This window comes from Dromaius novaehollandiae, unplaced genomic scaffold (assembly GCF_036370855.1).
Source record: "Dromaius novaehollandiae isolate bDroNov1 unplaced genomic scaffold, bDroNov1.hap1 HAP1_SCAFFOLD_36, whole genome shotgun sequence".
Taxonomy (NCBI): domain Eukaryota; kingdom Metazoa; phylum Chordata; class Aves; order Casuariiformes; family Dromaiidae; genus Dromaius; species Dromaius novaehollandiae.
Genome location: NW_026991446.1, coordinates 2,156,093 through 2,226,666, shown reverse-complemented (window position 1 = coordinate 2,226,666; position 70,574 = coordinate 2,156,093). Strand labels below are relative to the sequence as shown.

The 70,574-nt window shown below is 53.3% G+C and overlaps 2 protein-coding genes across 2 annotated transcripts; one reads left to right on the top strand and one right to left on the bottom strand.

The window, feature by feature from the left end:
• Positions 1-14,864: 14,864 nt before the first annotated feature.
• LOC135326558 (olfactory receptor 14A16-like) lies at positions 14,865-41,071 on the bottom strand (the record flags this gene model as incomplete). The annotated part of the gene is made up of 2 exons (XM_064504372.1): positions 40,899-41,071; positions 14,865-15,735 (listed from the first exon to the last, which is right to left on the bottom strand). Coding segments are annotated over exons 1-2 (1,044 nt in total), but the record flags the coding sequence as incomplete, so codon positions are not given.
• A 4,140-nt stretch (positions 41,072-45,211) lies between these two features.
• Positions 45,212-46,147, top strand: LOC135326557 (olfactory receptor 14A16-like). The gene has a single exon (XM_064504371.1). The coding sequence runs from the start codon at positions 45,212-45,214 to the stop codon at positions 46,145-46,147; it is 936 nt and encodes a 311-aa protein (XP_064360441.1).
• The last annotated feature ends 24,427 nt before the right edge of the window (positions 46,148-70,574 follow it).

Sequence of the window (70,574 nt, the reverse complement as noted above, 5' to 3'; positions counted from 1 at the left end):
TCTGTCTCTGAAGGTGATGGTCTAGCAGCAGGCACCGGGGTGTGGAAGTGCCTGTGAGGTCACCTCTGTCTGTGCAGCTCAGAGGCCAGCAGCAAGTACACAGCTTGAATGTTCATTGTGCGGTCATGTAAGGTGGAGCAGCTGATAGGCCAGTACCAAGTACATGGCAGTGAAGGTGACTGGTGACTGTGAGGTCACTGGAGTATCAGCTCTTGATAGGCCAGCAGGAGGCACATGGCTTGGTTGTCGATTGTGAAGTCACCTCTGCCGTAGTACCTGACTGGATAGCAGCAGGCAAATAGCTAGGTCATGTCCACCAGAGAAGCAGCAGGGCCTGCAGCAGGCTCCTGGGCTTGATAGATGATTGTGAGGTAACTTCTTTCTGAGCAGCTGATAGGTCAGCCTGTGGCTCATGCTGAAGGTAATTGTTTGTGAGGTCACTTGTGCTGGAGAATGTGATAGGCAAGCAGCAGGATCACAGCAGGCTCACAGCATGAGAATGCCAGCAGCAGGCATATGGGGTTGGAAGATGATGATGAGAGTAGTACTGGTTTCTGATGGGTTGACAGGCTCCAAAGCTCAAAGGCCAATCTGAGGCACATGGCCACGAAGGTGACGCTGAGGTTGTTGTCCGAAAAGCGGATTCGTTGCCCGGTGTGCAATGAGCCAATAATTACACACTCAGGAGAGACATTTATTTATTTATTTCAGAGTTGCGCAAGCCTGGGTGCTTGGTGGTCTCCCACAAATCAAGCACACCCCCCCAACTTTTCAGGTAGCATTTATACAATCAAATTTGCCATATTTGTGACTTCCTTCCTCTTATTGCCATATTTGTGACTTCCTTCCTCTTCTACACTGATTGGTTAATGATTTCTTCACATTTCCCTGGGTCCCACCCCTGCTTCTCAAGGTTCTGATCAATTAATTAACACTGCCCCAGCTGGGTCAGTAGGTGTTATCTTCCAAGGCCCTGAGGAAGAAGACATAATCCAGACCCCTTAATCATCACTGTTTTAACAGTGAGAGGAAGCTTTTTACTTCCCAAGGTCTTGGCGCCCAAACAGGCCTTATTTCTCAGCCTTGGCATCCTCCCTTCTGGAGAGTGGGGCACAGGAATGCAGACCGCTTGTAACTCCCTTATCTCTCCAGCCTGCACCAGCTCTGAGGCCTTTTCTTAATGAACTAGGAGCGCGGCCTAAGGCTTCAGCAAATTTAGCTACTTATGCTAAGCAAGTGTGCGGCTACTCATGCTAAGCAAATTCTACCTAAGATAGAAGTTATCCAAATCTACCTACTTCAAACATTCTTTCTGAGCTTCTCAGGGTTGTCTTGTAACAAGGTCACTTCTGTCTCTGCAAGTGATGGATAAGGAGCAACAGTCTGTGAGGTGATTTGTGTTTCAGTACCTAGGCTGTGATTTTTCTACCTGTGTGGTTTGCACCTCTAAGTAGGTGGAGCCATCTTCTCCAGTCTTTCTTTCCTGAAGCTCAGACATGTATGTTTTGCCATCAGGGGAGCTGAATCCCACCCGTGACTGTTAAACCCGTGCCCTGTGTTCATCCAGAGGAGAGCAGGGAGGGTTTTCTCCTGTTGGCTTGCTCCCATGCCACATGGGGCTCTCCAGCCGGAATTTGTCTCCCCTTGTTTTGGACAGCCGCCATTGGGAGGTCCGTCCACTCTTGCTCATACAGGCTTCTCTAACAGCTGACAGAGGGTCTCAGCCCTCATCTGGGGTAATTCATCCTTGCAGCACTATGAACTCACCTGGCTCCTTCATCCTCTCGGCCTCTGGGAGCCTGATCAGTCCAGGCACAGCCTGGCTATTAGCTCGCTCCTGGACTCTTCTTCAGAGGTGAACCTCCTCTGAGGTGAAATCCCAAGTATGGATCTGAAGCTAATTTGGACAAAGGTCCCCTCTTGGCAGTGAGGTGTGGAAAAAAACAAGTGAGGTTCAGTTCCTTCTAGAGTCGTCCAGGGCTGTCGCAGCCGCCTTGCACAGTTGAACTCACCCACTCATCAGCAAACTGTACATTAGAGCATGCGGTGTGACTCCTTCTTGGTATCACACTATATAAACCCCCCCATGGCTGGTAATAATACATCATGCAAAACTTTGGGAACACTGAGCTGCCACTGAGCTGAAACTTCCAGGTAATGCCTGTGCTGTCCCTGGGCTGCAGGGGCAGCGCCCTGGGCTCGGAGGAGATCTAGGCGAGGAGCTGTGCCCTGCTCGGTGGCAGGTCCGCTGCAGAGGGGCGAGTCCTGAGCAGGGTGGCTGTGAGCCGTGCCTGCCTGCCTGCCGGCCGCGGGCTGCTGGGGTGGCTGCAACAGAGGTGCCCTCACAATCAGCACCCAGACAGGGCCCTTTCACCTGCATCACCCCCACCCCCCAGCACCCCCTCCCCAGGGCTGTCGTTGCTGCTGGGTGGGCTCTCTGATACACTGGATGACATCACAGTGCCTACTGGCCAGCACATCTGCTGAGGGCCAATCAGGCAGCTGCAGTGGAAGTGACCTCACAATCAACACTGCAGCCATGTCCTTTTTGCCTGCCTCTCCCCATCCTCTGCAGATGCAGAAGAAAGGACAGAGGGGCAGAAGAAGAGGTGGGAAATACTTCTATTTGAATCCCGTAGTTCCTCAGAACAAAGTTGTTCCATGCAGAGTGCTGGTAGGAAATGTATCGAGAATGAATAACTCTAAGTGTATTTATATATATTTATATATATGTATATAATAAATATATACAATAAAAAAGAAATTAAAAAACCCATTCCAATTGATAAAAGTTCTGGAGATGACGATTTTTTCAGCTCTTGCATAGAGTTATGTTTTTAATAGGTTTTACCTTATGACTAAAAGTTGGTGTTGAGGCCTTTATTCATTTGCCCACAGATAGAGGCTGTTGCTGCCTGAGATGCCCTGGGGTGGCTGTGTTCTCCTATGAAGCTGGGAAATGTGACCCAGAACCTCTGGGAACCTTTCGGGAGCATTAGGTGGTCACCAAGAGAAGTCTCTCAAGACCTCTCAGAGAGACAACTTCTTTCTCTCCCTTGACTAGAAAGGGAAGTCCAGACAATTGCGTTAGACATAGACATGTGCCCTAAAATGGCCTGGCATTGGGTGAGATCAGCCTTATCCCTGTTGTCACCTCAAATGGAGTAGGTCGTCCATGTTATGGAAATTAGGCTCGCTGGCCACCATAACAGGGTCTGACCCTAGGTTCCCGTAGAAAAGTTCAGAGCCAAATCAAAGTAAATTAAATAATTAAATTTTAATGACGCATGTGCAGTAAATACAGCTCAAGCCGGGTGCCTCCGAAGAGGGACCCCGAACAAAGAAATCCCTGGGCAATTATAGCTTTTCCAAATTAAGTTTCCCACCCCTCACATGGTAGTTCAGACCAATAGCAATATTCAGGTCTGGGATCTCCTGCTCCTTATTGGGTCTCATCGTTGTCCCCAGGCAGGCTGTTTCTTTCCTTATCTTTACTGTTGTGGTTTCTGCTGAGGGATGTACCTTTGTTCCTTGTTGGGTCCCGTGGTTGTCTCTCAAGGTCCTGACAAGGAGGTGGTAATTCCAGACCACAACAATTAACACTGCCCCAGCAGTGAGGGGAGGCTTTGTCCCTCAAGGTCCTGATGCCCTGCACTCGTCTTATTTCAAAGCCTTGCCATCCTCCCTTTCGGAGTGTGAGACACAGGAACACAGACTGCTTGTAACTCCGTTATCTTTCCAGCTTGAACCAGCTCTGGGGCCCTTTCTTACTGAACTAGGTGAAAGTTCCTCATGTCGTCTGAGTGCGGCCTAAGGCTTCAACAAATTGAGCTCCTCATGCTAAGTAAGTTTTACAGAAGTTGTGCTAAGTGGCTACCTCTAGACAGTTTCAGGTCAGTAACTTCCTTAACAGCGGGAACAGCCTGTTCCTGCCCGGGGGTCGTGCAGGACCTTTTGCGAGGGAGACAAAGGAAACAGCCACCGCATTGTAGCAGCACCGCCTGCGCTCCCCTCTCTGTCTCCCGCTGCAGACCTGCCCACCGCTGCCCCTGCCCAGACTGCTCTCCCCCTCACTCCCAGCCCAGGCCCCTCCCCTGGCACCGCAGGGACCAGCTCTGCAGCCAGGAGCTCCCTGGCCCCTGACCCTTCCCACCTCTCCTCACATCAGGGATCCAGCCCCAGCCAGGCAGTGGGATGCCATCCCCTCCGGGGTGAGGTCTTTCTATTCATGGAATTTCAGAGTTCTGGTGGTCTGGATCCAACCTCCCACACAAAGCAAGGCTGCTTAGAGCTCTACAGTCTTGTCCGGCAATTGCTGGACTGTGCCCAACCCCGGTTACCATCCCCAAACCTGCTCTGCTCCTCTTGTCCAGACACTGCGGGATGGCACGTCTTGTTGGTGGGTCACTGCCCCGCCTGCCTTGCCGTCACCCTCAGCTGCCGACTCCCCTTCCCATATGGAGCAGCCCCACTCTTGCTGCTCCCAACAACATACTCTTTGTAGCAGAAACCCAGTCACAAATGGTGCATAAACAGTCGAGCTGGGATAGATAAAAAAACCACTCTCCTAACTATGTATGGTTAAATCAGACCAAAGTGGCTGCCCTCACTCTTTCGTCCATTTAAGACTCTGTGTGCAGTGTTACCTGGGTATGGGGTCCAAATCCACCTTTACACATCTACACCTTTAAACTGATCAGGCAAGACTTCCAGTCAGGATATATGGTCACCATTTGGACCTACAGCCTTCTCTGGGATCTGCTCGGGTGCCAGCTTCCCTTGCCAAGGCTTTCTTGGCTGTAGTGAGGGGGCAGATCCAAGACAAAGATGGGGAGTCAGGTCAGCAGGACGGGGACAGGGTCAGGTCAGGACCGGAGAGGTGCAGGGCCAAGCACAGGCATGTCCATGGCATAACTCAGGCCAGACCCAAGGACAAAGGGAGCAGCTCCCTGGCAAGGGGAGGAGGCCCCGCAATGAAGCTGGTCACTCTCAGTCTCCCCTGCACTTGTGCCCAGGAGATCCCCCTCCCTGTCTGCCTGCAGCCCCTCCAGCAACTCCTGCTGCCCCAGGGATAGAACAGCCTGCCCCGAGCTGGGGCGCAGAGAAACCTGTTTCTCGTTCTTGTTTTCTGCCTCCGAATGCTGGCCTGCTTTTCTTCTGGGACGTCCCTGCTCCCCAGAGAGCCTCTTCCCAGGTGAGTGTGTCCCTGCTGGCCTGGCTGTTCCTGCTCCCCTCCCCTATGCTCCCCGCAGGGCCCTGGACTGGTGCTGCTTCTCTGAGGAGTGAGCGGGCTGTGAGGCCACCAGGCCACGGGGTGACTCCCAACTCTACCCTGGCCATGGTGCTCGGGGCGGGAAGCAGATCCAGGCAGGCGTGCTCAACACCATTGATACTGCTGGCGCGTGTCTGTGTTCATGAGTGGTGCTCAGAGTGATTCCAGGGTGTTTGCAACGGCACAAAGTGTGTTCGGGTGTGCCCTAGCTCCAGCCTGTGGTGTTTCACCGAGGGTGCAGGAAGCACTCTCCAGTCTCCCTGCTCTGGGCCTCCTGAGTCCCCACTGCCTCTCCTGCAATTGCAGAGACCTTGTTTCCCTACACATACCTGGATTTAGTGCTTTACCTTCTGGTTAATCCACCATGGACCATGGACTTTGCGAGGCTCCACTCACTGCCCACCCCAGGCACACACTGTTCCTGGAGATCCCCTGAGCTCTCCTGGGGACTCAGATTCCCCTCCAGAAGGATGGGCATCTCTCATCAGCACTGTCACCTGTGGGACAGCCCCAGGCAGGCAATTCAGAGACCATTGCCCATCTCCACTGGCACTGGTCACTGAGAAATGAGCCCTGAATCCAGCCCTCAGTCCCTAACAGATCAGCCAGGGACTCTGAGCTCATCCCCTGGAGCCCATAGAGTCCACAGGCAGAACAGCAGGCCCTTTCAAGGTGTAATTCTTTGGGAATATTTTTGACTCCAGCTTCTGAAGAAAGGCCAGACTTCAGGCACACCACTGAGGACATCCCCTTTTATTATGGAAATGTTATTGTGGGGGCCATGTCTGGCCTAAAGGTACCCAATGCCTTGTCCTGCCTGTGCTCCCAGGAATGCACAGGCAGGCACAGCCCCACCACCACCATGCTGGAAGAGCACATAGGCCATATACACACATCAGAGCACAGCAGGACAGTGTGGAAGTGAGGAGAGCAGCCCTGAAAGGAGAAAGTTCTACTGCTGTTAGTGTTTGTGTCTCCAGGAAAGCTGCAGGCCCTCACGTGAATGCTGCAGTGAGGAAATCCTTGCTGTGGTAGTGGGAGAACATTCCTGAGGAGCACAGGGTCTGTCCCCAAAGGCTGCATCCAGACTGCCCTCCTGCTCTGTTTTCAGTGTTGGAGCACTGTAGAGGGAAGGGACCAGCCCATGGTGACAGCTGGCTGCCACCCCTGCTGGAGACCAGTAGGAGATCACACCCTAACCGTGGCCAGGGGACATGAGCTCTCCCAATGGACACGGGACCCATGGTCTCACCCTGTCTGTACTCGTCTGAGCCTGACTCTGTGCCCCTGAGCTCCCTTGCTGTCAGTGCCGAAAGAGACACTGCAAAGGGAAACTCTCCTCACTGCACTGGGGCGAGGGGGGAGGTTTGAGGGAGCTCAGACTAGCGGTCCCTCAGGTTCCCCCATCTAGGCTGATGAAGGGGGAAACCTGGCTTCCTGCTTCAACACAGTCTCTGGGTCAGGTTCAAGTGAGAGATTCCTGAGGACAAGAGGCATGAACAAAAACTTTTCTTCTTTTTACAAGAACATAACAGAGAAATGTAAGAAAGAAGGAATAAACAGCACAGAGCTTTGATGCCAGATACCTTGGACATGAGGAGCAGATGCACATGGGACGGTTATTAGTGCTGACATTGCACCCACTGAATGAGTTTGCTCAGTGCTGTGGCGGACAGATGAGTGAACTTTTGCCTTGAACATTTCTTGGTACATAAGATGCAAGCGAACCATAACCCCGAACAAGCCATCTGTTCCCAGCGGAAACAGGACTGAGCTGCTGTGACCCCTGAAAAGGTCTCCCTGCGACCACTCGGGACACACCGAGCCTGCACTGAACGAGACCGCAATCGGGCAGAGACTTTGGGATCTGGACTGTAAATTATTGTCCGTTTTTAGCACAACTTCTATAAAACCTGCTTGGCATGAGTGGCTAAATTTGCTGAAGCCTTAGGCCGCACTCCGTAGTACAGTGAGAAAGGGCCCAGAGCTGCTGCAGGCGGGAATGATAAGGGCGTTACCAGCAATTTGCATTCCTGTGCACTGCTGAAACAGTGCTAATTGCTGAAGTTATCACCTTCTTTGTCAGGACCTTGAGAGCTAATGGCTGGACCTAAGAATGGAGACACACCTGTCAGCAGAAACGGCAACAGTAAACGGCCTACCTAGGGACAGTGATGAGACCCAATAAGGAGCAGGAGACCCCAGACCCAAATATTACTATTGGTCTGAACTACCACGTGAGGGGTGGGAAAACTTAATTTGAAAAAGCTATAATTGCCGAGGGATTTCTTTGTTCGCCCCCCCCCCCCCATCTCCTTCTCACTCCCTCTCTCGGCCCTCGCTCCCCGTCCCTCGTCGGAGGCACCCAGCTTGAGCTGTGATTCGAGCGGAGTCAGCGGAACATCATCGGCCTCGGAGTGGTGGTAGCTAGCTTCCTCTCTCCTTTTCCAATTTTTCTTTATCTTTTCCCCTTACCCTTGTTCCCTTTTTCCCTTCGCCTCCCCTTTGCCTTCCCCCCCCCCACACACGCCTTTTCTCCCCAATTCGTGGAAAATAAAGGTAAAAGGTTGTACGATATTTGACCGGTTTTAGCGTCTTAATCTCGTCCTTGGGATCGTAACGAAACCCTCCCGATATTGGATCGGGACATCTAATTGGCGTCACGGACAGGATCCCTTGAGACGAGAGTGTCGTACAACCTTATGGTGTGCTGAGCGATTGTGTGTGAACGAGACGTACGAACAAGTACGAAGCGAGTGCGGAGTTCCGATCCGCGGTTCCGCTCTCCCGCGAGGGAAGCGGCCGGAGACGAACGAAGCGTAAGGAAGGAGTGAATGGTGAGATTTTTAGTATACTGGTTTGTGGTTTGGCTTCCTGAGGGCGTATAGGGGAAAACTGGATTTTAAGGTGTGACCCCCTCAGGACGATATCCCCGTTGTAGGACATTTTTTGTAGTAGCTTACGGTTTGGCCTCCCGGGAGCGTATAGGGGAAACTTGGACTCATTTAAGGTTTGGCCCTCCCGGGACGAAATCCCCTTTGTAGGATATGGCCGCCCAGAAGGCAGGCGACTTTTGTGGAGAAATCGAGAAACTATATGACCTTTTGGAAATACACTGTTCTCGCCCCTCGCCCTCAGGACGAGACTGGGCACGGAACCATTGGTCCCAATTGCAAAGTGTAGTGGACCGGATAGCGGTCTTGCAAAAAGAAGCTAAAGTTAAGAGAGGAAAAGGGAAAGCTATTGTTTGTGCCGTGTTAGGAGCGTGCCTAGCAGCTGCGGTGGAGGAGAAGAAGGGGGCACCTTGTCAGGCGGAGGCTGCGAATGCCGCGCTGCAAGCGGCGGTAACAGCCCTGCAAGAACAATTACGGGAAGCCAAGCGGGCGCTGGAGGAGGAGAAACACCAGGGTCTGATATTGAAAGAGGAGCTAAGAAACCAGCTCCTGAGGGAGACAGACACCCTTGCCGAAGGTGAGGTGCTGCCTGAAGGAAAAAGGGTACGCCAAATTTACCCCCAAAGGGACCTAAAAAGACTAAAGGAGGCCGTAGACGACCCCCCCCATATGTGCCCACTAGTCAAAACAGAATATATATACGAGGATGACAGCGACAACCGCCCCCAGGTTGTTACCAAAGAAATCCCTTTCACAGCTACCGAATTGGCCAAGCTGCGAAAGGATTTTGCCAGAACGGCTAGGGAATCCGAAACCGAATACGTGTGGAGGGTATCCCTGTTGGGGGGGGACGGAATCCTGCTATCTGAAAAGGAGGCAGAGGGATACTGGGGCCCAGGCGTGTTCCTGACAACCGGCGATCGCCGAGCCCCATGGTCCCTGACTCAGAGGGCCGCATATTGGGCGGGGGGGCTGAACCCTTTGGAAAGGGGGGATCCCCTAGCTATAACAGGTTCCGTCGATCAGTTGCTGGAAAGTGTACAAAAGGCAGCTTGTCTGCAAATGATGTATGATCGGGAACTCAAGCCAAACCTGAGCTCTCCGATGTTATCGCCAGTAGATCCCGAGAGGATGACACCCCTAATACGGGGACTTCCTGATTCCCTGAAACCTATTGGGATCCAATTGCAGGGGAGAATCCAAAATGTACCCCGCGAGGAGAGAATTGCGGCTGCCCTGGAGGGGATGGTAACCCCCGAGCATCAGCGGCTGGGAAAAAAGGTGTGGACCTGGGGGGAGGTAGCCCAGGAACTGATCAATTATGGGAGGAAATATGGGCCAGTCGGCCGGACTTATCAAAAAGCAGAAACTAGGGCCGTGCGGGCGGCAGAGCCAGCAAACAAGCCGCTGGCATTCTCTGGGAGGAGCCCAGACTTGGCCAGAAGAGAAAGATCCCTGACCCGGCAGGGACTATGGCAATTGGGGCTGCAAAAGGGTGTGCCCCGAGACTTGATGGACGGGCTCTCAACCAAAAAACTAGAGCTTCTGGTGCGAAGGTGGTCCGGACAGGGACTCCCGCCCAGACCAAAACCACCCCCCGCACCGGTGTTAAACGTGGGAGAGGGGTTTGAGGGGGATGAAAGGGAGGCGGAAAACTAGCTCCTCCGTCCCCTCAGGGTGAGGGGGGAGGCGGAGGGTGGATGTTTATAAGACAGCTCACCTGCAATAACAAAGGGGATTTGTTAATCACTGTAGTGGTGGGGCCAAAGAGAAGGCCTGTAACCTTTTTAATTGACACAGGGGCCCAAATTACAGCACTAAAACGGAGTGAGGCAGAACGGTGTGGTATCTCGGCCCCCTCCAAACACCTAATAGTTTTAAATGCTCTGGGGAAGACCCAGACTGTGCCCATGACCCCGGTAACATTGTGGTTACCAGGGGAAGAGAGTCCTGTGGACACCATGGTGGCTGTGGGGCCTTTTCAAATGAACCTTTTAGGGATAGATGTCCTGAAGGGGAAACAGTGGCGAGATACCCAGGGAAATTCCTGGTCTTTCGGTGTTCCTCAAGTTAGAAGACTAACCAGGGATTTCGGGGTGGCAGTGCGCTTGCTGCAAGCGGCACCTCCCCTCCCCCCTTCCCGGCTGACTAATGTAAAACCCTATCCGTTACCTTTGGGAGCCAGGGAGGGTATTACCCCAGTATTGGAGGACCTGAAAAAACAGGGAGTTGTGATCCCAGCACAGTCCCCCTTCAATTCCCCTGTATGGCCAGTTCGAAAACCAAATGGCAAGTGGAGACTAACCGTAGACTATCGGCGACTAAATAACAATACAGGCCCATTGACGGCCGCTGTGCCAAATATTGCTGAGTTGATAACGACTATCCAGGAGCAGTCCCACCCTGTGATGGCAACAATCGATGTCAAAGACATGTTTTTTATGGTCCCTTTGCAGCCTGAGGACCAAGAGCGTTTTGCCTTCACGTGGGAGGGACAGCAATACACGTTCACCCGACTACCTCAGGGGTACAAGCACTCCCCTACGCTAGCCCATCATGCGCTAGCACAAGAGCTTGAAACTGTCCCCATACAGGCGGGAGTCAAAATTTATCAATACATAGATGATGTGCTCGTGGGAGGGAGCCGGGTAGAGGACGTTGAGAAAACACAGTGCGACATTATTGCCCACCTAGAGCGGATAGGGCTGACAATTCCGCCCGAAAAGATCCAAACTCCCTCCAGCGAGGTAAAATTTCTGGGAATTTGGTGGAGGGGAGGGATGACCTGCATTCCCCCAGATACCCTGTCCTCGTTGGACTCAGTTAAAATGCTGGAGTCCGAAAGGGACTTGCAACATGCTCTAGGGCTGCTTATGTTTTGGAGGAAGCACACTCCTAACTTTTCAATTGTTGCCAGGCCATTATATGACTTACTACAGAAAAGGGCTCACTGGGAGCGGACCTCGGTCCACGATGAGGCGTTGCAGCTGCTGGTTTTTGAGGCAAACGCCTACCAAGCTTTGGGGCCAGTCCACCCCACCAACCCTATCCAGATCGAATGGGGATTTGCCCAGACTGGGCTCTTTATCTACCTATGGGAGAAGGGGCTGTTTGTAGTCAGCCTTGCTGTAAGGGAGGCTGAACGAGCTATTCGAAAGCAAACCATAGTTCTCCGAGGTCCGTTTAAGGCGACCAAAGCAGTCCTGGCAGGGACCTCGCCCCCTGACAGGGTGGCTCAGAGAGCCTCTGTACGAAAATGGTATGCACAAATAAAGCATTATTGTAAAATCTTCTCTGTAACAGAGGGAGCCACTAAAGTATTAAATATACAAGATGAGGCAGACTTGAATAAAGAAACCCCCCAACTTCCCTCTGTAATTCAAGTAGCTCCCACATTTTCCGATCAGATCCTAAATGCATGGTTCACAGATGCTTCCTCAAAGTGGGAAGGGAAAACCTGGAGATACTGGGCTGTGGCGCTCCAAGTGGGGACTAAGGAGCAGATCATTACAGAGGGAAAGGGCAGTGCGCAGGTGGGAGAGCTGGCTGCAGTGTGGAGCGTATCCCAATGCAAAAGCCAGGCTACTTCCCCTGTACACATCTACACGGACTCACATATGGTGTTCAAAGGCTGCCTGAAATGGCTTCCTTTTTGGGAGCAAAATGCCTGGGAGGTTAATAGAATAATAAATATATTCGGAGAGCAAAAGATGCTAGTGGGAAAACCTACAAGATTCACACAAAATGGATTATTCCCTCCTCCTGACCCGAGGAGCGAGTTTGTTCTTATTTATGTTTTCAAAGGTGGTGGTCTGACCAAGATGCATCTACTGCTCTGGACCATCCAGATTCAAGGATGCATCCATGAGGGCGACGAACGACCACTCCCTCTACCTTCCCCCAACCCATTTAATCCCTTCGAGAACAACGAGTTCGTGTTGCTGGCGAAAGCAGTAAGCCAAACTTTCAATTTAAGCCACTGCTGGGGTTGCAGAGGACCGATAGGGTTATCAAGCTGGCCATGGATGTCCACACCCCTCACCCCAGACCAGATCGTAAGCAATTACAGCGAAACCGCGGATGACACGTGGAACGACGGTGGGACCTGGCCAATTCAGTTCCCAGCCATGGGGCAATATTGTTTAAATTGTACCCAGGAGGGAGGGATTGAAGTGGGGGAAAGTCAATGGACACTCACTTGTAAACTGCTCGATAAAGACAGGAATCTCCAGCTATGGATGTGGCTCAATGAAATGGGGCACAATTGGGGACTTGGGGGATACTGGTCAAACAAAAATGAAACTAACTCACCAACGACCCAATTATCCCCCTTACAAGCGAACCTGCGAATGGAAAGACACTTCTGGGGCTTGGTATTGTACCGGCCGAATAGGTGATGGGGCAACCACATTTTTCAGCCCTCTGGGTGACAGAGACACAACTTACTTTCAATTCCCACCAGGGATAAACGGGCCATTTGCTCAGGGCATCGGAGCTAAGAAGGGGCATTATTGGATCTGTGGACACACAGCATATAAATTTTTACCCGCGGGGTGGTCGGGAATTTGTTACATAGGGATTATCAGACCACTGTTTTTCCTTTTACCAGAAACAGGCGGACCTCGGTTAGGCATAAAGGTATATGATAACCTCGGGGACAGAAGGGTTGCCCGTAAGACGCGATCCATTAAGGTAGATTTGGGTGGGATGCAAAAATGGGGAAATTAGTGGCCTCCTGAACAAATAATTCAACATTATGGGCCTGCAACCTGGAATCCTAATGAACTAATATCGGGGGTGAGAGAACCAATTTACAACCTAAAAGTGGCTCTAGAAATTATTACCAACAAAACCGCTGATGCAATAGATCTTTTAACTCTCCAGTCCCAACAGATGCGCATGGCAATCCTTCAGCACCGCATGGTTTTAGACTATCTGTTAGCTGAAGAGGGAGGGGTGTGTGGGAAATTAAATATTTCCAACTGTTGTTTAGAAATAGATGATGTAGGCAAGGCAGTTCTCCAGTTAACCAAAGATATCAGAAAAATAGCCCACGTCCCTGTCCAAACCTGGAACAGCTGGAGTGGCGATTTGTGGTCCTGGTTACCGGGGGCACTGTGGGTGAAACAGTTAATATTGTATTTGTCATGCGTGGTTGCCGCTTTGATGTTCTTACTTTGTATAATTCCTTGCTTTGTTCAATTAATCCGACATGTTGTGTCAAATATGCAATTTGTTCCGACCACCTCACCTGACGGCATAAAGAAAATCCGTGCCATCCATCGGCCACGGCCAACCACAGTACCCATCATTTAAAACCCACTCCCAGTTTATCCTGAAGGAGGCAACTGCATATTAACATCCACAACGCATTTGCTAACTGTTTTATACTTGTTGTAACAATCACTTACCTTGTTATCTCAGTTTTGATTTTTGTTCTATGAAGTTAAAGAATTAGCTTGCATTGAGCAAGACCTCTGTTTAATCGCTGTTAAGTACCTTTCCTTTTACTCTTCCCACAACTTGTTCCCTGCGTGCTTCTATCTTTTCTATATTTCCTACTGGTCTCTCTCTCTCTCTGTCTCATATTATCACCATGGACGAAGGCTATGAAGACTTCAGGAAGGAGACGTACCAATCAATGTTTAAGTCACGGGGTGGTGTGGCGGACAGATGAGTGAACTTTTGCCTTGAACATTTCTTGGTACATAAGATGCAAGCGAACCATAACCCCGAACAAGCCATCTGTTCCCAGCGGAAACAGGACTGAGCTGCTGCGACCCCTGAAAAGGTCTCCCTGCGACCACTCGGGACACACCGAGCCTGCACTGAACGAGACCGCAATCGGGCAGAGACTTTGGGATCTGGACTGTAAATTATTGTCCGTTTTTAGCACAACTTCTATAAAACCTGCTTGGCATGAGTGGCTAAATTTGCTGAAGCCTTAGGCCGCACTCCGTAGTACAGTGAGAAAGGGCCCAGAGCTGCTGCAGGCGGGAATGATAAGGGCGTTACCAGCAATTTGCATTCCTGTGCACTGCTGAAACAGTGCTAATTGCTGAAGTTATCACCTTCTTTGTCAGGACCTTGAGAGCTAATGGCTGGACCTAAGAATGGAGACACACCTGTCAGCAGAAACGGCAACAGTAAACGGCCTACCTAGGGACAGTGATGAGACCCAATAAGGAGCAGGAGACCCCAGACCCAAATATTACTATTGGTCTGAACTACCACGTGAGGGGTGGGAAAACTTAATTTGAAAAAGCTATAATTGCCGAGGGATTTCTTTGTTCGCCCCCCCCCCCCCATCTCCTTCTCACTCCCTCTCTCGGCCCTCGCTCCTCGTCCCTCGTCGGAGGCACCCAGCTTGAGCTGTGATTCGAGCGGAGTCAGCGGAACATCATCGGCCTCGGAGTGGTGGTAGCTAGCTTCCTCTCTCCTTTTCCAATTTTTCTTTATCTTTTCCCCTTACCCTTGTTCCCTTTTTCCCTTCGCCTCCCCTTCGCCTTCTCCCCCCCACACACGCCTTTTCTCCCCAATTCGTGGAAAATAAAGGTAAAAGGTTGTACGATATTTGACCGGTTTTAGCGTCTTAATCTCGTCCTTGGGATCGTAACGAAACCCTCCCGATATTGGATCGGGACAAGTGCCTCCTTGAGCTCCTTGTTCCTCATGCTGTAGATGAGCGGGTTCACAGTTGGAGGCACCACTGCATACAGAACAGCCACCACCAGATCCAGAGGTGGGGAGGAGATGGAGGGGGGCTTCAGGTACGCAAAAATACCAGTGCTGAGAAACAGGGAGACCACAGCCAGGTGCGGGAGGCACATGGAAAAGGCTTTGTGCTGGCCCTGTTCAGAGGGGATCCTCAGCACGACTGTGAAGATCTGCACGTAGGACAGCACAATGAAAACAAAACACACAAAGCCCAAAAAGGCATTAAGCACAATAACCCCAACCTCCCTGAGGTAGGAGTCTGAGCAGGAGAGCCTGAGGATCTGGGGAACCTCACAGAAGAATTGCTCCATGGCATTGCCTTGGCAGAGGCGTATTGAAAATGTATTTCCAGTGTGCAGGACAGCATTGAGGAAACCACTGGCCCATACAGCTGCTGCCATTTGGACACAAGCTCTGCTGCCCATGAGTGTGCTATAGTGCAGAGGCCTGCAGATGGCAACGTAGCGGTCATAGGCCATGATGGTGAGAAGACAATGCTCTGCTGACATAAAGAAGAGAAGCAGAAATACCTGGGCAGCGCATCCTGAGTAGGAAATGGCCCTGGTGTCCCACAGGGAATTGGCCATGGATTTGGGGACAGTGGTGGAGATGGAGCCAAGGTCAAGAAGGGAGAGGTTGAGGAGGAAGAAGTACATGGGGGTGTGGAGGCGGGGGTCGCAAACTATGGCTGTGATGATGAGGCTGTTGCCCAGGAGGGCAGCCAGGTAGATGCCCAGGAAGAGCGAGAAGTGCACGAGCTGCAGCTCCCGTGTGTCTGCGAATGCCAGGAGGAGAAACTCGTTGAGGGAACTACTGTTGGACATTTGCTCCCTCAGGACCCAGGGGTACCGTCTGAAGAAAAAGAGATTTTGACAAGGTAGGATAGACTTCTCTGAGCAAAGCTTTCTCTTAACCTCCCCCAAACACACACACATTACTTTTCCCCATCTTGGCAGGAGCGTCATTGAGCTCCTTGGCTTGAGCTCCTGTTCACACTGGCCGAGTTTGCTGTGAGGAGCAGGGACCTTGTGGCGGACAGATGAGTGAACTTTTGCCTTAAACATTTCTTGGTACATAAGGTGCAAGCAAACCATAACACCAAACAAGCCATCTGTCCCCAGCGGAAACAGGACTAAGCTGCTGTGACCCCCGAAATGGTCTCCCTGCGACCACCCAGGACACACCGAGCCTGCGCTGAACCAGACTACGATCGGGCAGAGACTTTGGGACCTGGACTGTAAATTATTGCCGTTTTTAGCACAACTTCTATAAAACTTGCTTAGCATGAGGAGCTAAATTTGCTGAAGCCTTAGGCCGCACTCCCTAGTTCAGTGAGAAAGGGCCCCAGAGCTGGTGCAGGCGGGAATGATAGGGGAGTTACCAGCAATTTGCATTCCTGTGCACTGCTGAAATAGTGCTAATTGCTGGAGTTACCACCTCTTTGTCAGGACCTTGAGAGATGATGGCGGAACCTGAGGAATGAAGACACACCTGTTTGCAGAAACTGCAACAGTAAAGATAAGAGAGAAAAAAAGCAGCCTGCCTAGGGACAGTGATGAGACCCAATAAGGAGCAGGAGACGCCAGACCCAAAAATTACTATTGGTCTGAACTACCGTGTGAGGGGTGGGAAACTTAATTTGAAAAAGCGATAATTGCCCAGGGATCTCTTTGTTCGGGGTCCCTCTTTGGAGGCACCCAACTTGAGCTGTAACCACTGCACGCGTGCCATTACAATTTATTTATTTAATTTGCCTTGATTTGGCTCCAAACTTTTCAGCGGGAACCTAGGTTCAGACCCTGCTCGAGTTGTAATTACTGCATGCGCATCGCCAAAACTTACACCCAGGGTGAAGAGGACCCACCTACCACCAGACGGGAGCCCCTCCCCCCCCCCCCCCCCACTGCCGAGACTCCCAAAGGAAGAGGACCAACAGGACGCCACTGGATCCATGGGTGGTGATATCTTTCTCTCTCTCTCTCTCTCTCTTTTCCCTTTTTTCTCTCTTTTTCCTTCTCTTTTGTTGAATGTTGGTAAGATCTGTTTGAAACGTATGGCACGGGACTTGTCTAGCTAGTTGCAGTATTCAAATAAATCTTAAAACTGGTTGGCTGGTGTCGTTTCACCTTAATTCAGTCCAAGGGCATCACGAACTTGGTCGTTGGTCCCAAGGGGAGGGAGGTTGTCCTGAATGAATCCTTTCGGGCCACGACAGACCTCCACTCGTGGGATCCTGAGGAGTCGGCCCTGACCTACAGCAGTGATTACACGGGAACAGGGGTGACTAAACTTTTATACTCACAGTTCTAGTGAGATTTAATCCACTCACAATGTAGAAGGGCTTTTCAGCATCTTCACTCCCAGCTTTAAACACTGTCAATTCCTTAATAATTTTAAGGCTTTTCTTTTAGATGTCACACTTGAGGAGGATTCTCAAAGGCAGAAATCCTCAGCATTGCTACTGCACTCAGAGTCAACAGCTGTGATTCCGGAGAGGCAAAAGGATTCACTCTGGCTTTAGTGCAGAGCAAGGAGAGCTGGTCTGACCATCTGTCTTGTTCCCAGCTGCCCTGTGCTCGCACATCTGAGGTGGAGGACGATCCTATTCTTGTTACCCTAAAAAGAAAGGAGACAGCTGAGAGCAGAGGAATCCAGGTTCAAAGTGCAGATCAACTGACCCAGCACCCTTCATCAGAGTACCTGAGCGAGGTCTCAGCCCTCCCCTTCTAGCCAGGAAGACATCGGGCTCCTTCCAGCTGCCCACATCCAGCCACCCGATAGCATTTCCATGGCCTCAGTATCTAAATACCGGGAGAACTGTGCCCTTCTGGAGGGCAGCCTGCAGCATAGCTGGGCACCCCAGAGAAGCAGTTGAATGTCCTAAAGATGGAGTGTCCGGGAGAGAGAGTTGGCTCATTCCCAGCCCCCCAACACTGCATGGCTCAGAACCCCACAGGTTAAAGGGAGACTTGAGCACCTCACTGTCAAGGACACGTCTGCATGGCTGGACCTGCAGGGTCAGTGTCTGAACTGCATTGGAAACCCTGCTGCTCAGACAGTCAAAGGGGAATAACAAGAGCAGCATGGAAAGGCAGGAAACAGCAATACCATGGTATTTCTGCTTGTGGAGGAAGGGACAAGGGAGAGACAGATGGGCACTCCGGAGTTTCCCCTCTCCTGGATGTCTGGCTGCCAAGGAAACAATTTATGCCCTAAACCCCACAGCCTTGGGAGCAGAGGGCTGTGCTGGGTGGCAGAGGAGAGGAGACACTGAAGTCTGTAGTTCCCTCTCACACTTTGAGCATGACTCTGCTGCCTGGAGCCATCGCTGTGGGGAGCTGTTTCCCTGTCTGCACGTCTCTCCCCTGTCAGTGCTCACAGACCTCATCCCACCCGCCGGGTGCTCAGCTCTGCCCTGCAGAAACCTCCTGGGCGCAGGGCTCTGCCCAGGGGCACCTCCGAGTTTGCAGGGGCTAAGGAGCAGGTGAGACAAACCTTGCTGAGGCTGGAAAGGTGATGCTGGCTCTGTGTGTAGGCTGAGGGGTGGATGAAGGCATTTGCTGAGTGCCTCCCACAACTGTTCCTCTCTCACTATCGCTGTTTTGGGATCTCAATCCCCTGTTTAATCCTGACAGATCCAATAACATTGCATCATACGCAAAGCGTAAAACTGAAAGCAGAGACTCATGACAGCTCCTTCCCTTTCAAGTATCCCCTGCCTTGACCTTCCTTCTGAAAAGGCCCCTCCAGAAATGTTCTCAGGGTGAGCTGGAGCTGTGAGCAGCCCTGATGCATGCAGCACCCTCTCAACAGAAGAACTAACCTGCCCTGAGGGGGTTGCTCCTTCCACCCAGAGCTTCTCCTCACAGCACCATGGGGAGTTCCCGGCACAGGCTGAGTGCTGACCCTCGCAGGTGGCAGAGTCACTGCCCCAGGTGCACAACACCCTGGGTCGCAAGGGCACTGCTTTGAATTACAGCCCTGCGCAGACCTATGTGCACACCCCGGCTTCACAACCCTGCAGCGTCCCTGGGAGAAGGCAGCAGGCTGCCCTGTCCCTCTGACGGTGTGGCTGGGAATCCCTGCTCTAAAGCACCTCCTGCTCCACACAAGAGGGGCTGCGATATCCATCCTGACAGACCCTGTCAGCCATGGGAGGTGATAGCTCTAGAGGACCTCTCAGGGTATCTCACCTGCATTACCCTGTAGCCAGAGACTTACTGTATTAGGGGCTGTGAAGATTTCCCCACCAGTGAGCTCTCAGCTGTCCTCTCACTCCTGACTGTCCTTAACTTCTGTCTGTCTCACTCATCTTGCTCATCTTCCTTGTCTCGTCTTGGCACCTGGTGCCTGGAGCCCTGCGGCTCTCTGCAGAGGAGCTGCTTCTGGACAGAGATGTCTCTCAGCAGTGCTGCCAGGTTGCCATGAGCTCCCTCCATCCCACTCGGGAATAGCTGCCCAGCTGAAGGTGTGACTTTATCTGTTCTTTGTACTCTCTCCTCCTGGGAAATGTGCACTGAAGTAGACTGAAATAATCACTGATGGTCTCTCGCTAAAAACCAGAGAGAGACTGATTCCAGCATTGCAATTTGTCTCTTCAGAGGATGATTATCTAGGAGAGGTGGAAATGTCCCACTCTGGAAGCCCCTACTGCCATCTTTTAACTAGGCAGGACAGGTAGAAAAGGGGCAATAAGGGAAGTCATTTACCCATGCTTCAGTTGTTGATTCAGATGAGTCCATCTGGGCATCTTATGCCAGGTTAGAAGCCCCTGTGCTGGAGTGGGATTCAGCAGACTCCTGTGAACTCCACAAACACACAGCAGGTGGGATTCCCCTTACCAAAGCTGAAGTGAGCACAACAGAGGTGTCTGCATGCGAGCTCCTTGTCTAAGCTCCCATTGGAATCACTGGAGATGGAGGCTGGAGTCTGTTGCTCACACACAAACACCTGGTAGCAGTTGAAGAGACAGAGGTGGGCAAGACATTTGCCAGTGTCTGCTTGCTCTGATGGAGCAACTAGGAGACCCACATCCTTTTTAGAGCATCAGCTGGAGGACAGGTGGGGAATTTCCTTGGCCCTCTGAAATGAACCTAGATGCCTACTGTGACTAGAGTTCTACTCACTACGAAGCTGAGGCTCATGCAGATGTCTACATTGCAGGCCACTGACGTAATTCAGTGCAGGCACTTGATTTAATGACACAAAAAGAGGCCCTAGGCAGGGCCATGTCAGATGTCCCATACAACTGCGTGTTTCCAGCAGATGCCTCATTAGACCTAGAGGAAAACCATGCCCTTTTGGAGTGGCTGCTGGGCAAAAACCTCAGGCCAGCTCAGGTTTCCTACTTGTGCCCAAAATACTGAATCCAACTACCTTTAGGCAAAGTCCATCTCATCTACATCCAAATGTTCTGCAGAAATGGGAGGCATGTCACACCAAGGTCTCCACTCTAGTCTGTGCATTCTCAAACCCTTCGAGTTCTCCTCCCCCTGAACCTCTTCTCACATCCTGATGATGTGAGCAGGGACTGTACTAATGATGATCACAGGCTCCCCAGGCCCAGAGACTTTCTTGGTTGCACCTTGTCCTTCCCGGAGATCGGTTCACCTCTGTCACAGGCCCCAGGGGGCTGCAGAGTCAGCTCAGGCAGCAAAGCCCTCTCCTGGCATTCCTGCACAGTCCAGCTCTGTATCTCTCTGGCCTTGGATACTACAGGATTTGCTCTCATAGTGGGAGCCTCATTTCACCATTGCATTTGCTATTGATGCCAGCATGTCTCATGAAGACCTTGGTCACAGGTTTCCCCATGACTAATCTTGCGGCCATGAGAAACTTGGGGATTTGGCAACAACAACCTCATAAAGTTGTGCATCTGGATGGGCTGGGTCTTGATGGGCAGAAGAGTGACCCTGAGGAGAAGGGCCTGGACATTACAAGGGATGCCATATGAACCTGTGGTGTGTGCTCACCACAGATGTGGCCAGCTGCATACGGGGCTGCGTTAGAAAGTGAGTGGCCACCCAGACAAGGTGAATTATTATCCCCCTCATCTCAGCACTGGTGTGGCCACATCAAGAATAGGATGTCCCAGTGTGGGATGCCCAGTGCTGGAGGAATGGGGAGGAACTGGAGAGAGTTCAGAGGAGATTTGCCAAGATGGCATCAGGGCCTAAAGGACAAGGCCTTTATGGAGAGGCTGAAGGACCTGGGCTTCTTTAGCCTGGTGAAGGGGAGGCTGAGGGCAGGAGAGTAGGAGCCTGTGACTACTTGAAGGGTTGTTTCAGAGATGATGGAGCTTTTCTTGGTAGTGGGAAACAGCAAGAGAAGGGGAAACAGCCACAAACTGCAGCTTGAAAGGTTCCGACGTGACATTAGGAAAACGAAGTGTCATTTGAAGGGTATTGCTGTGGTGCCACAGGTCACCCAGAGGGAGTATGTGATCAGCCCCTGCCTTTGTATTTCAAGGAAAAGCAAGTGAGGACAGAGAGACATCAGTAAAGGTGGGGAGATCCCGGGGTGAGAACAAAGTAGGGAAGCGGGTTAGGTGTCTACATGCTGTGGGGAAAGAGGCACAGGCCTGGGACAGTGTAAGACAGCCTGTGGTGGAGACACCCAAGGGCACTGCCAAGGCTCCAAGCCTCCAAAGGTCTTTGACCTTTTGGCTATGGCTGTTGTCTCTGACACCGAGGCCTCTGACAAGATGCTGTTTCTTTAAAGCACTGTGGCCTCCTTGTCCACAGGGAGCCCAGGAGGTGCCATATCATTGTCCTGTGCTCAGTGTTGCACACCCCCACCCTTACACTGCCCCCAGGAAGAGCCCTGAGAGTGATATCTGAAAGGAGTCGCTAATCATCTAGCCACACTCCCATTTCCTTCCCTGCACTGTAAATGAAGTGCTACTCCATTTGAGGTGACAACAGGGATAAGGCTGATCTCACCCAATGCCAGGCCATTTTAGGGCACATGTCTATATCTAACGCAATTGTCTGGACTTCCCTTTCTAGTCAAGGGAGAGAAAGAAGTTGTCCCACTGAGAGGTCTTGAGAGACTTCTCTTGGTGACCACCTAATGCTCCCGAAAGGTTCCCAGAGGTCCTGGGTCACATTTCCCAGCTTCATATGGGAACGCAGCCATCCCAGGGCATCTCAGGCAGCAACAGCCTTTATCTGTGGGCAAATGAATAAAGGCCTCAACACCAACTTTTGGTCATAAGGTAAAACCTATTAAAAAATAACTCTATGCAAGAGCTGAAAAAATCATCATCTCCACGACTTTTATCAATTGGCATGGATTTTTTAATTTCTTTTTTTATTGTATATATTTGTTATATACATATATAAAAATATATATATACTTACAGTTATTCATTCTCGATACATTTCCTACCAGCACTCTGCATGGAAAAACTTTGTTCTGAGGAACTACAGTATTCAACTAGATGTATTTCCTGTCTCTTCTTCTGCCCCTCTGTCCTTTCCTCTGCATCTGCAGAGGATGGGGAGAGGCAGGCAAAAAGGACATGGCTGCAGTGTTGATTGTGAGGTCACTTCCACTGCAGCTGCCTGATTGGCCCTCAGCAGATGTGCTGGCCAGTAGGCACTGTGATGTCATCCAGTGTATCAGAGAGCCCACCCAGCAGCAACGACAGCCCTGGGGAGGGGGTGCTGGGGGGGTGGGGGTGATGCAGGTGAAAGGGCCCTGTCTGGGTGCTGATTGTGAGGGCACCTCTGCTGCAGCCACCCCACCAGCCCGCGGCCGGCAGGCAGGCAGGCACGGCTCACAGCCACCCTGCTCAGGACTCGCCCCTCTGCAGCGGACCTGCCACCGAGCAGGGCACAGCTCCTCGCCTAGATCTCCTCCGAGCCCAGGGCGCTGCCCCTGCAGCCCAGGGACAGCACAGCCATTATCTGCCTGTTGATTCTGTGATACCAAGAAGGAGTCACACTGCATGCTCTAATGTACAGTTTGATGATGGGTGGGTGAGTTTAACTGTGCAAGGCCTGCTGGGACAGCCCTGGTCGACTCTAGAAGGAACTGAATCTCACTTGTTTTTTCCCACACCTCACTGCCAAGAGGGGACCTTGGTCCAAATTAGCTTCAGATCCATACTTGGGATTTCACCTCAGAGGGGGTTCACCTCTGAAGAAGAGTCCAGGAGCGAGCTAATAGCCAGGCTGTGCCTGGGCTGATCAGGCTCCCAGAGGCCGAGAGGATGAAGAAGCCAGGTGAGTTCATAGCGCTGCAAGGATGAATTACCCCGAACGAGGGTTGAGACCCTCTGTCAGCTGTTAGAGAAGCCTGTATGAGCAAGAGTGGACGGACCTCCCAATGGCGGCTGTCCAAAACAAGGGGAGACAAATTCCGGCTGGAGAGCCCCATGTGGCATGGGAGCAAGCCAACAGGAGAAAACCCTCCCTGCTGTCCTCTGGATGAACACAGGGCATGGGTTTAACGGTCATGGGTGGGATTCAGCTCCCCTGATGGCAAAACATACATGTCTGAGCTTCAGGAAAGAAAGACTGGAGAAGATGGCTCCATCTACTTAGAGGTGCAAACCACACAGGCAGAAAAATCACACCCTAGGTACTGAGACGCAAGTCCCCTCACAGACTGTTTCCCACCCATGTGCCTGCTCCTTGCCCATCACTTGCAGAGACAGAAGTGACCTCAGCGTCACCTTGGTGGCCATGTGCCTCAGATTGGCCTTTGAGCTTTGGAGCCTGTCAACCCATCAGAAACCAGTACTACTCTCATCATCATCTTCCAACCCCATATGCCTGCTGCTGGCAGGTCAGCTTCTCAGAGGCACATGACCCAGCTCTGTGCCTGCTGCTGGCCTATCAGGCACTCAGGCAGAAGTGACCTCACAGACAGTTTCCAACTCATGTACTCGCTCCTGGCCCATCACCTGCAGAGACAGAAGTGACTTCACAGTCCCCTGCAGGGTCATGTGCCTCCCAAGGGCCTACAAGCTTCTGAGACACAATTCCTGTCAGAAAAATGTCCCCACCTGTCAGCCTCTTGGTGGTCTATTGGCTCATCAGATACAGCTGACTTCATAATTACCTACCAGCCCAATGGGCCTGCTGTTGGTCTTTCACCTTCCCTTATGGAAATGATCTCAGCATGGTCTTGGCTTCCATCCAGTCACATCCAGCTACTCATGCAGAAATAACCTCACAATCACCACCTGAGCCATGGGCCTGCTGCTGGCCTATCAGAGGCTGAGAGAGAAGTGATCTCACAGTCACCCTCCAAGCCATGCAACGGTTTCTGGCCTATCAGCTACTCAGTTCTAAATGACCTCACAATCAACACCCTAGCCCTGTGCCTCTTGCTGGCCTATCAGGTCCTCAGGCAGAAGCGACCTCACAAACAATTGCCCCCGGCATTAGCCAAGGGCTGCTGCTCAGATAGAGGTGACCTTGCAATCATCGATCAAGCCCAAGTGACTGCTGCTGATGGCCTTTTAGCTTCTCTGATGAACAAGGTTTGTGCTCTTGCTTGAGAGGTCCCTTCTGTCTCAGTCCTGCTAGACCAGCAGCAGGACCATGGCTGGGGCATGTACATGTGAGGTCACTCCTGCCTCAGCAGCTGATAGGCCAGCAGCAGGCACATGGCTTGGATGCTGGTTGTGAGGTTACATATATCTGATCAGCTGAATGCAGGGGTTTATTTAGCAGCCTGGCTGGAGATCCTGCAAGAATTTCAGCAACTGCAGGCCTCAACCAACCTAGTGACACATTGTGAAATGTGCTCAGCTAAGCAGGACACCTGAACAGTCAGGCTAGAAATGACTCCCTCAGAAAAGAGAGGAGCATGTGGAAAGGTGAGAACCCTAATACTGGCGGGGCTTGCAGACTTATTTGCATAAAACTACTTCAACTTGGCAAGCCGATTCTCAACTATGAGCCTTCAAGTATTTCTTGCTAACTTACAGGAAAGTGGTTGAGCAATTTTCAGGGTCCAAAAGCAATGCTGTAATCTGCTTCATTTGCAGCACAACAAATAAGCTCTGAGCCCTTGAGACAGCACTCACTGTAGTATGTGCATCTGGTAGTCGTATTTGTAAGAGGCCAATTATTTCCTGAAGAAATACTTTGTCTTTGGAAGTTGTCCTTATTTGCCCATTTTGAAAGGTAATGACTGTGGCACTGCCACTCACAAGAGTACCTCTGAGTGCTCCATCATGGCAAGACCATTTCCTCATTAACTGTGCCAGAGAAAAAAGTCCCACCATGTCAAAATTGCTCTCTGCGGCCTCCTCCTGGATGTCAGCCCTGGATGCTTGCTTTAGGGCCTGGAGCAGTGTGCCATGTGCAGGTTACAGCAGAGATCCCCAAGGCAGTGATTCCTTTGGCAGGGAGAGATCAGGACACCACTACTCCCTTCCATATTTCACTGGATTGATGGGGTTAATTGGATGGTTAATTAAGGGCTGATTGGGGGATACTACTGCGTTACAAGGAAAGAGTTTCTAGGATACTGCCCTATTAGAAGAAAAGAGGGTCTGTGCCAATCATGTTTATTGGTAGTACCCCCAAAGAAGCCTCGGTTACCAGGAGAGAAGCAACTGCTATGCCTCTTGTGGGGGGGGGGGGGGGATGCTCCCAGCTTCCCCCCACCCCCCACCCATCTGGTGGCAGTTACAAGCAGTTTGCATTCCTGTGCTTCATTCTCTGAAAGGGAGGATGTCAAGGCTTTGAGATAAGGCCTGCTTGGGCATTGGGAGCATGTCAAAGCTGTGAAATAAGGCCTGCTTGGGCTCCAGGACTCTGGGAAACAAAGCCTCCTCTCACTGCCAGAACAGTGTTAATTAGGGTGGTCTGGACTATCTCCTCCTCCTCAGGACCTTGGGAGATAACACCTACTCTCCCTGCTGGGGCAGTGTTAATCACTGGGGACTGGAATTAGCTCCTTCTTACCCAAGCGATGGGATCTCTCCTTGGGACCACCACTGCAAGAGTAAAGCAGTCATTCGCAGCCACTCAAATGCCTTTCTTCAGTGCTGAAGAGTGCTCAAGGCAGCTAGTCTGCCATTGGGGGTGTTCGGCTATCCCCCCGCCAGCCCATGACCGTGGGTGTCATCATCATAAAAACGACGGAGGAGAGCTGAACCCTGCAGCAGCCAAGAGCTAGGGACTGCGACTGCGCCAAGAGACCTGCACCTGGCCTAGCGAATCCACCTCCACCTTCCCATAAAGGGTATAAATAGGTTAGCCCTGGAGGCTGTCTTTGGCTCTTTGCGGGTGACAGCGGGTCTGTCAACTTGTGAATCCCCTTGGGATGGGGATGCCCTCCCTCAGTTACTTCCCTGGGATTGAGTGTACGTTGGCTACTCAGGCAGAGCGTGGGTAAGAGTGCACGTTGGCGGCTCAGGCAATGCATGGGTAAGATCAATAAGAATTGGAAAATAAGTATTCTAGTTGAACTCAGTTTCTGTCGATAAGAATGGTTGCTTTGTACTGTTGTAACTTGTGTAGTAAACTTAGATCTTTAAAATAAGTTGTGGAGTCAGGTAGTAAATCTCCTTCCTGCCCTCTCTCGTGCCACAAGAAACCCTAATGGTCCGGGACTGTAAAGACAGTCGGTTGTCCCGCGACAGCCTGTGCTGCCGCAACCTCCCACTGGGGCAGGCTGGTGTGAGACGCCAAGCACAGGCGAGGAGAACTGGCACCTCCGAGAGTCGCTTGTCCTCAGGGGGACCATTCGTGCCGTGATGGGGAAGGGCCGCCTGCTTCCCAGTTCCAGCAGCTCTGCAAGGCTTTGCCATGGAGCTCAGACCTCCCATCTCCATCAGGCTCTCAGCACTCCTCATCCAAAGGAGCCATTTCCTGAGGCTCTTTCGAAGACCCATCTCTGCTGTCACAGGTCAGGCACGGAGGGCCACTTGGCTCAGCAGGCCAGCAAAGGTGCTGCACGCGGGGCCGTTGCCACAGGCCAGGTCGTGGCCACATGCCACGAGCATCAAGAACTGCTCTAGGTCATCTGACTGAAAGCACACACAGAACACTGCCTCACAACATGCATCAGAATACCCCTTGCTGACTCCTGCCACCAGATTGAGTCCTGCAAGGAGCCAGCAGATTCCTGTGCACTGGAAGCTGCATTCCAGTGGTGGCAACAATGGCCAGGAAATGGCTTCCGAAATAATGAGAGGGCTGCTATCTTTTTGCAGGCTATGGAAGAGCTGCGTTTCCCTCTCCGGGAGAGCAGTGGAATGGAGCTCTCCCCGGGCAGCTGGAAGCACAGAATAGCCCTGCGTGACCCTCAGCAGGCAAGCCCGCTGGAAGAGCATGATTTGGAGAGACACACGGGCACAGGCAGCCTCTCTGATTTGCTGGCTCGTCTCCCTCCTGTTAGCTGGAGGAAGGAAGCGCTTGTTATGGAAATGAGGCTTGTCAGCCTCCATAACAGGGCTCGACCCTAGGTTCCCGCAGAAAAGTTCAGAGCCAAATCAAAACAAATCAGATAATTTTAATCACGCGCGTGCCGTAATTACAGCTCGAGCTGGGTACCTCCAAAGAGGGACCCTAACATAAACAAATCCTGGGTAATTATAGTCTTTTCGACTTACATTTCCCACCCCTCACGCGTTAGTTAGACCAATAGCAATATTTTTGGTCTGGGGTCTCCTGCTCCTCATTGGGTCTCATCCTCATTCTGAGGCAAGCTGTTTTTCTCCTTATTTTTGTTTTTTGCAGTCTCTGATGACGGTTGTACCTCTGTTTTTGTTGGGTCTGGCGGCTGTTTCCCAAGGTCTTATTTTCCCAGTTGTTTTGGCGTCTTCCCTCTCGGAGTCGGTGACACAGGTGCACAGACTGCGTGTGGCTTCCTTATTTTCCCAGCCTGAATGAGCTCAGAGGCACTACTTTTTATTAAACTAAGTAAAGATTCGTTACTTTTCCCACGCTCGGCCTAAGGCTTCAGCAAATCTAGCCACTCATGCTAAGCAAGTTTTATATAAGTTGTGCTAAGCAGCTATTTCTAGACAGTTTCAATTCACTATTCTTTAACAGGGGCCTACAGTATTAAAAAAGCTGTTTTTGTGTCTCACACAAATCCACTGCCCATCAAACCACTCCCTGCCCAGGATCTGTCTTGCCACTCCTCGCTCTTTGCACACAGCAAATTCCACCATGAGGTGTCACGCTCTCACAACTGACAGAGGAAAGCAGTTTGATCAGCTTCAAGGAAATGCTCTATTTATTGATGGCCTAATTTGCACCAATCTCAACATACCTGTGTGACAGTGATGTCTTAAAGGAATCCCTGAATATCTAGCCACGCTCCCTTTTCATTCCCTGCATGGTCATTAAGTGTGACTCCATTTTAGGTGACAACAGGGATGGGAATTTTCTCACCCAGTGCCAGACCCCTTCAGTGCAGATGTCTGTGGCTAATCCAGTTGCCTGGACTTCTCTTTCTAGTCAATGGAAAGGAAAAAGTTGTCCCCCTGAGAGGTCTGGAGATGCCTCTCCTGGTGACCAGCTAATGCTCCAGAAAGGTTCCCATAGTTCCTGGGTCACATTTCCCAGCACCACATGGGAACACAGCTACACAGGGCATCTCAGGTGGCCATGGCCTCTATATGGGTCTATAAAGGCCTGAATGTAAAATTCTTGTCATAGGTTGAAATCTATTCAAAAAATAGCTCTAGGCAAAAACTGAAAATATCTTGATTTTCAGAACTTCAAACGTTATTTATCAATTCTAATGACTGTTTTCTTTCTCTTTTATTGGCAGCACACTCTATATGTGTTGACATGTTTTTAAATATATATGTTTTTCTTCATGATATGTTTCCTGCCAGCACTCTGAATGGAGAAACTTTGTTCTGAGAAACTACTGCATTCAAATTGACATGTCTCCTCTCTCTTCTTCTGCCTCTCCATCCTCTCTTCCTCTGCCTAGTCTGTCTTTACAGAGGGCTCATGGCCCCTCTGCCCTCCAGGGAAGTCTCCTGGGGGACCCTGCCAAGCAGATCCTCAATTAGCTGAAATTGACTCTCCTGCAGCCCTGGGCTATGCTTCAGCTTTTTGTCTTACTTTTCCACCATCTCAGAAGCACATCCACCTCCTGATTTGAGCCTGATGCTTGCCTGTCATTTACTCCCACACAAGTGACCTCCCAGGCACCATCCCAGCCATGTGCCTGCCGCTGGCCTGTTGCCTCCAGGGACACAGGCGACCACAGAACCAACAGCCTCGCCTTGTGCCTGCTGGTGGCTGCTCAGGTACTCAGGCAGAAATGACCTCACAATGAACATCCAAGCCATGTGCCCACTGTTATCCAATCAGGTCATCAAGAAGAAATAACTGCATAGAGGACACTGCCATGCCACGTGCCACCTACTGGCCTGTGAGGTACTCAGAAAAGAAACTGAAGAATTGACCTCACAAACATCCAGCCCAGCCATGGGACTGCTGCTGGCCTGTCAGAGGCTGAGATGGAAGTGATCTCGCAGTCCGCAACAAAGCCAGGTAGCTGTTACTGGCCTATCAGCTACTCACTTATAAATGACCTCACAATCACCATGCAAGCCAGATGCCTGCTGCTGGCCTGTCAGGTCCTCAGGCAGAAGTGACATCACAAGCAATTACTCCAAGCATTAGTCAAGTGCTGCCCTATCAGCTGCTCAGCTACAAGTGATCTTACAGCCCACCAAGCCCACGTGCATGCTGATGGCCTTTCAGCTTCTCTGGTGGACAAGACTGAGCAATGTGCAGGTTGCAGCAGAGAGCCCCGAAGCAGCGAGTCCTTTGGCAGGCAGAGCTCAAGACCATCTCCCCCCAGCTATCCTTCACTGGATTGGAGGGGGTTTATTGGATGGTTAATTAATGGCTGATTGGGGGATACTACAACATTATTAGCAAAGAGTTTCTAGGGTCCTGCCACACAGGAAGAAAAGAGTGCCTGCACCAATTGAGTGTACGGATAGTATCTGCCCTTAGCCTTTGCCCATAGGAGAGGGAGGCAACTGCTGTGCCTCCAACCTAAAAAAACCTTGTGGTTGGACAGATCCTAGAAGTGTTATTTTCAAGAATCTCCAACAAAGAACCCTTTCTGAAAGATGACCTCTTCTACTGCAAATACTCTCAGCTGCATATTTCTATGTATTTCACAGTCTATGTGGGATACCTGGCTGCAGATCCTGGCAAAAGCGGAGGAAACTCAAGGCCTGAACCTCAGTGCACAGAAGGCAGCAGGCTGCCAGCATCCCTGGCTCTTGCCACCAGGGCAGCCTGGGCCCTGCGAGCCAAGTCGCCTCCTCACCTCCAAGTGCTCCCCAGCCTGGCGGCACTCCCCACGCACAGCACTGCTCTCTCCAGACACTTCCTCCCATGCAGAGCAGCACCAAGACACTGGGGCAACTGCCCATCCCCACCACAGGGGACCTCACCATTGTGACATCCTGCACCTCCACCCCTGGCCTCACAGAGGGTGGCCAGCCAATACACCTCTCTGCACCAAGGACACACAGGGCACAGCACCACACATGGTGGCAGCTAGGACACCCCCAGCGCCCCAAAACACACACAGAACAAATCTCCAGCTCTTCCATCCCCTTTTCTGAGCCCTCCAAGGCCTTGCAACAGCCACCTCCTCTCAACAGCCAGGCACAGCCCTGGGCCTGCTCACTTCCCACCTCCAGGAATCCAAGGACAGAGGTATCATTCGGGTCTTGGAGAAAAATCTCACAAGCCCCCTGGTATTTTGATGAGGCAGAATATTCTGCAGCACACAGACACTGGAAATCAGATTACTGAGCTCCCTGCTCACACCAGCACTTCATTCGTTTAGCAGCATAAAAATTCTAGCTGGACTCCTTCATCCACCAGGAGCAGGCTATAAAGCTATGCTTAGCAAGAAGTAAAAAGTCAAACTCCATGTCTACGTTTACCAGAGAACATCATCCTCATTTTAAATGTAGCACTTCTAATTCACGAAGATGGAGTGGAATAAAATTTGTATCAGATGGTGTGGAATATTATTGTCTACTTCTGCTTGATTTATTAGTTGCATCTCTATATTGCTGTAGAGCTCTGCAGGTGTCAATCCCTCCTCCCAGCACACTCACCAAACCCACAAGTGACCTCACCGCCAGCATCCAAGCCATGGGCCTTCTCCTGGCTTAGCAGCTGCTCAGACAGAAGTGACCTCACAAGTCCATATCCCCACCAGGTGCCTGCTGATGGTCTATGGGCTTCAGAGGCGAACTTTCCTTGAAATAACATCCCCTGCCATGAACATGCTGCTGCCCTACCAGATACTCTGACCTAGCAGAGCTCACAATCTGCTTCCACACCTATCTGCCTGCTGCTGGCCTGTCGGACGCACAGGCACAAGTGACCTCACAAGCAAATACGCAAGCCATTAGCCAAGTGCTAGCCTTGCAGAGACAAGTGACCTCATAGTGACTTACCCAGCAATGTGCCTCCACACAGTCTACCAGGCACTGAGACAGAGCTGAGCTCACAAACATTTCTCCACCACATGCCAGCTGCTGGCCTCCCTGCTGTTCTGGAGGAAATGGCCTCAAAGTCAGTTCCCAGCAATGGGCCTGCTACTGGCCTATCACATACTGACACACAACTGACCTCACCAGCACATTCCCCACTTCAGAGACTGCTGCTGGCCTATCGGCTTCTCACCCAGAAGGCTTCTCTCACAGAAGGCACTTCTCTACAGCCATGCGCCTACTGCAGCCCTAGAGGCTGCTGGGACAGGAGGGACCTCAGAGTCAGTTCCCAGCCAGGTGCCAGCTGCTGGCCTGCCAGGTCCTGTCTGCAGTGACCTCACAAGGAACTTCCTAGCCAGGGGCCTGCTGCTGGCCTATCAGGGACTCAGAAGGAGATGACCTCATAGTCACCTTCATAGCCATGTATCTGCACCTGCCTATGAAGCTCTGAGCCAGCAGCTACCTCACCATAACTTCCCCAGCCATGACACAAATCCTGGCTCACCAGCTGCTCAGGCAGAAGTGAGCTCCAAAGCACATGTCCCAGCCATGAACCTGCTGCTGCCCCAGCAACTGATCAGCTGGAAGTGACCTCACAAGCACCTTTCCACCCACAACTCTGCTGCTATCCAGTCAGGTAATTGGTCACAAATTACCTCACCATCAACATTCAAGCCTGATTCCTGCTGCTGGCCTATCAGCTACTCCATCAGAAGTGACCTCATCATCAACAGCCAAGCAGACAAGGCACGGGCCTCCTGCTGGCCTGGCAGCTACTGACCAAGAGCCCAGCTCTCGCAGACAGCCGTGACCTCCCTGCCCACAGCCCGGCCACGCGGCTATTTGCCGCCTGCAGCTGCCCCTGCCTCCCCCCAAGGCTCAGCCAGCTCCTGAGCAGCCACCTGGACTCACCCTGGGGCCTCGCAACGCTCATCGGGGAGTGAAAGACCTGCTACGGACCAGTTACTGCCCCAAAGCAGCAGCTCCGGCAAAGGCTGGACAACGGGTCTACGACCCAGGGCAGGGGCAAAGCTTCCTGCCCCCAAACCCCCCCAGCCACCCCGGCCCAGCTGCTCGGGGGCAGCCGGCACATCTGGCTCGCAGGGCAGCTGCCCCGGGGCCAGGGCGCTTTGTCCCGTGCTCCCGGCCCCACCAGTCCCTGCTGCAGCTCCTGCAGGAAAGCAGCCCTGGGGCAGCACCGCTGCCCCTGCCCCGGTGGGAGGGCACCTGCCACCATCGGGACGTGCCCACAGTCCTGCCAGCCCCGCTCGCACCCGCTCTTGCCTGCCCCCTCACTCCCACTTTGATCGCGGCCCACTGTCACCTCTTTTTTAATGGTGGCCTCCGATTGGCTGATAGAGCCAACAGTCAATCCCATCCCTGCCCTCCTCCTCACATCAGCCAATAGGAGGCAGCGCTGGGGCATTGCCAGGGGAACGTTGCAGCCTCCTGCCCTGGCGGCCAGCTCTGCCCCACCCCCCCACCCTCCTCCCACCCCCCACGCCGCGGTGGGGCGCCATGTTGTAGGCGGCAGCACCGGGCCGTGGCAGGGCGCCGCGGGGCCTGGGGGCAGTGCTGCCCCGCAGGGGCTGGGCTTTGCTGTAGGGGCCCTGCGGGGCTCCTGGCTGCCCTGCACCTGAGGGCCATGCCGAGTGCGGGGGAGCAGCACTGGCGCTGGTGCTGGTGCCGGCCCTGGCGCCAGCGCGGGGCACCTGGTCATGGGCCCCTGGGGCCCAGCCCCCTGCCCACGGAAGCCCCAGGGCTCGGCAGACCTCTCACTGCACCCAGCAGGACTGGGCCGTGGCCAGGCAGGGGCTGCTCTCTGCAGGGCGGGGCTGGGCCCCGGCATGCCGCTCCGCAGGCTGAGGAGCCCCGGGGCAGCCAGGGCCAGAGCAGCTCTGGGCCTGCCGGTGCTGGGCAGAGGAGGTGTGGGGCTGGGAGGGGGCTGGGGAGATGGCCCTGCTGGGCTCCCCCCAGCACTGCCCCCACAGCTCTGAGAAATAGGCTTGGGGTCAGCAGGGACTTGTGGGGTGGCAATGGCACCCCAACCTGTTCCCAAGCGGCCCCCCCAAACAGGCTGTCTTTTGGGTGCAGAGGTTTGACCCGAGTTTGCAGGAGGACAGGGGCTGTGGACATCTGAGGACAACATCTCTGAGCCCAAAACATGCTCTGCCAAGTTGGAAGCATAGAAGGATGCAGGGGGAAGGAAGAGAGGTTCTCCCAAATAAGTAGACGGCTTGCAGTTACTAGAAGGTGAAGGTTTCTTTTCCCATTTGGGCATTTCCAGCAGGCTCTTGAGAGCCCCATGGGAGCTGCAGGACACCGCAGCATCCAGGACACAGGACCCCTTTCCTGCTGGAGCCAGATCCCAAAGGGAGACCCACTCCCAGGGAAGCCTGGCCATGGATTGCCCTTCACCCTGTACAAGGAGATGAAGCCAGCTCCACAGGAGCCTTGGGGCTCAGGGCAGCCCCAGCCCCAGCCCCAGCCCCAGGCCCCAGGAGTGCTGGCTGCCACATTGTCCCCCAAGCCAGACAGGACCCTCAGGCCAGGGCTCTTGTGGCAGCCCCCACCCTGCCCAGCCACCCCTGCATCCCAGCGTCCACAGCACTTAATGCAGTTAACAAATGTCTATTCAATACCTCGGGAAGGAGCTCCCAAAGCCCTTACCCTTGGTGGAGAGCCACAGGAGTGTTAGGCACAAGGAACTGCAGTACAGGCTGATGGTCTTGGTCCAGCAGTCCTCCATTTCGCTTTCTCCCTTGCCCTTGGCTCACTTGTCCATCTGAGCAAAAGGGACGCTCTTCCTGTCTCGTCACCCAAAACTCCTCTTCAACCTGCTCCTCTGCCTGACATCGAGGGGCCCCAATGTGGCCGCACTGTCTCCTCTTCCCCCTCCTTGCCATGGAGCAGCTCCGAAGGGCAGCGGTGGGGAGCACGTGAGCAGTGCCCAGCAGCTCCTGGGCGTTGCAGGGAAGTGAGGACACTCCTGCAGTACCAGGGAGACCTCCCTGTGATGCGGCACATCCCACTGTGACGTCAGCTCCTGTCATGTGGGGGCTCAGTAGGTCACCGCCATAGAGATGGCAGAGCCAGGGAGAGAGCTGAGAGATTTCCCCTCACCTCGCCTTCCTTCACCCCAGGTATTTTCCAAGAATTTCTGACAAATTGTTCAAGAACATCTCCAGATGGTGCCAAAGACTTTGAAATATCTAAAGGGGGGCACTGGAGAGGTCAGTTCTGCGCCCCTGTACTGTCAGGTCTCTGCACTGGGCAGACCTGTGTTGGAATCTAGGACCTAGATCTAGTTAGTCTGGGATTTAGTGTTTTTTATAGACAGGATTAAAGTCACGTGGGATGAAACAGCACAAAGTGTGGCCACAGATTGAGGTGCTTTGGTGAGCCTCAAGACTGATTTCTACTGTGGGTTGCTCTTTTTGTAGAAGCAGGATGTAGGACAATCTGGGACAGGGTGCAACCTTCCTCCTTGAGGCACCAAAGCAGGCTCTTTGCTTTTAAAAGTCCTCAGCAAGGTTTCTTGGTCTGCGGTGCTTAAGGTAGAGATGATATGCCAGAAAAGAGCAAATGTGCCCTTAACACATGTCATCCTGAGAGCTTTATCTGGGACCCTGGTCCCTACTATGCTTCATAGCCATGGTTACTGGAGTGCACAAACATGGTGCTGCCAATTAATAAGAAAGACAAAAAATATTTGGCAATGATGTTAAAAAATGTGTGAAGATTTTGAAAAGAGAATTTTTTTTGTCAATTTTTGCATTGAGTTATTTTTTGAGAAGATTTCAACTTACGACTAGAATCTCCTTTGGGGGCTTGATTCATTTGACCACATAGAGAGGCTGATGCTGCCTGAGATGCCCTGGGATAGTTGTGTTCCCATGTGGCGCTAGAGATTTTGGAGGCAGCTCCTATGGAACCTTAGCTTGTCATTAGGAAATGTATCTTAAAACAAATCAGTTGAGAAATCTATTTCCCTCCATTGACCAGAAAAGGACGTGCAGACAAATGGGTCAGACAGAGACATCTGCACCGATGGGATCTGGCAAGGGGTGAGGTCAGCCTCCTCCCTGTTGTCCCCTAAAATGAAGTTGTACTTCACTGACCATGCAGGGAATGAAAAGGGAGTGCGGCTAGATGTTTTAGGGACTCCTTTCTAACATCACTTTAAGACTGGTATGTTGAGATTTGTACAAATTTGGCCACCTAAAGATAGAGCATTTCCTTGAAGCTGGTCACCCTGCTTTCCTCATCAGCCTAGAGAGCCTGACACCTCAGAGTGTGACGTGCTCTGTGCAAAGAGCGAGGAGTGGCATGGACAGCCATGGGCAGGGGGTGATTTTCTGGGCACTCGGCTCTGTGTGAGACACAGAAATATCTTGTTTAATGGTGTAGGCCTGATTACAGCAGAAATGTTTAGAAAATGACATTAAAAATGAAACAAGAAAGAAACTGAAAAAAGGAGATTTAAAGCAAATAAATGTTTTGTTATACTTTCCAGCTTTTCATTTTTGTGTGTTCTTATTGTCTTTCTTGATTTGATCTGTCTCAGTATACTAGTCTTCTGGGGTGATTATGCATTGTCTGAAAGGAAAAGTGATTTTCAGAACTGGGGTGGGATGCAGTCACAAGGTCATGGACAGATGGTGCCATTGCAGGTGCCCTGGTGCCCTCTGCCCAGTCTCCATCTGCAACTCCAAGAGGCTCCACTCTCCTGCAAGTCCTCTGTGAGAGCTGCCAGGCCCAAGTAGACACCTCAGAGATGCTGGGTGGATGTTTATGGTTAGACACCCAAGCTCTGCCTGAAAAGGTAAAGAACTGTTCTCAAGGTTAAAAAAAATTATGACCACACTGTCATCAGCTGAAGTGACTGAGTAATTTTAATAAAATATCAGTGTTTTCCCATGATGACATAATGGAAATTTTGAGGAAGGGCATGGATCTCAGGAGAAGAAATGTTGATCTACCCCTTAACTTGCATTGCCACTGCTCTCTCTACTATGCTGTGCCTTTAACCTCACTAATCTTTCACATATTTCCACATGTCCTGATTAAATTGATCATTTCTAAAGTCAACTTTGCATCAGATGATCTGGGCATATGCACTTCCCATAGTTTTCCAGTCTTCCTCCTCCTTGCTCTTTATCATTCAGATACTTTGCAGCTCTCCAGTTGCTGCTTTAAGCTTCAGGGAGTCTAAAGCTTGTGTCATCTTTCAGCAGTGTAATTGTCTGTTCAACCAACTCCTTCACTGTGTGTCTATCCAGCCTTTCCTATTTATCTGTCAAAAACATTTCAAGGAAAGTTGTTCCTAGCAGACTGTGGACCTCACTGGAGGCAACTTAGTTTGATTGCAATTAAGACAAATTCTTCTGTGTCTGTTTGCAGCTAGTTCTCTATGGAAAGCAGGTGGGAACTGGTGCACATGAGCTCTAACCTTCAGCTACAGCCTTGAGTGGAAAAAGGTTAGACTTTAACCAGAGTGATCTAAGTCCCCAGATAAGGGAACTGGCAGGGCTGGGGAGCTGGGGAGGAAGGTTGTCCATACATGCCTCCTATGAAAAATACTGCTTGTCCTACATGTCTAGACTTCATTAGGAGACCCAGTGGGTCAGTATGAATTGGAGAATGTGGGTATCACTTATTCTGAAAAGTGAAGAATAAAGAAAACTTAAGAAGCAGACATCTTTCTTTTTCAGGTGCTCATTGAAATCTTCCTAATTTCAATACACTCCTGAAAGCTTCTCAATTAGCCACACAAGAACTGCAGAGCGGAAGCAAATTATGGAAAGAGGCATGGCTCCTCAGGGGTTTTTGCATTTTAATGATGCCTTGGGTGGATTTGGTGCTGAGCCCACGAACCTCTGATGCTGAGAGGAGACTGAACAAACCTTTCAAGAAGTTAAAGTCAGAAGCAAATCCCTTCTTTCTTGGAGGGTTGATGGGTCCCACTGAGGGCCATTACCAAGAAAGCCTCCCCAGGGGCTGATTAGAGCAGAAAGTTGGAGGCCTTGATTGCAGGCAGGCAAAGGCAATGTGCAGGTGGCTCTGATGCCAAGTCAACCCAGATGTGTATTATCAAGCAGATCAGCCAAGCACAGGTGCCCAGCCCCTGAGTAGGGTGGTCCTTTCTCTGACATGTTGCTCAGGGCTCTTCCTGGGGGCAATAAGAGGGTGGAGGTGTGCAAGGCCAAGTGCAGGACAATGATACAGCACACGTTAGGTTCCCGGGGGGAAAGCAGGCAATGTGGCCCCCGTGCCATAGGGAAAAAAGTTTCTTCTCAGAGGCCTCGATGGCAGAGACAACAGCCATAGCCAAGAGGAGAAGGACCTCAGTTGTCCTGGAGTCTTTCTGCCTTGGCATTGCCCTCAGCCACGTCCACCTCAGGCTGTCCTGCACTTTCCCATGCCTGTGCCTGTTTCCCTGCAGCCTGTAGACACCCAGCCAGCTTCCCCACCTTGCTCTCACTCCAGAATCTCTCCCTCTTTACTGATGTCTCTCTGTCCTTAGTGGCTGTTCTTTGAAACACAAAGGCATGGGCTCCCCTCTGGGTGACCTGTTGCACCACAACACTACCCTTCAAGTGACATTTCTTTTTCCTAGAGTCCAAGCTGAGCCTCTGAAGCTGCAGTTTGTGGCTGTTTCCCCTTCTCATGCTCTTTCCTACTGCCAGAACAGGCTCCACCATCTCTGAAACCACCCTTCAGGCAGTCACAGCCTACTGCTATATTCCCCTTAGCTGTACCACTCCACCAGGCTAAGGAAGCCCAGGTCCCTCAGCCTCTCCATACAGGCCATGTACTTCAGGCCCCCATCCCCATCTTGGCAGACCTCTTCCAGTTGCTCCCCCTTCCTCCAGCACTGGGCAGCCCACACTGGGACACACTATTCTAGATGTGGCCACACCACTGCTGAGTCGAGGGGGATAAGAACTGCCCTTGCCTGGTTGGCCAGACTCTTCCTAAAGCAGCCCTGTATGCAGCTGGCCTCATTTGTGGTGAGCATGCACCACTGGCTCATATGGCATCCCTCATAATGTCCAGGGGGTCACTCCTCTGACAGCCACAGCCCGTCATGATGCATGAGTTATTCTGTCCCCGATGCAGGACCTACCACTTCTCCTTGTACAATGTCATGAGGTTTTTGTTGGCCAAAACCCCAAGCTTCTCAAGGTCCCTCCGGACTGAAACTCCTTTGTGTCAGCTGTTAATGTGTGTGTACAGATGGCTTATCCTGTCTTGTGGTGCCTCTGACAGGGTAACAGCATGAGGAACTGCAGGACACTACAGATGACTGAAAAAAAGGAAGCACCAGTTTAGTGGAACTGCTGTCCAAAGCAAGAATTTGCAGAGCTCCTGGGCCCTTCAGAGCTGCCTTCCCTGGGATCCTCCACCAGTCCCCTGAACAGGCCCAAGTCTGCTTCTCTGAAGTCCAGGGTCTGCGCTCTGCTACTATGCTTCCTCTCTCCATTCAGGATCTGGAACTCTACTTTTTCATGGTCACTGTAGGCAAGGCAGACACTGCCTATCCCATCCCTGATCAGTTCCTCCCTGTTTCAAATTTCCAGATACAAGAGAGCATCACAAATATTGCCTGTTGTGCAGCTGTGCTAAGAAGTTGTCCCTGATGCCCTCCAGAAACCTCCTGGTCTGCTTGCACTCTGCTGTTTGCCCTTCCAGTGAATGTCAGGGGGATTAAAGTCCCCCTGATAAGAAAAAGGGCCTGCGATCCACAGACTTGCTCACATTGCTTAAAGGAGACTGCATCCACCTCCTCACCCTGACTGGGTGGTCTGTAATTCCCATTGCAATGTCACCTTTGTCACACAGAAGCTCTTACCCAAGCCCTTGCCTTGATGTGTGAAGAGCTCCACACATCTGAGCTGCCCTTTCACCCAAAGGGCATCCCCCTTCCTCATCTTCCCCGTTGGACTCTCCTGAAGAGCTTGTACCCTACCATTGGGGCTCTCCTATTGTGCAAGTGATCCCACCACATCTCAGTTATTCTAGCAATGTTTCAGTCAGATTAGTCATGGTGAAACTTGTTACCAAGGGCCAAAGACACTGTATGTGCGATGGCCCCACTTCTGAGCAGAGACATGCTGGCAGTGGCAAGGTAATAGTGAAAGGAGGTTCCCACTAAGAGGGAAAACCCTGCAGTGCCCAAGGCCAGGAAGAAACAGAGCTGGGTTGTGCAGGAATGGCAGGAGAGGGGTTTGCTGCCTGAGCTGACTCCGCAGCACCTTGGGGCCTGTGACAGAGGTGAACTGATCTCCAGGAAGGACAAAATACCACTGAAGAAGTCCCTGGGCCTGGGCAGCCTGTGATTTGGCACTCTGAGGTCATCATTAGCACAGTGCCTGTTCATAACATCCAGGGATGAGAAGAGGTTCAGAGGGAGGAGAGCAAGAAGGGTTTGACAGTGCAGAGACTAGAGTGGAGACTTTGGTGTGCTCTGCCTCCCATTTACACAGCACACTTGCATGTGGACAGTACAGAGTGTGCCTAAGGGCAGAGGGAGGATTCATTTGTTTGGGCACAGGTAGGAAACCCGAGATGGCCTGGGGCACTTGCCCAGCACCACTCCAAAAAGCCATGGCTTTCCTGTGGTTCCCATTGTGTATCTGCTAGAAAAATGCAGTTGTGCTGGACACCCCAGGCATCCGACATAGCCCTGACAGCCAATTTCTATGTCATTAAATCCAGGGTCTGCACTGAATTACATTAGGGTTTTACACTGCAGGGATCGTGTCTCAACTTCACAGTGAGTGGTGCTCTAGCAGTATTAGGCATCTGGGGTCATTTGAGATGGCCAAGGAAATTCCCCATCTGGTGCTCTAGGAGGATCTTGCTCATAGTTGCTCTATCAGAGCAAGCAGATGCTGGCATATGTCTTGGACCACCTCTGTCTCTTCAGATGTCCCCAGGTGCTTGTTTATGGGCAACTGACTCCCACCCTCCATCTCCAGTGATTCCAATGGGAGCTTAGACAAGGAGCTCGCATGCAGACACCTCTGTTGTGCTCACTTCAGCTTGGGCAAGGGGAATCCCACCTCCGGTGTGCTTGTGGAGTTCACAGGAGTTTGCTGAATCCCATTCCAGCCCCGAGGCTTCTGAGCTGGCATAAGATGCCTAGACTGACTCATCTGGATCAATACCTGAACCATGTCTCACTGAGCTCCCTTCTTGTCCCCATCTAGGTGTCTTGCCTTGTTAAGAGATGGGAATAGGGCCTTCCAGAGTGAGACATTTCCACCTCTCACAGATAACCATCCTCTGATGAGACAAATTGCAATGCTGGAATGGGTTTCTGTCCTCTGTTTAGAGAGGCACCATAGGCGAATATTTTGGCATGGGTTTTTTCTGCCGCATCATGCACACCTTGCCACCTTTCCTTGCACATCTTCAGCAGGTTTCTATTGTCCAAACCCCTGAGCTCCTCTGCCCTTCAGAGCTGCCTCCCTTTGCTCATCCTATGGAAGAGCTCCATACAGCTGAGCTTCCCCTTCACACAAAGGGCATCCTCCCTCCTCACCTTCCCTCCTGGTCTCTCCTGAAGAACTTGTAGCCATCAGTTGCAGCTCTGTCATCATGCAAGCTGTCCCTCCATGTCTCAGCAGCTACTCCAACAATGCCACACTTCTGTGACAGCACACAGAGCTCCAGCTCCTCTTGCCTGTTCCCCAGCCTGAGGGCATTTGCACACATTGGAGCTGCAGCACCTCAGCTGTGGCACCAGGCCCCAGTGCAGCCTTACGATGGGGAAACCTGTTACTGAGTGCCCAGGACGTCACATATGCAAAGACTTTGCTTCATAGCAGAGATATGCTGGAGTGGATGGCACATGGCAATGGGATGCTGAAATAAGGTGCTGATGAAGAGAACAAACCCTGTGGTCCCCAAAGCCAGAGAGAAGCCAGCTGGGCCATGCAGCCCTGGTAGGAGAGGGGTTTGCAGCCCCAGGTGACGCCGAAGCACTTTGGGGCCTGTGACAGAGGTGAGGAGGATGTCCAAGAAAGACAAGCTGCTGCTAAAAAGGTCCCTGGGGTAGGATAGACTTTGGTCTAGCCATGCTGTGGACATCACTAGCATGTTTGCTGTTCCTGTCATCGGTGGGAGAGAAGGTTCAGGAAAAGGAGAACCATCAGGGTTTGAAAGCATAGGCACATGAGTGGAGACTCTGGTGTGATGGGCCTTCCAGTCCTGCAGCACTTTGGATGTAGCTGGGATGGACCTTCCCTCCATGCCATGGTGGTGGTGTTCAGTTGCTGGCAGGCAGACCCCAAACCCCTTTGAGAGACCCTGTGGTGTCTGCCCCGTACCCACTCCACCAGCACATGGCTTTCCTGGAGGTCCTGTGTGGTATGTGCCAGCCACATGCAGTTGTCTTGACACCTCAGGCACCTGGCACAGCACTAGAGGCCTTTTTTATTCCTTTAAAATGAGAGCCCTGAATTAACTGAAGTGTCTGCAATGCCAAGATGTGCATATGTCTTAGCTCTGCAGGGACTTGAGTTGTAGCATATACAGTTGACAGAGCCTAGAGAGCAGCCAGGCTCTCCTTATGGTGAACTCCTCCTTTTGGTCAGCTGAAAAGCTCTGTGGGTGCCATGGAAATGCATGGCTAAGGACAGTTCAGGTGTCAAAAAATTTGGTGTAGTTTCAGGTGGCCAAGCGAACCTGCCCCACCACCCGTCTGGCCCACAGCTGATGCTCAGGCAGGATGTGGGTCTCTCAGAATTGCTCCATCAGAGGTGGCAGACACATACAAATGACTTGGACCAAGCCTGGAACCTCAGCTGTCACCAGGGGGTTGGGTGCGAGCTGCTGACTCCCTGCTCCATTCCTATGGCTTCTCGTGGGAGCTCAGGCAAGGGGCTTGCATGCAGGCCCCTCGTCTGTGCACACCTGAACTGAGGCAAGAGGAAGTCTACCTCCTATGGGTTTGTGGCATGCCTGGGAGAGAGCTGAATCCCCATCTGCCCAAGGCTTTCTAAGCTGAGATTAAAGGCCTGCATTTCCTCCTCTGAATCACTGCCCTACGCAGGGGAAAGGAAGCCCTCCCTGTCACTGTCTAGGTCTCCTGCCTAGTAATGGTGCAGGAATAGGGCTTGACAGAGGAGAACATTTCCACCCCTCTCCACCTCTGTCCTCTGACAGGATAAAGCACATTGCTGAAATCAGTCTCTCTCCACAATCCAGAGAGGGACTGTAGGTGATTAGCACACTTCCAAGAGCATTTCCCAGAAGGGACCATGCTGCCCCTCAGGAGCTGTCAGCCTTGGAGCCCCAGGAAAATGTTGAGGGATCCAGGGGAGAGGCAGAGAGAGTCACATTTTTGTCTGGTCCTCTGCTCCTGAGTGGGGCCAGGCTTCACAGACAGAGGGAGCTCATGGCAACCTGGCAGCACTGCCCAGAGACAGCTGTGTGCAGGAGCAGCTCCTCTGCCAAGAGCAGCAGGGCTGTGGGCACTGCCTGCTGCTGCTGACATGAGGTGAGAGAAGGCAGAGAGAAGTGAGAGGCAGTGTGGAGTGGGAGGACAGAGGAGAGCTCACTGTGGGAGGAATCTTCACGGCTCTTTGCACGGTAAGTCTCTGGCTGCAGAGTGATACTACTGAGGTTCCTGGAGGGGTCTTCTGAACCCAGCCCATCCCGTGACTGATAGGCTTTCTAAGGATCGCTCCTTTGGCTTCTCCTGTGCAGGGAAGGGGGAGATGCTTCAGAGCAGGGATTCCCTGCCACACCGTCACAGGGACAGGGCATGCTGCTCCCTTTTCTCAGGCATGGCTGCAGGGGTGTGAAGCCAGGGTGTGCACCCAGGTCTACACAGGGCTGTAATTCAGAGCAGTGCCCTGCGCCCCAGGGTGCTGTGTACCCGGGGCAGTGACTCTGCTGCCTGTGAGCGTCAGCACTCAGCCTGCCCGGGGAGCTCAGCACTCAGCCTGCCCAGGGAGCTCCCCACGGCGCTGTGGGGACAAGCTCTGGGTGAGAGGGGTGACCCCTGGCAGGGCAGGTTCATTCTCCTGCTGAGATGGTGCTGCATGGGTCAGGGCTGCTCACAGCTCCAGCTCACCATGAGGACATTTTGAGAGTGGAGTTTTCAAGAGGACTTGTCTCTCTGCATGGTGGGAATGGCAATGCAACAGTCAGGTTTAAACAAGCCTTTTCACCATACCAAAGGATAAATAGGTTTGTGAGGAATCTCAGCAAGTGCTTACACCACCCCTCACCTACAGTCAGCACCAACATCACCTTGCCAGTCTCATCTGAGATTCTCTGATCTGCTCTTTAACACCTGGAAATAGGGAACTGCCGCTGGGCAGTTTCCTGCCACTTGGAGGTTTCCATAGGGCTGAACTGAGTGCCCAGCAAGTGGGATGGGGTCTGTGTGGGGACAGAGGAAGAGCTCCCAGAAAAGACATCTCCAAGCAGCAGAGAGATGGTCAAAGAGCGAAAGGAAACTGCTGCCAGAAACCTCATGCGAGGCTGGGATGCAGGAAATTCTCTGCCAGCCCCTGGAGTGCAGATGCTTTCCCCTCAGCAAGCCCCCTTCACCTTTCCTCTGCCACCCAGCAGAGCCCTCTGCCCTCAAGGCCATGGGATATTGGACAGGAATTGCCTTTCTGGCAGCCAGAGCCCCAGAAGAGGAGAGGAGCAGCTCTCCTGGCATGTGCCCATTTCCTGAAACATGACAAAGGGGCTGAGAGCAGCTGCCCCGCATTGTGTCCCCTGGGGAGGTGGTGTACACAGCTGGGTTAGGGGAAGACCTTCCTCAGTGTCCGTATGTCTTTCTCCCTTTGCCACCCCAGGCAGAAGCATCAAGGTGGTGTTCCTTGCTTCTCTCCCAGGCTGGGCTGCTGTTGTTCTTGCTTGTGGGCTTTCTGGGGATGAAATTTACAGCTACAGAGTCTGACACAGACCCTGTGGTTCCTGCTGCAGAGTTGTCCCCAATCGCAAGCTCCTACAGCTCTTCTGTAGGACATGTGTGATAGCTGAATGTCCCATGCAGAAGCCACAGAGGTGCTAAGAAAATGGAAATGCTGCTGGGGGTGGCTGTATGTGGGCAGCTGAAATAAGCACTGTGTGTCTTTGGCTAGAAACTGAGTGTTGAGTTCTCTCTCCGCACCAGAGCCATGTCACAGAGTCCTTCTTCTGATCATCGGAGCCATGTGCTACATCACACCCTCTCTATCACTCTCAGAACATCTGAGCTGAGAAAGGGAGGTGGGTTTGGAGATCGGTGCTTTCCAAGTGGACACCACTGTCAGCACAGGCCAGTTTCCTTTAAGGATAGCTTCTGGTTGAGATTGTCCTCTAACTGAGAGAAGTGCATGCCCAAGGCATCTGGGAATGGGACTGATGTGGAGACCAGTGTGCTGGCTCTGTCCTAGGGCACAGGGAGAGCTTTTGCTTCTCAGGCCTCACTAGTCTTCACACTGAGAGCAGGGGAAAGGGTGCATATTCCTACCCTGCAGAGCAGACAAATAAACAAGCCCCCCAAGAGTGAAGCTGATGCTTTTGTGGTCAAAATGCCTCAGAACTGGAGGTGAAGAACTTAAGCTGCCCTTCTGCATTATAGCAGGACTGACCCCTCTGGAGCCCATGGGCAGAGGACCCTGCTCTTCATGGCAGACTCAGCCAGCATGAACTGGAGCTCCAGGCAGGGAGCTGAAGGAAGGTCCTGCTGAGAAGGAGTAAAGCAATGCATGTGTGTGTGTGTCTGTCTGTGTCTGTGTCTGTGTTTGGGGCGTCTGTGAGAGCGGGAAAGAGTTTTGAACAGAGAAGTCTCTCTTGACTTGTCACTGTCTTTTCCTCCTTTAACAGTCCCATGTGCCTGGAGGGAGCAAAATGTCCAACAGCAGCTCCCTCAACGAGTTCCTCCTCCTGGCATTTGCGAACACGCGGGAGCTGCAGCTCTTGCACTTCTCGCTCTTCCTGGGCATCTACCTGGCTGCCCTCCTGGGCAACGGCCTCATCATCACAGCCGTAGCCTGCGACCACCGCCTCCACACCCCCATGTACTTCTTCCTCCTCAACCTCTCCCTTCTCGACGTCGGCTCCATCTCCACCACTGTCCCCAAATCCATAGCCAATTCCCTGTGGAACACCAGGGCCATTTCCTACTTGGGATGTGTTGCCCAGATATTTTTCGTTGTCTTTTTCATTTTGGCTGAGTATTCTCTTCTCACTGTCATGGCTTATGACCGCTATGCTGCCATCTGCAAACCCCTGCACTACATGACTATCATGGACAGCAGAGCTTGTGTCAAAATGGCAGCAGCTGCCTGGGCCAGTGGTTTTCTCTATGCTCTCCTGCACACTGCTAACACATTTTCCATACCACTCTGCCAAGGCAACACAGTGGACCAGTTCTTCTGTGAAATCCCCCAGATCCTCAAGCTCTCCTGCTCAGACTCCTACCTCTGGGAAGCTGGGCTTATTGTGGTTACTGCCTGTTTAGACTTCGTGTGTTTCATTTTCATTGTGCTGTCCTACGTGTGGATCTTCACTGCTGTGCTGAGGATCCCCTCTGAGCAGGGCCGGCACAAAGCCTTTTCCATGTGCCTTCCGCACCTGGCCGTGGTCTCCCTGTTTGTCAGCACCTCATTTTTGGCCTACCTGAAGCCCCCCTCCTTCTCCTCCTCAGCTCTGGATCTGGTGGTGGCTGTTCTGTATGCGGTGGTGCCTCCAGCAGTGAACCCCATCATCTACTGCTTGAGGAACAAGGAGCTCAAGGATGCCCTGAGGAAACTGGTTCAAAGGGTCCAAAGTCACCACCAATAACCATCCCATGTGTATCGTCTCATCATTCCCAGGGCATCTGGCATCAAGGCTCTATGTTGTTCATTTCTGTTTTTTTCTTACTTTTCTCTGGTACATTCTTGTAAAAAGTAAGGGGAAAAAAAAAGTTTTGGCTTGTGCCACTTATCTCTCATCTGAATCTGACCCAGAGACTGTGTTGAAGCAGCAAGCCAGGCTTCCCCCTTCATCAGCAGAGACTGGGGAACCTCAGCACCGCTAGTCTGAGCTCCCTCGGATGCCCTCAGGGCAATGAGGAGAGTTTCCCTTTGCAGTGTCTCTTTCGGCACTGACACCAAGGGAACTCGGGGACACAGAATCAGGCTCAGATGAGTGCAGGCGGTGTGAGACCACAGATCCGATGTCCATTAGAAGAGCTCAGCTCCCCTGGGTACAGTCAGTGTGTGATCTCACACCCCCCTCCTGCGAGGGTGGCAGCCAGCTGTCACCGTGGGCTGGTCCCTTCCCTCTTCAGTCCTGCAATACTCACAGCAGAGTGGTAGTGGAGGGGAAGAGAGTCTCGATGCAGCCTGTGGGGACAGACCCTCTGCTCCTCAAGACCATCCCCCCACTGCCACAGCAGGCATGTCCTCACTGAAGCCTTTAAGTGGGGGCTGCAGCTTTCCTGGAGATTCGTCCACCAAGAGCAGCAGGACTTTCTCTTTTCAGGGCTGCTCTTCTCACTTCCGCACAGTTCTGCTGTGCTCTCATGTGTGTATATGGCCTGAGTGCCCTTGTAACGTGGTGGTGGCAGGGTCGTGTTTCCAAGCGCATGTGTCCTGTGAGCACAGGCAGCACCAGGCCCTGGGCACCCTTATGCCAGACCTGGCCTCCAGAATAACATTTCCATAATAAAAGGGGATCTCTCCTGTGACCTGCCTGAAGTCTGGCCTTTCTTCAGACGATGGAGTCAAAAATACACCCAAGGGATTGCACCACAAAAGGACCTGTTCTTCTTGTCAACCTCACCGGCTGCACATATTGAGGTCAGAGTACCTGGGTGATCTGTTAGGGACTGACAGCTGGATTCAAGGCTCATCTGTCTGTGATCAGTGGAGATGGTGAATGATCTCTGAATCACCTGCCCTTGGCTGTCCCACAGGTGACAGTGCTGATAACAGATACCCAACCTTCTGGAAGGGAGTCTCCAGGAGATCCCCAAGAGAGCTCAGGGGATCTCCAGGGACAGTGTGTGCCTGGGGTGGGCAGTGAGTGGAGCCTACAAAATGAGGGATGGTCCATGGTGCAGTAACCAGAAGGTAGAGCACTAAATCCAGGGATGCATGGGGAAACGCCGGCTCTGCAATCCCCAGGGAGGCAGTGGGGACCCAGGAGTCCCAGGGAAGGGGCACTGGAGGGTGATTCCTGCACCCTCAGTGAAACACCACAGGCTGGAGCTAGTACCCCCACCCCACCCCCCAAAAAAACACATCTCCTGCCATTGCAAACCCCTTGGGGTCACTGAGCACCATCCATGAGCACAGACCTGTGCCAGCAATATCACTGGTCCCTGCCCAGCTGAGTCTGCTTCCCACACCGACCAGCACAGCCAGTATGGAATAACCCCGTAGCCTCACAGCCTGCTCGCTCTGCAGAGCAGCACCACCAGCCTGAGGCCCTGCGGGAAGCACAGGGCAGGGGTGCAGGAAAAGCCAGACCAGCATGGACACACTGACCTGGGGAAAGGCTCTCTGGGGCAGCAGAGATGCGCCAGGAGAGGAGCAGGGCAGCATTCAGAGATAGGAAATGAGAAGGAGAAACAGGTTTCTACGTGCACCAGCTCGGGGCAGGCGGCTCTGTCCCCAGGGCAGCAGGAGTTGCCGGAGGGGCTGCAGGGCCAGGGCTCTCATGCTGTGCTGGGGAGCAGGGTGGGCATGGAGGCCTAGGTCCAACCGTGATGAGGAAGGCCATAGAAGTGATCTCCTGGCACTCATCCTTGATGCTGAGGGCCAGGACCAGGTGCCAGAAGATCTTGGTGTGTTTGTCTAGGGGAACGTCCTGCGTCTGTCTGGCAGAGGGAGAGGCACTATGGGGGCTGAGTAGGGTGAGCACACTGTGCGGGGACTCCATGGGGTCCCCCCCAGCCATGGTACAACCCAGCTGTCAGCCCTGTCCCAGCCGTGGTATGTCACAGCTGTCACCCCTGTCCCTGGCTGTGGTATGGCCTGGCTGTCACCCCCCCATCATTGGCCATGGTATATCCCAGCTGTCACCCCCCCCCATCCCCAGCTGTGGTACCTCCCAGATGTCACCCCCCATCCCTGGCCATGGTACAGCCTGGCTATCGCTCCCCATCCCTGGCTGTGGTACATCCCAGCTGTCAACCCCCATCCCTAGCCGTGGTACCTCCCAGCTGCCACCCACCATCCCTGGCTGTGGTACATCCCAGCTATCACCCCCCCATCCCTAGCCATGGTAAATCCCAGCTGTCACCCCCCCATGCCTGGCTGTGGTACCTCCCAGATGTAACTCCCCCATCTCTGGCCATGGTACATCCTGGCTGTCACCCCCCCCCCCCCCCATCCCTGGCCAGGGTACAGCCTGGCTGCCACCCCGCCATCCCTGGCTGTGGTACATCCCGGCTGTCACCCCCCATTCCTGGCCATGGTACATCCCGGCTCTCCCTGTCCCCTGCACTAGGGCTGGCAGAGGCCCCTCAAATGGGGAAAAAGCAGCAAAATCTGCCTTCTCCCAGCACTCGGCCGCACGGGAGCAGCTGTGTGAGCTGTCCAGCAACAGCCCTGCAGGGAGCTCCCGGGTCAACCTCCCATCTCACTCATCTGCGTCCCCAGGGAAGGGGCTTAGCTACAGGCAGAATAACCCCCTCCACCCTGAACCAAAGAGGCCACAAGACAGTCACAGACAGCTGAAATGGGCGTGAAGCTGGGAGCGATTTCATCGTGTCTGAGCAAGGGCTAAACCCACCGGCCAGGGGCCGGCGCGACTCAGAAGGGAGCAAACGACTCTTCCAAGCAGGGTCGTGGGGCAACGGCAGGTCCGGGGCTTGGAGACGTGTCCTTCCAGGTCTGGACAGGGTCTCTGTCCTCCACGTGTCCGTGCGCCGCCCCTCTGGTGCGATTTCCCCCAGCTTCTCCTCTCCACGCTGTTAACACCAGGGGTGTCCCTGCTGACGGGTGGGTCCTCAGGCCAGCTGACCATGGGTCCAAGTCCACAACAAGCCTGTGTGGCTTACGCTCTTTTATGGAGGTAGTTAACATGTTAGAATATTTTATGCTTAGAAAAATCACATCTTTCAGCGATAATTAAAAATAGAGTTGACAGAATTTGTTTAAAGAGACAAAACTGCTTAAATCATTCATAAAGGTTTATGCAGCTTTCCATTTCTTTTTCGGCCGTGGTGCATCCAGGGTTCATTAACTCTTGAGGAGCACCCCAGAGCCTCTCCTCTTCTGTGGGCTGCACCATGCTTGTCTGTGTGGCGCCTGTCACACACATACGTACACACATGCACACACAGACACAAATACATGCGCGCGCACACACACACACACACACACACACACACACACACACAAAGTACTCTGAAGCCTCCACAGCGCACGTGGCTGCTAAGGCCCAGCCCTGTCGATGGTGCTCCCAGGCAGGGGCTGTGGGGGCTGTTTGGGGGAGGGCAGTTGTGGGGTGATGGGGGCTGTGTGCAGGGGCAGTTGCCGGGCTGTGGAGCAGTTTGGGGGGGGGGTGTGGCTGCTGTGCCATGGGGGCAGTTGCTGGGTTGGGTAACGGGACAGTGCTGGACTGAGGAGGAGGGGGTGCAGTTTCTGGGACAGGGAGTAGTATCTGCCCCAGGGAGGCAGTATCTGCACTGGGGCTGTAGGAGTTGTCTGTGCCCCAGAGGCGGTATGTGCCCTGGGGCTGTGGGGGCAATATGTGCCCCGGGGGGGCCAGTACGTGCCCTGGGGCTGCGGGGGTGCAGGAAAGGGTGCTGCCTCCTCCCCGCTCTCCAGACGGGCAGCACAGTGTTCTCAGGTTAAAGCTGGATGATGACCTCCGAGGATCAAGATGGTTTGAGTGGCCAGGGAAGAGACTCAGGGGCTGGTGTCCTTCTCCAAGCCTCGAAGGACCGTGATAGAGCAGAGATGAAGCCCTGAACCTGCAGAGCCCCCGGCCTCCCCTCCGCACAGGGCCAGTCTCACCCAGCTCCCCCCAGGGCCGGCAGGGATCTGGGGGGACAGATGGACCAGCTGGATGTTGCTGATCAGGAATGCCCCAAATGTCCCTGGAAGACCCACCTCCACCCATGCACACGCATGCACACGCATGCATGCACACACATGCGAGCAGAGCCCCCTCGCTTGGGGCATGGCATGAACTGGTGCTCACTGCTGGGTCTTTCCTTCTCCCCACCAGCCCCAACTGACACCCCACTGTCCTCACTCCCCCTTGCAGATGTCCTGCAGCTTCTCCTCGCTCCGGTCCTTCACATGCTGCCCAGCAAGCCCTGGGCACACACAGCCTGTCAGAAATCCCGCTCCTCAGCCTGCTCCAAGCACTGCAGGCTCCCCCCTGCCAGCCCGGCCGGCCCGGCCATGCGCCCTCCTCCTTCCCTTCGAGCAGAGCTGACCCCGGGGCGCAGCACCCACGGAGAGTGCATGTGAGCAGGCAGGGATGGGAGAGGGCGACGTGGAGTCCCGGGGCACCCAGGGCCTGCGTCGGGCTGTCGGGGCTCCAGCAGCCACAGGGCTGGCTGGAGAAGCCCAGTGTCACAAGTGGGGGTATCCCGGGTGCCAGGGGCTGTAGGGCCCCCCGAGAGAGCCAGGGTGCCCAGGGGGGATCCAGGGTGGCAGGGGCTTGTAGAGAACCGGTACTAAATGCGGTTTTGTCTCGACGTTGCTGCCGCCGCCGCAGAGCTGCCGCCGCTGCTGCCGAGGTGCGCCGGGCAATGCCGCGCTGGTGCCCCTGGGAGCCGTCCGCGAGGTAAACAACCCCATGAAAAGGGCAGAAGAAGGCTTCTAGGGGAACAGCACGTCTGGCATGAACCGCACGTACACATTTGCCATCTGCGCATGAGCAGGAGGCCCCCAGATTCCCCCTGCCCATTTCTGGAAGGTTCGGAGAGGGCGGACTGTGCATGACAGCTAATCTGCATGGGAAGTGAGGAAGCACCTCCCAGAGGCGGGGCAAGAACCTATAAAAACTGCAGACTGTGTGACTAAGGTAGGGGGCTTGTGAAGATCTCGAACAGAGTCAGCAGAACATCATAGGACTCGGACTGGCGGTAGCTAGTTTCTTTTCTCCTTTCCCAACTTCTATCTTTTCCCTTTACCTTTGCTCCTGTCTCCCCTTTGCCTCCCCTTCGCCTTCCCCCACCCTTTTCTCCCCACTACGTGGAAAATAAAGGTAAAAGGTTGTACGATATTAGACCGGCTTTAACATCTTAATATTCTCATTCGGATTGTAACGAAACCCTCCCAATACTGGATCGGGACAGACCACCACCTTGAAGCCTGACCACGGCCACTGCCTCCTTGCCCTCTCCTGCCCGTCTCTTCTAGACCTGTACTGCCACCTCCTCCTCTTGCCCACTCCTAATGCCTGCACCCGCCTCTGCAGCCTGCCACAAACACATCTTCCGCTCCTTTGCTGCATCCTCCTCTGGTCTCCACATCTCCCAGACTTCTTCGAGAACCTCCTCACCTTTCCTTGGGCATCATCCACAGGCTGAGGGCCTCACTGAGAATGGCCTGTCTGCCAGCTGACATCACAAGAGCAGCTCTGAACATGGGTGTCAGGAAGGGGCACCAGGTGCTGCAAGCCAGCAGAAGAGCCCCTTTGCACCATTCGGTAGGCTCAGCAGAGTTGAGTTGCTGGCCTGCAGACAGAGCTGGCCATCCCTGCTTTCTCCTGAGGTGAGTCGAAGGACCACTGTAGGAGCACTAGTCTTCTGCTCAGCTACAGCCATGCCTGTGCCTGGCCATGGACACCTGGCCCATGGCCAGACCTCTTGGCCTCACCCGGGACCTACCTGCTGATCACTGGACTGTGTCTGACCCTAGGCACCCTCGTCAGACCTCATGCTGACCTTGACCTGTGCATTGGTTTCCCGGCTTGACCTCGGACCTGTCTCATCACCACGAGCACGCCCGAGGATCTGGACTCTTGCTTGAACCAGGCTGCCATCTCTGGGCCTGCCTCGCTCACCTCATGTGGCTGCTGTGGGATGGGGCCCTGGCTGGTGACGTCGCTGCCATGGCAGCCGTGGGACTGTGTTTGGCTTCCAGCTCCCAGGAGCAGCTGAGGGAGCAGCTGGCCCTTGCTGCGCCCTGGCAATGTCCAAGCTAGAGTGAGAGAATGGGCCTGCACCTATCAAGGTCAGTCTCCTGAGAAGAGACTAGTCATGCCCAAGAAGATGTCTTGTCTGACTCTTGCAGAGTTGTGCAAGCAGCTGCTGAACAAGGTGGCATGCACACAAGAAGACAGTGGGGTATGTGCGAGGCCTCAGAAAATTCCTGCCGAGCTGCGAGGGGGGCTGGGTGCTAGGTTTAGTAGAGAGGCTGACTGCAGTAAACCAAGCCTATGCCAACCCTTCCCAGCGCTGCTCAAGACGCTTGGAAATGGCAGCTTTCCTACAGACTCCGACTGCAGAAAGTGCTGCAGCCTTTGCACTTCCAGAGCCTTGCTGACTGCCATTTCCTTTCATTGCTGCTATCAAGGAACAAACAAACAGACCCCGAAATGTTGCTCCCAAAGGCGTTCTCAATTAGCCAGGTGAACCTCCTTGTCTGTGCTTGGCCACGTTGGTTGAGACAACAGCTTCTCCATCTCTGCATTGGCCTCGGAGACTTTCATGGCAATGCTGACTTGGAGTTCCACCCCACGCAGGCAGCTTAGCCCACATCTGGCTGTGCCCTAACTTTGTCTTGCACAAGCCTGCTCCCAGTTGGTCAGTCAGAAATGGCTTGCTTCAGGAGCATGTTCAAGAGATGAGGTTTAGAGGCCAGCGTTTGGGAAAATCCTAGGCACATGTGATTCAAACTGCACACGCCAACAGCTGGAAGGCCTGGCAGCAGCCGTCTCAGGGCATGGTCTTAGTGTTGACAGCCACAGGAGCCACTGTGTAACCTTCCAGAGGTTGTGCTTCTGCTGAAGACGTGTTTAGAAGAGAGAGCCCTTCTTTGCTGCCCCTGCTGCTGTTCTGTGCCTGCAAAAGTCCGGCTAGGGCCCTGGCCCTGATGCTGTGAGGCAGGGCGGAAGATGGGCCTGCACCCGTGGCCCGGGGCCACGCTCTGGTGCCCAGAACAACTGAGCTCGCCCCTCCCCTCCAACACCCCCACCTCCACCTGCCAGCAGGTCACTGCTGCCCAGCTGCTGGCACTGTGCCCAGCTCTGCCAAGCTCCCCGGCTGCGTGTGGAGCTGCGAGAGAAGCCCCTTCCCAAAGGCAGCATGTGAGTGGACTCCTGCCCTTTCTGCGGTGACAGGGGCAGCCTGCTGCACAGGGACACAGAGCAAGGAGCCCAGCAGGCTTTCGTGGCCACGCCCAGTGTGCAGCCACGCAAGGACAGGACCAGGTGGCCTGGCGTCCTGGGCACAGGGACCGCGCGAGGGCTGGCACCCCAGGGACCTTGTGCCGCGTGCTGATGCTGGGCCAGCAGGCAGCTGGCAGGGGAGGCTGCGGCGGGGCCCCGGGGCCCCGATGTCACAGTGCTGTCCCCCAGCAACGCAGTCACAATGCCCCGGGGCAGCATAAGAGGCGCAGCCTCCCGGGCCCCCCTGCCAGAGCACAGAGCTGCCTGCAGCCAAGGGCTCTCGGCAGGCTCTCAGCAGGCTCTCCTTGGGCACCAGCGCACCCCTGCGAGGGCAGCAGGGCTGTCGATGGCTTCCGAGCGGGGCATTATCGCAGGACATGCGGGGGCACCAGTACCTGCACCTCCGGCCACCCAACGATGGAAGCACTCAGCAGCTGCACCTCCATTTGGTATGGAGACCTCCTCCTGGCCTTCCTCCGACCGTCCTTCCAGCCCTTGCTTTGCACCTTCTCTGCCTGGCTTTGGTGCTGAGACAACTCCCTGCTCTGCCTCGCGGGCTCGTCGAGTGCCTGTGTCTGCCGCTCCGCTCCCTAACGCTGCCTAAACACGGCCTGAAGAAAACCAGGATGGAGAAGACAGGCACGGTGAGACCCTAGGATGCCTCTTTGCCAAGGAGAGCGAGAGAAGGGGCCTAGCAAAGAGAGGTGCACCACTCTGCTGCCTCCTCAGGCCACGAGGGAGACATGAGAGCCCCAAAGCACTCGTGATCTCTCTGGCCCCACTGGCCTGCACTTCCCACTGGCAAGAGACTGCAGGGAACTGAGCAGCCTGCTGGTGACCCAGCCACTTGCCCGTGCAGTGGAACAAAGCTCTGCCTTGCTCTTGCTCTGCCCCTGCTGCCCTTGTTTCTCCCTTTGTGGTGGCCACTGGCGTTGCGTCAGGAGCTTTCTGAGGAGGCTGCGTCAGCTTCAGCAGTGCTGAGACTAAGCCCGAGCTGTGCTGTGCTTTTGGGGTGGAGAAAACCCTGCTTTTGTGGAGCTCCCAGACTGGCTGTGTTCTGCCTTGTGCTGGCTCAGGGTGTTGGTGCTGCTAGGTGTTTGGAGCTGTCGTCTGAGAGCTTGTGGTGACCTCAGGCATCTGGTGCTTGTCAGGCCCTCAAGGGGCATGGTGGAAATTGTCTTGGGGCTGCTGCATCTTGGGAGCTGTGGCAGCGGCATTTGCAGGAGAGGTCAGCGGGGAGGGACATGCTGAGGTTGAAGTGCGCGGTGCTGTGTTCTGGTGCTAGTGCAGAGCTTGGAGGCAGTGCACTGCGCAGGGCTCCAGGAAGACTGGTTGGGCATTTGCAGGAGCTGTGCGGGATTTGACTGTGGAGCGCTTCCTTCCTCCAGCTAACAGGAGGGAGACAAGCCAGCAAATCCGAGAGGCTGCCTGTGCCCGCGTGTCTCTCCAAATCCTGCTCTTCCAGGGGGCTTGCCTGCTGAGGGTCACGCAGGGCTATTGTGCGCTTCCAGCTGCCCAGGGAGAGCTCCATTCCACTGCTCTCCTGGAGAGGGAAACACAGCTCTTCCATAGCCTGCAAAAAGATAGCAGCCCTCTCATTATTTCGGAAGCCATTTCCTGGCCATTGTTGCCACCACTGGAATGCAGCTTCCAGTGCACAGGAATCTGCTGGCTCCTTGCAGGACTCAATCTGGTGGCAGGAGTCAGCAAGGGGTATTCTGATGCGTGTTGTGAGGCAGTGTTCTGTGTGTGCTTTCAGACAAATGATCTAGAGCAGTTCTTGATGCTCGTGGCATGTGGCCACGACCTGGCCTGTGGCAACGGCCCCGCGTGCAGCACCTTTGCTGGCCTGCTGAGCCAAGTGGCCCTCCGTGCCTGACCTGTGACAGCAGAGATGGGTCTTCGAAAGAGCCTCAGGAAATGGCTCCCTTGGATGAGGAGTGCTGAGAGCCTGATGGAGATGGGAGGTCCGAGCTCCCTGGCAAAGCCTCACAGAGCTGCTGGAACTGGGAAGCAGGCGGCCCTTCCCCATCACGGCACCAATGGTCCCCCTGAGGACAAGCGCCTCTCGGAGGTGCCAGTTCTCCTCGCCTGTGCTTGGCGTCTGGTGCCAGCCTGCACCGGTGGGAGGTTGCAGCAGCACGGGCATAGAAGAGGTTGCCTGCTGATTGCGGACCGAAAGCCTCCTTTCTTCAGAGGCAGTGCTTCCAGCCTGGTGGGACAAGGGCCTGTGCCGGGAAGTGCTTTTGTTGGGGAGCACGTCCTTGGAGGGGAGAGAGTGCTGCTGCAGTGGCCAGCACCTGCTCTAAGACTGGGCCTTTGGCTTGTCTGAGCCTCAGCAAGACTGCTGATGCTGTCCCTCTTCTGCCTGGGACGCCTCCAAAGGCGGAGAGAGCAATACCAAGGGACAGCAATGTTTTCACAGGGTTTTCACTCTCCGGAAAGCAGAGGGAGGTCAGCATCTGCCAGCTGCAGGTCTCTTCTAAGCCCCGTCAGCTGAGCTGACCCAAGGAGGCCAAGGCAAGCAGGCTTGAAGGCTTTGTTCCTGGACTCGTGTGGCGCTGCTGGGCACTGCTGGCCTCTGCATGCCTCCTGTGGGAAATGGAAGGGACACCTGCCGCCACGGTCAGCAGCCATTCCTCTGGGAGCGGAGACTGTGCCCAGGCATTTCCTGATGGGAAGGCAAGGGGCTGAATCTCACAGCTGATTCAGCCGTTGCGTAGCCATTGGGTCGTGGAAGAATTTCCCTTGGAAGAGTTCTCTGGAGGTGCTCTGATCCAAGTCATGCTCCGAGCAGGCTGGGATTCCAAGCCGCATGTAGCTGTGGTGCTGCAGAGACTGCACCAACCCCTTGTTCGCAGGAGAAGACCCCCCCACCCCTCGAGATGCCCAAGGCCACCAGGCCTTTTCAGCTGGAGAGGAGTGGGAAAAGTGAACTCGAGGGCCTGCAAAGAACAAGGACAGCCATTCTGGGCAGCTGAAGACCGTTCCAAAGCTCCCCATGCCTATCTGCTTCTGCGGCAGATGCAGCACCCAGGAAATGCAGGGGATGGGATGTGAGGATGTTCCAGGTGGTTATCCGCAGTCTCATACCTCTCCGCCAACCCTCTGGAGCAGCCGGTGGTTTCCTGCAGGGCCCGGGAAAGACTTTTTTCCCCCCAGCTCTGTCAGGTCTGTGGGGATTTGTTTTGCCCCTCTCTGGAGCCCCTAAGGTGGCTGCAGGCTGAGAGAGGAAAGGGGTCGGGCAGCGCTGGTGTCTCCTGCCCTGGTGGGCGTGAGAAGCCTGCCAGGGCTGGCCGGGAGGCAGGCCTTGCTCACATGCCCAGGGAACAGCCGATCGCCAGCTTTGGGGTCAGGAAGGAATTTTCCCCCAGGACACATTGGCAGCAGTGCCTGGGGGTTTTTCGCCTTCCTCTGGAGCAGTGAGCACGGCCCATTGCCAAGGCTCCTCTGCGCCCTTGCAGGCCAGTGGCTGCCTGCTCTTGCAGCCCCAAGACACCAGCTGTGCCCTGCAGCTCTCAGTCTCTGCCTGCCCTGGGGCAAGTGTGTCGCAGGAGCTCAGGGCCTGCCGTTGCTTCCATATGCTTGGGGTGTTGTGGCTTGTGCAAAACAGCACAGGGTGTTTGGAAAGGCCGCAGGCTTGAGGATGCATGCCGTGAGGAGCTGCCCCTTGTCATCTGTGCCTGCATGCACACAATAAAAGCAAAGTGCTGTTCTGCTCTCCTAGGTGTGCTGCTTGTGTGGTGCGTGTCCTGGCTGTGGCCTGAGAGCTTGCTGCTGCAGCTGCGCTGTCAGGAACTGCCGGTCCCCTGCTGCCCACGGGGCTTGTCATCCCCCCTGCCCTGGGGAGTTTGGAGGGTTGGCCTTTGCCCCAGCCCTTCCTGGGGGGGCGGTGGGTGTGTCTCAGCAGCCTGTGTCCAAGGCGTGTTCAGTGCCTGCCTCTTGGCTTCGGGTGTGTGGTTGCAGCAGCAACCTTAGAAAGCAACCATTCTTATCAACAGAAACTTAGTTCAAGTAGAATACTTATTTTCCAATTCTTATTGATCTTACCCATGCATTGCCTGAGCGGCCAACGTGCACTCTTACCCACGCTCTGCCTGAGTAGCCAACGTACACTCAATCCCAGGGAAGTAACTGCGGGAGGGCGTCCCCATCCCAAGGGGATCCACAAGTTGACAGACCCGCTGTCACCCGCGAAGAGCCAAAGACAGCCTCCAGGGCTAACCTATTTATACCCTTTATGGGAAGGTGGAGGTGGATTCGCTAGGCCAGGTGCAGGTCTCTTGGCGCAGTCGCAGTCCCTAGCTCTTGGCTGCTGCAGGGTTCGACCCTCCTCCGTCATTGCTATGATGATGACACCCACAGTCATGGGCTGGCGGGGGGATAGCCGAACACCCCCAATGGCAGACTAGCTGCCTTGAGCACTCTTCAGCACTGGAGAAAGGAGTTTGATTTGCTGCGAATGACTGCTTTACTCTTGCAGTGGTGGTCCCAAGGAGAGATCCCATCGCTTGGGTAAGGAGGAGTTAATTCCAGTCCGCAGTGTTTAACACTGGCCCAGCAGGGAGAGTAGGTGTTATCTCCCAAGGTCCTGAGGAGGAGGAGATAGTCCAGACCACCCTAATTAACACTGTTCTGGCAGTGAGAGGAGGCTTTGTTTCCCAGAGTCCTGGTGCCCAAGCAGGCCTTATTTCACAGCTTTGACATGCTCCCAATGCCCAAGCAGGCCTTATCTCAAAGCCTTGACATCCTCCCTTTCAGAGAGTGAAGCACAGCAATGCAAACTGCTTGTAACTGCCACCAGATTGGGGGAGGGGGATGGGGTTGGGGGAGGTGTGGGAGTGCCCCCCCCCACAAGAGGCATAGCAGTTGCTTCTCTCCTGGTAACCGAGGCTTCTTTGGGGGTACTACCCATAAACATGATTGGCACAGGCCCTCTTTTCTTCTAATAGGGCAGTAGCCTAGAAACTCTTTCCTTGTAACGCAGTAGTATCCCCCAGTCAGCCCTTAATTAACCATCCAATTAACGCCACCAATCCAGTGAAATATGGAAGGGAGTAGTGGTGTCCTGATCTCTCCCTGCCAAAGGACTTACTGCCTTGGGGATCTCTGCTGCAACCCGCACACGGCACACTGTTCTAGGCCCTAAAGCAAGCATCCAGGGCTGACATCCAGGAGGAGGCTGCAGAGAGCAGTTTTGACATGGTGGGACTTTTTGCTCTGGCACAGTTAATGAGGAAATGGTCTTGCCATGATGGAGCACTCAGAGGTACTCTTGTGAGTGGCAGTGCCACAGTCATTACCTTTCAAAACGGGCAAATAAGGACAACTTCCAAAGACAAAGTATTTCTTCAGGAAATAATTGGCCTCTTACAAATACGACTACCAGATGCACATACTACAGTGAGTGCTGTCTCAAGGGCTCAGAGCTTATTTGTTGTGCTGAAAATGAAGCAGATTACAGCATTGCTTTTGGACCCTGAAAATTGCTCAACCACTTTCCTGTAAGTTAGCAAGAAATACTTGAAGGCTCATAGTTGAGAATCGGCTTGCCAAGTTGAAGTAGTTTTATGCAAATAAGTCTGCAAGCCCCGCCAGTATTAGGGTTCTCACCTTTCCACATGCTCCTCTCTTTTCTGAGGGAGTCATTTCTAGCCTGACTGTTCAGGTGTCCTGCTTAGCTGAGCACATTTCACAATGTGTCACTAGGTTGGTTGAGGCCTGCAGTTGCTGAAATTCTTGCAGGTTCTCCAGCCAGGCTGCTAAATAAACCCCTGCATTCAGCTGATCAGATATATGTAACCTCACAACCAGCATCCAAGCCACGTGGCCGCTGCTGGCCTATCAGCTGCTGAGGCAGGAGTGACCTCACATGTACATGCCCCAGCCATGGTCCTGCTGCTGGTCTAGCAGGACTGAGACAGAAGGGACCTCTCAAGCAAGAGCACAAACCTTGTTCATCAGAGAAGCTAAAAGGCCATCAGCAGCAGTCACGTGGGCTTGAGCAACACTTGCAAGGTCACCTCTATCTGAGCAGCTGATAGGACAGCCCTTGCCTAATGCCTGGGGCAATTGTTTGTGAGGTCACTTCTGCCTGAGGACCTGATAGGCCAGCAAGAGGCACAGGGCTAGGGTGTTGATTGTGAGGTCATTTAGACCTGAGTAGCTGATAGGCCAGAAACCGTTGCATGGCTTGGAGGGTGACTGTGGGATCACTTCTCTCTCAGCCTCTGATAGGCCAGCAGCAGGCCCATGGCTCAGGTGGTGATTGTGAGGTCATTTCTGCATGAGTAGCTGACTGGATGGAAGCCAAGACCATGCTGAGGTCATTTCCATAAGGGAAGGTGAAAGACCAACAGCAGGCCCATTGGGCTGGTAGGTAATTATGGAGTCAGTTGTATCTGGTGAGCCAATAGACCACCAAGAGGCTGACAGGTGGGGACATTTTTCTGAGAGGAATTGTGTCTCAGAAGCACCTCAGATAGTAGGAGGCCCATGACCATAAAGGTGTCTGTGAGGTCACTTCTGCCTCTGCAGGTGATGGACCAGGAGCAGGACACTCCCAGCTGACACCCAAGCTCTCCTGGGGGGCTGTACAGCCCTGGCACCCTGCATCTCCCGCAGTTTTGACCCTGGGCATCTCAGGACATGCCCACACACCACAGTGCTGCTGTCCAGGCTCCGGTGCAGAGCCTGTAAGGCAGTGCAGTGCCTCAGGACCTACATTTGGGATCATTCAGAAGTTTGTGAGGTGACCAGTTCCCACCTCTGCAGCTGCTGAAGCTTGAGAACGTCCCTACAACCAGCCTTCCTGCTCTTCCCAGTCTCTGTACAGTCCCGGGTGACGCTTGCAGAAGGGACACTCCATCCCCCTTGAATACTGTCAGAGGTGTGGCTTTCCAAGTCACTGCAAAGTGAAGGACTCGTTTGCTTCTTTGGGTTGCTTATTCAGCCTGTGGCACCCGCTCTGTGACACTGTGAGCCCAGCTGTGCACCCTGAGGTCTCTGCCCTTTCTCTGCCCTGCCTCTTTGATGTCTGCCCAAAGTCTTGCCAAGGCACCAGGGGCATGGGAAGTGTTGCTTTAGAGAGCTCACTTGAAGCTGTGGCATGTCCTGAAGGCCTGATGGAGGCTAGTCTGGGAGGTGGCCATGCCCCCACGCTCCCTCCTGCTCCTGGTCTGAGGCTGCAGGGAGGTCTCTGGGGAGAGCAGTGGGTTTGATGCGGGTGGGATGGGTTTCCCTTGACATGCCTGAGTCCTTCCTGGGTGACCCTGAGTGCCCAGGAAAATCCCTCTTCTCTAAGGGCTTGAATAGAGTGTTTTCCAGATGTTTGTACAGAAACACAGCCTGGTCCAAGATGCCCAAGAGCAGCACAGCCCCCAGCATGGCTGAGGACTGCCAGGAGCTGTATGGCTCTCTCTTCTATTCCCACGTGTCCTGATTAAATTAACAATTTCTAACATCCTTTTTACAGCACACTCTCTGGACATTGGAGGCAGCTTGGACTTAGCCTACAGTTGAGGAGTGTAATTATTTTTTAGGAAACTGTATCATGCCTTTTTTTTTTTTTTTTTTTGCTGGTAATTAAGAAAAATTCTTCTGTGTCTATTTGCAGGTAGTTCTCTAAGGAAAGCAGGTGGGAACTGGGGTATGTGAGCTGTAACATTCATTTGCAGACTTCAGTGGAAAAAGGTTAGACTTGAACAAGAGTGATGCAAGTCCCAGGTGGCTGATGAGGGCAATGACAGGGTCGGGGAGATGGGGAGGAAGATTGTCCATACAGGGTCTGACCTCCAGGACACTGCTTTTCCTACATGTCCACGCTTCATTAGGAGACACTCTGGATCTATATCATTTGGAGAATGTTGCTGTCACGTATTCTGAAAGATGCATAATAATCCTAAAAACCTTTAAAAGCAGAAATACCTTTTATTATGTTCTAACTGAAGTCTCCATCTTTCAGCTATGCTGCTGAAACCACTCCAATTAGCCATACATTACTTGAAGAAAAGTATAGAGGGAGACATGGTTCATCAAGGCTTTTTGCACTGTAATGAGCCCCATGGTGTATTTGATGCTGAGTCCATGAACCTCAGCTATTGTGAGGAGATGGAGCAAAATGTTCAAGTCAAAGTCAAAAGCAACTCCCAAACTTTTGTAGAGCATTAATAGATCCCTCTGAGGGCCATTACCAGCAAAGACTCACTGGGGGCTGATGAGAGCAGAGAACTGTAATCACTGGTTACAGGTAGGCAAAGGAAATGCTCAGTTGGCTCTGATGCCAAGGAAACCCTTCCTTTGTTCTATGGAGCAAAACGTCCAAACATGGACACTGAGACCCTGGGAAGGGAGATGCTTTCCCTCATGCCCAGGGCTGCTCCTGGGGGCAGTGTGCAGGTGGGGGTGTGCAATGCTGAGTGCAGGACAATGACAGGACATCTCCTGGGTTCCCTGGTGGGACAAGGGGACAACAAGGCCCCAGTGTCTTCTGGTAGGCCTTGGTGGCAGAGACAACAGCCATAGGACAAAGACCTCAGTTCTGTTAGGGCCCTTCAGCCTTTGCAGCACCCTCAGCCATCACCACAGGCTGACCGACACTGTCCCTCACCTGTGCCTGCGTCCCTGCAGACTGTAGACACCCAGCCTGCTTCCCCACCTTGCTCTCACCCTGGGTTCTCTCTCCCTTCATTGATGTCTCTCATCCTCACTGGCTGTTCCTTGAAACACAAAGCCATGAGATGATCACAGACTCCCTCTGGGTGACCTGTTGCACCACAGCATCCCCCTTCAGGTAATATCTTTTATGCTGATGTCCAGTCTGAACTTCCCAAGCTGGAGGTTTGAGGTTGTTTCCCCTTCCCATGCTGCTTCCCACTACCAAGAAAAGTTCCGGGGAGCGTGAGAATGGGACACACTGGTGCTGAGTCGAGGGGGATAATAACTCCTGTTGTCTGGGAAGCCATGCTCCTCCCAGTGCAGCCCTGTTGATGTCTGGCCTTATTCGCAGTGAGCATGCACCACTGGCTCCTACAGCATCCCTCCCAATACCCAGGCCTTCTCCTCAGGCCATTCTTCAGCCACCCACATCCCAAACTGCCCTGATTCATGGGGCTATTCTTCCCCACATGCAGGATACCTGATAGGCTACTAACAGGCACAGGGCTAGGATGCAGGTTTTGTGGTCGCTCCTCTCTCTGCAGGTGATTGACCAGCAGTAGGCACATGGCTTGTGTACTTCTGCCAAAGTACCTGACTGGATAACAGCAGGCACATAGTTGGGTTGTGTCCATCAGGAAGCTGAAAGGCCGGCAGCTGGTGCATGGGCTTGGATGTTGTTTGTGAGGTTCTTTGTATCTGAGGACGATGGATGGCAAAGTTATGATGAGGTGATTTATGTCTTGGAAGTTCCTAAGCTACTGGGAGGACCCTGGCTCTGAAGATGACAGTGACGTCACTTCTGTCTCTGAAGGTGATGGTCCAGCAGCAGGCACCGGGGTGTGGAAGTGCCTGTGAGGTCACCTCTGTCTGTGCAGCTTAGAGGCCAGCAGCAAGTACACAGCTTGAATGTTCATTGTGCGGTCACGTAAGGTGGAGCAGCTGATAGGCCAGTACCAAGTACATGGCAGTGAAGGTGACTGGTGACTGTGAGGTCACTGCAGTATCAGCTCTTGATAGGCCAGCAGGAGGCACATGGCTTGGTTGTTGATTGTGAAGTCACCTCTGCCGTAGTACCTGACTGGATAGCAGCAGGCAAATAGCTGGGTCATGTCCATCACAGAAGTAGCAGGGCCTGCAGCAGGCACCTGAGCTTGACAGATGATTGTGAGGTGACTTCTTTCTGAGCAGCTGATAGGTCAGCCTGTGGCTCATGGCAAAGGTAAAATTGTTTGTGAGGTCACTTGTGCTGGAGAATGTGATAGGCAAGCAGCAGGATCACAGCATGGGAATGTGCTGCTGAGGTCACTTGTGCCAGAGGCTTTGATTAGACAGCAGGCACAGAGCCTGCTGACACAGAGCCTGCAGGCACAGAGCTCTCGCCCTGCTGGCAACACTCTTCCCAGTGCAGCCCAGGAAGCCACTGGCCTTCATTTCCACGAGGACATCTTGCTGCCTCATGTCGTCTACCAGCACCCCCAGGTCCTTCTCTGCAAAGCTGCTTTCCAGCCGGTCAGCACCCAGCATGTCCTGGTGCATAGGATTACTCCTTCTCACGTGCAAGACATTGCATTTGCCTTTGTGGAGCTTCATGAGGTTCCTCTGTGCCCATTCCTCCAGCCTGCCAAAGTCCCTCTGAATGGCAGTGCAAACAGCTGTTGCATCATGGCTGTATTTTAGGAGAAGATGGTGTCTCAGAAGCTTGTAGGCCCTTGGGAGGCACATGACCATGCAGGGGACTGTGAAGTCACTTCTGTCTCTGCAGGTGATGGGCCAGGAGCGAGTACATGAGTTGGAAACTGTCTGTGAGGTCACTTCTGCCTGAGTGCCTGATAGGCCAGCAGCAGGCACATGGGTTGGATTGTGACTGTGAGGTCACCTCTGCCTGAGTACCTGACTGGATAGCAGCTGGCACAGAGCTGGGTCATGTGCCTCTGAGAAGCTGACCTGCCAGCAGCAGGCATATGGGGTTGGAAGATGATGATGAGAGTAGTACTGGTTTCTGACAGGTTGATAGGCTCCAAAGCTCAAAGGCCAATCTGAGGCACATGGCCACCAAGGTGACGCTGAGGTCACTTCTGTCTCTGCAAGTGATGGGCAAGGAGCAGGCACATGGGTGGGAAACAGTCTGTGAGGGGACTTGTGTCTCAGTACCTAGGGTGTGATTTTTCTACCTGTGTGGTTTGCACCTCGAAGCAGATGGAGCCATCTTCTCCAGTCTTTCTTTCCTGAAGCTCAGACATGTATGTTTTGCCATCAGGGGAGCTGAATCCCACCCGTGACTGTTAAACCCGTGCCCTGTGTTCATCCAGAGGACAGCAGGGAGGGTTTTCTCCTGTTGGCTTGCTCCCATGCCACAGGGGCTCTCCAGCCGGAATTTGTCTCCCCTTGTTTTGGACAGCCGCCATTGGGAGGTCCGTCCACTCTTGCTCGTACAGGCTTCTCTAACAGCTGACAGAGGGTCTCAGCCCTCATCTGGGGTAATTCATCCTTGCAGCACTATGAACTCACCTGGCTCCTTCATCCTCTCGGCCTCTGGGAGCCTGATCAGTCCAGGCACAGCCTGGCTATTAGCTTGCTCCTGGACTCTTCTTCAGAGGTGAACCTCCTCTGAGGTGAAATCCCAAGTATGGATCTGAAGCTAATTTGGACAAAGGTCCCCTCTTGGCAGTGAGGTGTGGGAAAAAACAAGTGAGGTTCAGTTCCTTCTAGAGTCGTCCAGGGCTGTCCCAGCAGGCCTTGCACAGTTAAACTCACCCACCCATCATCAAACTGTACGTTAGAGCATGCAGTGTGACTCCTTCTTGGTATCACAGAGTCAACAGCCAGATAATGGCTGTGCTGTCCCTGGGCTACAGGGGCAGCACCCTGGGCTCGGAGGAGATCTAGGCGAGGAGCTGTGCCCTGCTCGGTGGCAGGTCCGCTGCAGAGGGGCGAGTCCTGAGCTGGGTGGCCGTGAGCCGTGCCTGCCTGCCTGCCGGCCGCGGGCTGCTGGGGTGGCTGCAACAGAGGTGCCCTCACAATCAGCACCCAGACAGGGCCCTTTCACCTGCATCACCCCCACCCCCCCAGCACCCCCTCCCCAGGGCTGTCATTGCTGCTGGGTTTGCTCTCTGATACACTGGATGACATCACAGTGCCTACTGGCCAGCACATCTGCTGAGGGCCAATCAGGCAGCTGCAGTGGAAGTGACCTCACAATCAACACTGCAGCCATGTCCTTTTTGCCTGCCTCTCCCCATCCTCTGCAGATGCAGAAGAAAGGACAGAGGGGCAGAAGAAGAGATGGGAAATACATCTAGTTGAATCCCGTAGTTCCTCAGAACAAAGTTGTTCCATGCAGAGTGCTGGTAGGAAATGTATCGAGAATGAATAACTTTAAATGTATTTATATATATTTACATATATGTATATAATAAATATATACAATAAAAAAAGAAATTAAAAAATCCATTCCAATTGATAAAAGTTGTGGAGATGACGATTTTTTTCAGCTCTTGCATAGAGTTATGTTTTTAATAGGTTTTACCTTATGACTAAAAGTTGGTGTTGAGGCCTTTATTCATTTGCCCACAGAGAGAGGCTGTTGCTGCCTGAGATGCCCTGGGGTGGCTGCGTTCCCATGTGAAGCTGGGAAATGTGACCCAGAACCTCTGGGAACCTTTCAGGAGCATTAGGTGGTTACCAAGAGAAGTCTCTCAAGACCTCTCAGAGAGACAACTTATTTCTCTCCCTTGACTAGAAAGGGAAGTCCAGACAATTGCGTTAGACATAGACATGTGCCCTAAAATGGCCTGGCATTGGGTGAGATCAGCCTTATCCCTGCTGTCACCTCAAATGGAGTAGCACTTCATTTACCCTGCAGGGAAGGAAAAGGGAGTGTGGCTAGATGATTAGGGACTCCTTTCAGATATCACTCTCAGGGCTCTTCCTGGAGGCAGTGTAAGGGTGGGGGTGTGCAACACTGAGCACAGGACAATGATATGGCACCTCCTGGGCTCCTTGTGGACAAGGAGGCCACAGTGCTTTAAAGAAACAGCATCTTGTCAGAGGCCTCGGTGTCAGAGACAACAGCCATAGCCAAGAGGGCAAAGACCTGTGGAGGCTTGGAGCCTTGGCAATGCCCTTGGTTGTCTCCACCACAGGCTGTCTTACACTGTCCCAGGCCTCTGCCTCTTTCCCCACAGCCTGTAGACACCTAACCTGCTTCCCTACCTTGTTCTCGCCCCGGGATCTCCCCACCTTTACTGATGTCTCTCTGTCCTCACTTGCTTTTCCTTGAAATACAAAGCCAGGGGCTGATCACAGACTCCCTCTGGGTGACCTGTGGCACCACAACACTGCCCTTCAAGTGACATTTCCTTTCCCTAATGTCACGTCTGAACCTCTCAAGCTGCAGTTTGTGGCTGTTTCCCCTTCTCTTGCTGTTTCCCACTACCAAGAAAAGCTCCATCATCTCTGAAACAACCCTTCAAGTAGTCACAGGCTCCTACTCTCCTGCCCTCAGCCTCCCCTTCACCAGGCTAAAGAAGCCCAGGTCCTTCAGCCTCTCCATAAAGGCCTTGTCCTTTAGGCCCTGATGCCATCTTGGCAAATCTCCTCTGAACTCTCTCCAGTTCCTCCCCATTCCTGCAGCACTGGGCATCCCACACTGGGACACCCTGTTCTCAATGTGGCCACACCAGTGCTGAGATGAGGGGGATAATAATTCACCTTGTCTGGGTGGCCACTCACTTTCTAACGCAGCCCCGTATGCAGCTGGCCACATCTGTGGTGAGCACGCACCACAGGTTCATATGGCATCCCTTGTAATGTCCAGGCCCTTCTCCTCAGGGTCACTCTTCTGCCCATCAAGACCCAGCCCATCCAGATGCACAACTTTATGAGGTTGTTGTTGCCAAATCCCCAAGTTTCTCATGGCCGCAAGATTAGTCATGGGGAAACCTGTGACCAAGGTCTTCATGAGACATGCTGGCATCAATAGCAAATGCAATGGTGAAATGAGGCTCCCACTATGAGAGCAAATCCTGTAGTATCCAAGGCCAGAGAGATACAGAGCTGGACTGTGCAGGAATGCCAGGAGAGGGCTTTGCTGCCTGAGCTGACTCTGCAGCCCCCTGGGGCCTGTGACAGAGGTGAACCGATCTCCGGGAAGGACAAGGTGCAACCAAGAAAGTCTCTGGGCCTGGGGAGCCTGTGATCATCATTAGTACAGTCCCTGCTCACATCATCAGGATGTGAGAAGAGGTTCAGGGGGAGGAGAACTCGAAGGGTTTGAGAATGAAGAGACTAGAGTGGAGACCTTGGTGTGACGTGCCTCCCATTTCTGCAGAATGTTTGGATGTAGATGAGATGGACTTTGCCTGAAGGTAGTTGGATTCAGTATTTTGGGCACAAGTAGGAAACCTGAGCTGGCCTGAGGTTTTTGCCCAGCAGCCACTCCAAAAGGGCATGGTTTTCCTCTAGGTCTAATGAGGCATCTGCTGGAAACACACAGTTGTATGGGACATCTGACATGGCCTTGCCTAGGGCCTCTTTTTGTGTCATTAAATCAAGTGCCTGCACTGAATTACATCAGTGGCCTGCAATGTAGACATCTGCATGAGCCTCAGCTTCGTAGTGAGTAGAACTCTAGTCATAGTAGGCATCTAGATTCATTTCAGAGGGCCAAGGAAATTCCCCACCTGTCCTCCAGCTGATGCTCTAAAAAGGATGTGGGTCTCCTAGTTGCTCCATCAGAGCAAGCAGACACTGGCAAATGTCTTGCTCCACCTCTGTCTCTTCAACTGCTACCAGGTGTTTGTGTGTGAGCAACAGACTCCAGCCTCCATCTCCAGTGATTCCAATGGGAGCTTAGACAAGGAGCTCGCATGCAGACACCTCTGTTGTGCTCACTTCAGCTTTGGTAAGGGGAATCCCACCTGCTGTGTGTTTGTGGAGTTCACAGGAGTCTGCTGAATCCCACTCCAGCACAGGGGCTTCTAACCTGGCATAAGATGCCCAGATGGACTCATCTGAATCAACAACTGAAGCATGGGTAAATGACTTCCCTTATTGCCCCTTTTCTACCTGTCCTGCCTAGTTAAGAGATGGCAGTAGGGGCTTCCAGAGTGGGACATTTCCACCTCTCCTAGATAATCATCCTCTGAAGAGACAAATTGCAATGCTGGAAGCAGTCTCTCTCCGGTGTTTAGCGAGAGACCATCAGTGATTATTTCAGTCTACTTCAGTGCACATTTCCCAGGAGGAGAGAGTACAAAGAACAGATAAAGTCACACCTTCAGCTGGGCAGCTATTCCCGAGTGGGATGGAGGGAGCTCATGACAACCTGGCAGCACTGCTGAGAGACATCTCTGTCCAGAAGCAGCTCCTCTGCAGAGAGCCGCAGGGCTCCAGGCACCAGGTGCCAAGACGAGACAAGGAAGATGAGCAAGATGAGTGAGAGAGAATGAAGTTAAGGACAGTCAGGAGTGAGAGGACAGCTGAGAGCTCACTGGTGGGGAAATCTTCACAGCCCCTAATACAGTAAGTCTCTGGCTACAGGGTAATGCAGGTGAGATACCCTGAGAGGTCCTCTAGAGCTACCACCTCCCATGGCTGACAGGGTCTGTCAGGATGGATATCGCAGCCCCTCTTGTGTGGAGCAGGAGGTGCTTTAGAGCAGGGATTCCCAGCCACACCGTCAGAGGGACAGGGCAGCCTGCTGCCTTCTCCCAGGGACGCTGCAGGGTTGTGAAGCTGGGGTGTGCACATAGGTCTGCGCAGGGCTGTAATTCAAAGCAGTGCCCTTGCGACCCAGGGTGTTGTGCGCCCGGGGCAGTGACTCTGCCACCTGCGAGGGTCAGCACTCAGCCTGTGCCGGGAACTCCCCATGGTGCTGTGAGGAGAAGCTCTGGGTGGAAGGAGCAACCCCCATCAGGGCAGGTTAGTTCTTCTGTTGAGAGGGTGCTGCATGCATCAGGGCTGCTCACAGCTCCAGCTCACCCTGAGAACATTTCTGGAGGGGCCTTTTCAGAAGGAAGGTCAAGGCAGGGGATACTTGAAAGGGAAGGAGCTGTCATGAGTCTCTGCTTTCAGGTTTACGCTTTGCGTATGATGCGATGTTATTAGATCTGTCAGGATTAAACAGGGGACTGAGATCCCAAAACAGCGATAGTGAGAGAGGAACAGTTGTGGGAGGCACTCAGCAAATGCCTTCATCCACCCCTCAGCCTACACACAGAGCCAGCATCACCTTGCCAGCCTAAGCAAGGTTTGTCTCACCTGCTCCTTAGCCCCTGCAAACTCGGAGGTGCCCCTGGGCAGAGCCCTGCGCCCAGGAGGTTTCTGCAGGGCAGAGCTGAGCACCCGGCGGGTGGGATGGGGTCTGTGAGCACTGACAGGGGAGAGACATGCAGACAGGGAAACAGCTCCCCACAGGGATGGCTCCAGGCAGCAGAGTCATGCTCAAAGTGTGAGAGGGAACTACAGACTTCAGTGTCTCCTCTCCTCTGCCACCCAGCACAGCCCTCTGCTCCCAAGGCTGTGGAGTTTAGGGCATAAATTGTTTGCTTGGCAGCCAGACATCCAGGAGAGGGGAAACTCCGGAGTGCCCATCTGTCTCTCCCTTGTCCCTTCCTCCACAAGCAGAAATATCATGGTATTGCTCTGTTTCCTTCCTTTCCGTGCTGCTCTTGTTATTCCCCTTTGACTGTCTGAGCAGCAGGGTTTCCAATGCAGTTCAGACACTGACCCTGCAGGTCCAGCCATGCAGACGTGTCCTTGACATTGAGGTGCTCAAGTCTCCCTTTAACCTGTGGGGTTCTGAGCCATGCAGTGTTGGGGGGCTGGGAATGAGCCAACTCTCTCTCCCGGACACTCCATCTTTAGGACATTCAAGTGCTTCTCTGGGGTGCCCAGCTATGCTGCAGGCTGCCCTCCAGAAGGGCAGAGTTCTCCCAGTATTTAGATACTGAGGCCATGGAAATGCTATTGGGTGGCTGGATGTGGGCAGCTGGAAGGAGCCCGATGTCTTCCTGGCTAGAAGGGGAGGGCTGAGACCTCACTCAGGTACTCTGAGGAAGGGTGCTGGGTCAGTTGATCTGCACTTTGAACCTGGATTCCTCTGCTCTCAGCTGTCTCCTTTCTTTTTAGGGTAACAAGAATAGGATCATCCTCCACCTCAGATGTGCGAGCACAGGGCAGCTGGGAACAAGACAGATGGACAGACCAGCTCTCCTTGCTCTGCACTAAAGCCAGAGTGACTCCTTTTGCCTCTCTGGAATCACAGCTG

Bases quoted from the DNA above. Each gene is read 5' to 3' on its own strand.
- LOC135326557 (XM_064504371.1), top strand. From the start codon at position 45,212: ATGTCCAACAGCAGCTCCCTCAACGAGTTCCTCCTCCTGGCATTTGCG.